Raw genomic sequence first — 72,089 nt, 5'->3', positions numbered from 1 at the left:
TGTAATTGGTCTTTTGAGTTCCTTGTCAACAGTTTTTAAAGTTACCACACGAACACAATTATCAGCACCTGGATGTAGTTGCAAGATACGTCCCATTTTCCATTTGGTAGGAGGAAGATCTGATTCTTTAATGAGAACACGATCTCCAACTGCTAGATTTGGTTTTTTCTTGACCCATTTGGGCCTTTGTTGCAACCTTGAAAGGTATTCACTGCTCCACCGTTTCCAAAAGTGTTGGAGGATTTGTTGGCCCACCTGCCATTTGGAAAGTCTGTTGAGTTTTGTAGTGGTGAGATCTGGTTCAGGAATCGATGTTAAGGCATCTCCTATCAGGAAGTGTCCTGGAGTTAATGCTCCCAAACTCGTTGGGTCTGTACTGAGGGGAGTCAGTGGTCGAGAATTTACACATGCTTCAATTAGGCAAAGCAATGTTTGCATTTCTTCAAACGTCAATTTTGTTGCTCCTATTACTCTTTTTAGATGAAATTTGACCGACTTCACCCCTGCTTCCCATAACCCACCAAAATGTGGTGCTGCAGGTGGATTAAAATTCCATTGTATTCCTTCATCAGTGCACCAGAGTGACACCTGATCATTGTGTGTTGTTGTGGTTATGAATTTCAAAAATTCTTTCATCTCTCGATTTGCACCAATGAAATTGGTTCCGCAATCACTGTTCATCTCTGCTGGTTTTCTTCGTCGAGATACAAATCTCTTTAGTGCAGCGAGGAATGCGTCAGTAGTCATGTCACTGACTAGTTCCAGATGTAAAGCGCGCGTGGAAAAGCAGACAAATACAGCAATGTATGCCTTGAACATTTTGTGCCCTCTTCCTTTGATGACGCGCAGAAGGAAAGGACCCGCATAATCCACTCCACAATGTAAAAAAGCTCGTGAAGGGTTTACTCTTGGTGCTGGTAAGTCTCCCATTAATTGTTGTATGGTAGACGCTTGTTGTCTTACACAGCGCATGCATTTTCTAATGTGGAATCGAATCGCATCTTTCAGGCCAATGATCCAATATTTTCTCTGCAGTATGGCTAGAAGCAGTTGAGCTCCTCCATGGAAACTTTTCTCGTGTTCATGTTTGATGAGAAGGTCAATTAGAAGGCTTTTCTTTGGTAGAATTATTGGATTTTTCTGACTTCCTGGTATGTTAGCATGACGCAATCTTCCACCAACACGTAGAACCTGGTCCTTATCTAGATATGGATTTAAACAAAGCAATTTGCTGGTCTTCTTTAGTTGCTTGTTGGCTTTAATTCGTTGAATCTCCTCTAAGTAATGTTCCGATTGTACTACTTTAATCCAATGCGTTAAGGCGTTATCTAATTCAAATTTAGTTAATGTTCCTTTTCTTTTATTATCCCGAAGAGGTGCTTTCTGTTTTTCCTTAACTGTTATCTTCAGATTATGTACAAATCTCAATAAGTAAGCCGTGACATGGATCAGCTTTCTGAATGATGAAATAGATGTTAAGAGAGAAGTGTCATAGTGAAAGTGAGTTGCTATGTGCTTGCTCTTTTTTTCTTCTCTCAAACACTCTTCTGATTCTTGTGTGCTGTCATTGGCGTCAATTGGTGTTTGTTGTTTTAACCACTGCGGTCCATGCCATCATAAGTCGTGAATTCTCAATTGGGCCACAGATATGCCTCTCGATGCACAATCACATGGGTTAGAATTTCCTGAGACGTGGTGCCATTTCATCTTTGGAATGGTCTGCTTAATCTGAGAAACTCTGTTTGCTACAAATGTTTTCCGTCTTTGAGGAGTTGATGATATCCATGCTAGGACTATTGTTGAATCAGTCCATCCATGTATTTCTTGGATGTCAATCTTGAGCGATTCTTGAATTATCTTCATCAATCGTGTTAATAATACAGCTCCGCAAAGTTCTAACCTGGGAATTGATTCTGAGTTTAATGGTGAAACCCTTGGTTTTGCTGTTTCCAGTCTAACTTGTACTTTTGTTTACTTTGTAACTTTGTTCAGAAGCATCACAAAACCCATGTAAACTGATTTCTTGTACCTCTGGTTGAGATATGTGACGCTGTATAGTGATGTTTTGAATTTCTGGCAATTCCTTTCTGTATGAGGTCCATTTTTTCAATAACCACTCGTTTTCCTTGTTTAACGATAAAGGTTGATCCCAATCTAGCTTGCACAACCAAAGTTGTTGAAGAATAATTTTTGCGATGATTATGGTTGGAGCTAGAAAACCCAGAGGATCGAATATCCTTGAGGTATCAGACAAAATAGTTTTCTTCGTGACAAGACTTGTTGTCTTTGGCAACGTAACCTTGAATATGAAGTGATCTGCTGATAGTTGCCAATATAATCCAAGTGTTTTGACCGTGTTTTCGTTGTCTATCTTCAATGGACCTTGTATTTCTCTGAATTCTGGAGGTAACGATTCCATTAATGCGGGATTGTTTGATGCCCATTTTCTGAGTTCGAATCCTCCTTTTTTGGTTAACTTCAGCAATTCTGCTTGCAGGTCTAAGATTGCAGACACTGTTTCTTCTCCTGACATTAGATTATCTACATAAAAGTCATTTGCAAGAACTGGTGACGCCAAAGAAAACTCTTCTTTCTCGTCATGAGCCAATTGTTTCAATACTTTTACTGCCAAATAAGGAGCTGCAGATGTTCCATATATTACTGTGAGTAATCTGTATGTTTGAATGACATCACTCATGTTTGATCTCCAGACTTTTCTTTGAAAGTCAGTATCATCTGGATGTACTAAAATTTGTCTGTACATTTTTGCAAGATCTGCGACTATTGCAATGGAATGCAAACGAAATCGAATGAGAAGATTAATCAGATCTTCCTGCAGCTTGGGTCCAACAAGAAGAATGTCATTGAGCGAGACACCTGTTGATGATTTGGCTGAGCCATCAAAAACAGTTCTTAGACTTGTAGTTGTACTTGATGCACTCATGACTGCATGATGTGGTAGGTAGAAAGAAGGACCAGATGTTGTCCTCTCTGATTCCTCATTCACCAGTTCCATATGTCCGAGAGCAAGATATTCAGTCATGAACTGTTGATATTTTTCGCTTATGGCGGGATCTTTTTCTAGTTGTCTTTCCACACATTTCAAACTTCGAATTGCTGTTTTTCTTGAATCACCCAATACGTTTGGGTTTGTTTTGAATGGTAGTCGCACCACGTATAGTCCAGATTTGTCTCTTGAATGGGTATCAGTGAAGATTTTCTCACACTCGGCTTCTGTTGCGGAAAGTGGTTTTCTATTTGAAAGTTCTCCTAAGGTCCAGAAATTTTCAACTTGATTGTTGAGTGAGCAGTGATGGACTTGTATATGGGCTTGATTGTCAAACGAGATTGATTGCCCTGATATGACCCCTCCGAAAATAGTGTTAAATGCCCCTGGTGTGTTAGGTGGTCCTTTTACAATTCCATTTTCCATTATGTCAATGTAAATGTCAGCTCCAAGTAAGATGTCAACTTCACTTGGTATGTGAAATGTTGGATCAGCTTATTGCAATCTTTTGATATGTGACCACTTGCTAGGATCACATGGTTTTAGGGGCATCATTCCTGTGACTCTCTTGAGAAGAAGTGCTTCGACTATTAAGTCAGTAGTAACTAAGTGGCGGAGCTGGCCCAGTGGCGTGGGCTGGCGTGAGGAATTGGCGTGAACCGGCGTGAGGAAATGGCGTGAACTGATAGGGGAGAAATTGGCGTGAAATGTCATGATGTCAGACTTGGCGTGAACTGAAAGGGGAGATTGACGTGTAATCTTATGACGGCGTCTAATCTCATGTCGAACACTTGAGATAGGGTTATCTATTCCCGTTGGCGTGTCTTATCTTATTTTTGAGGAAAATAATAAATGCATGACATTACTGATAAGGGATCCACTTTTGAATTATGGCGGTTGAAACCCATGTCAGTGTGCGGGGAGTTAGGCTTAAAACTAGATGTCATAACATTAACGAAGTAGGCGGGGAATATGAACGGAAAAAAGAGAGTACAGTTTTCGGATACGACAGTGTACCTGATTCCTCACGAGGACAGGAGAAACAATGAACTTCGCACCCTGCAATGTTTTCGAATGCAAATAAAGTGTAAATACGAGGACATATTAACTCCGATATTGGAGATGAAAATTGAACGCATCGCTAAGCCTTGTCATGGGTTTGGGGTTTTTAACGCCATGTTGACTTTCGACAACGTGGTGGAAGGGGGAAATTATATATGTTAGGCTTAAAGAAGCGTCATATCGTCTTTCGTCAACGTGTTTGAGGGTGCCATAGTAAATATCCGGGTTCAGAGCGTCATGGTGAATTTCCGTTGCGTCGTTGATTGAGAAAATACACCCATCATATCTTGCGTTTTCGTCTCGCGATAAGATCCTATAAAAGACGCAGTAGTTTAAAAGATAAGTCATTTTACGGCTCTTCAAGCTTTTCACCCCGGCTTACGATATCCACGTGTCATCACTTAGAAATGGACTTAGTTAAATTGTAAGTAGACTCCTAACAATATAGTTAACCCTTGCATGTCTATTTGTATCCAGACTTATAATTAGAGTATTCGGCTAATTTTTACTCCATCAGGGACGAATCAAAAGCGTTCTCCGAAACTGACAATACGCCGGACACGCCTTCCTGTCCTATCTGCTGTAGTGAGGATGGTAGAGTGAATTCACCCATTACTTTAGAAGCCGCCGTTAGACGAAACAACTTAAGACTAATTGAAAATTTTGGTGCTATCGGATGGGATAAAGATTACGGAAAATCCGAAAGGACTACAGATCCCGAAACGGGGGATTTACTAATAAACCCCTCACCGAATGAAGTCTATAATGTAGACGATGGTGAAGGTTATATATGGCAATACGTTAATGGCCCTAATATAAATTTTGGTTTGAAACACTTAGCGATGTACAGATTACAAACTTCTACAGTACAATTACCCGCAGGGTCATTAATTGACATGTATGCTAGACAGTTTCCATGTATCATAAATAAGAAGACCCATCAATTCAAATTGAAAGAATTTGCGGGAGACACTATCCTCGTATTTCCCGTACACCTCACACCACACAAAATGAACGGAATGCCAAACCCAAATATTTGCCATTTAGGGAGTTGTCATCCCCGCAATGAGGAGGAATGCAAATTTTGCACCTTTTATTACGGTGGATACGAATTTCATTGTCCATACCAGTACTTAAGAGTTCTGAACTTAGCTCTTCATATGTGTATGTTTTATGGTATATAAAACTAACAAAACCATAAGGAAAAATTATAGTGATGAAAACGACCTAGCTACGCATTATATATTCAAGGCCCTGCAGATTAGCCGAGTGTCTGTGTGATAACACTCACAGTTTAATGTTTTACGAAGTTCATTATCACATGAGATCCAATGACGCGAATAATTATTTCGCAGACTTTCTTTAATTAATAAAACGTTTGTAAGTTCTACATTTTGTAGGCGAAGGATAGTGTTAAATGCTAAATAATATTTGTAGAATCTCGAATAAAAAGAAAATGTTTGAATGATATGGGCTTCTAATTATTTTACGTAGGTTTAATATAATTAATATTACTTCAAACACTTCTTATTTCTGTTCAAACATTTCTTATTTCAGTTCAAACATTCACGATTTCCATTAAAAGTTTCACTATTTATGTTCAACTATTTCCGTTCAAAGTTTCACTATTTATGTTCAACTATTTCCGTTCAAAGTTTCACTATTTATGTTCAAAGTTTCACTATTTATGTTCAAAGTTTCACTATTTATGTTCAAAGTTTCACTCTTACTGTTCAAAGTTTCACTCTTACTGTTCAAAGTTTCACTCTTACTGTTCAAAGTTTCACTCTTACTGTTCAAAGTTTCACTCTTACTGTTCAAAGTTTCACTCTTTCTGTTCAAAGTTTCACTATTTATGTTCAAAGTTTCACTCTTACTGTTCAAAGTTTCACTCTTTCTGTTCAAAGTTTCACTCTTTCTGTTCAAAGTTTCACTCTTTCTGTTCAAAGTTTCACTCTTTCTGTTCAAAGTATCACTCTTTCTGTTCAAAGATTCACTCTTTCCGTTCAAAGTTTCACTCTTTCTGTTCAAAGTTTCACTATTTCTGTTCAAAGTTTCACTACTTCTGTTCAAAGTTTCACTATTTCTGTTCAAAGTTTCACTATTTATGTTTAAAGTTTCACTATTTATGTTTAAAGTTTCACTATTTATGTTCAAACTTCCTCATTTCTGTTCAATTTGCCATGTTTCTGTTCAGACATTTCTTATTTCTGCTGAAACGTTTTTTTTTATTACTGTTCAAACTTTTGTTATTTCTGCTGATACGTTTTTTATTACTTTTCAAACTTTTGTTGTTTCTGCTGAAACGTATCAAACTTTTCTTATTTTGTTGCAAGTTTATTTATTCTTTTTCCCAAGCTTTTCATGTTCCTGTCCTAATTTATATTATTTCGGCGATTTAATTACTTTTTCCGAATTTCTACATCGCTTTACTAATTTCTATGGTTTTGAAATCGAATTTCAAAGTTCCATAACCAAAATTCCCATGTAATATAAATGTGATGAATACGGAAAACGAGTTTTCAAGGTGAAAGATACGTAGTGTAAAACGGATGATTTCAAAGTTCAGACTAAATAACAGAAAATCAATGAAATACCATCTCCTCATTAACATTAATTTATGTTCCGATATTATTGCAGTTTGGTTTCTAATATGTTTATAGGTATTTACGTAACAGAAAACGTTTTCAAATAACTGAATTGCGGTTAAGTTTTCTTCACAAGAAACTAAAAAAGCGGTTGAAAGTGACATGAAGTGTCTATAATTCAATTAAAAGTATCGGTAAAACACTAAAAATTGGTTAAAGTTTCCCTAAATGTTTAGTAAACGTTTCGTTATTCGACTTAATTATTGTTAACAGATCATGAAGTTGAATGACGAAAATGAGGTCGGAAGTGTTGTTAATCTACTAAAATTCTAATGAAACTGATGTGAAATGAAAGTATTCGATTGAAAGCAAACTAATACGACTAAGAAAGTGGATCAAAGTTTTGTTAAACTACTAAAATGTGGTTCAAATCACATTCAAAGGAACTAAAAAGCAGTTGAACCGTCGTTCATGAAATGACAAAAGTACAGTTGTAAGTAATGTGTTTAATATCTTTATAAATTTTGCAAGGATATAAATACTTCTCGCGGATCTCAACAGTGTGTGAAATTTGATCTCTAAATAGGTCAAAACTGTGAGAACCAATTTACTCTAAATTGAAGTTAAGCCTTGTCCACGTGGTACAATGCCCTTAAGCCTTGCCTGCACGCTCTATAAATTATCACCCCTCTACGTACATTAACGTAATTTTTTTAAACCGTAGAAAGATATCTAACCAGCTTTGATCAGATATTTTGCATAGGGGGTGAAAATGTTTCTTTTTGGTGAGCATCGTCCACCGAAACATAACTAATTTAAATGGTGTAGGTGTCCCAATGCTTATGAAGCCTACTAAGATGGACGCCTGATCTCGTCACATGTAAGTCTAAATTTAAAAATAACAAAAATACGAGTGTTCATTAACATTAATTCATGTTTTGATATTATTTCAGTTTGGCTTCTAATATGTTTATAGGTATGTACGTAACAGAAAACGTTTTCAAATGACTGAGTTGCGATTAAGATTTGTTCACAAGAAACTAAAAAAGAAGATGAAAGTGTCATGAAATGTCTATAAATCAATTAATAGTATCGGCAAAACACTAAAAATTGGTTAACGTTTCGCTAAATGTTTAGTAACCGTTTCGTTATTCGACTTAAATATATCTGATTTTGTTAATATATGACTATTATAAAACAGCTGATAATGAAGTTGAATGACCAAAAAGTGATCGAAAGTGTTGCTAATATACTAAAATTCGGATGAAACTGATGCGAAATGAAAGTAAACTGATGTGAAATGAAAGAATTCGATTGAAAGCGAACTAATATGACTAAGAAAGTGGATCAAAAGTTTTGTTAAACTACTAAAATGTGGATCAAATCGCATTCAAAGGAACTAAAAATCAGTTGAACGTTCATGAAATGACAAAAGTACAATTGTAAGTATTGGCGAAACACCAAAAAATTGGTTTACGTTTCGTTAAATGACTAGTAAAAACCACGCAATTCAACTAAAATGTGTTTAATATTGTTCACTATTACTGAAATAAAACCGATAATGAAGTTGAATGTCCAAAAAAGTGGCCGAAAGGATTGTTAATTTACTAAAATGTAGTTTAAAACGCTGTGAAACCAAAAACGTCGATTGAAAGCAAACTAATATGACTAATAAAGTGGATAAAAGTGTTGTTAGTCTAATCAAAGGTTTTTGAAAACGTTGTCAAATGAATAAATTTCATCAAAAATTGTTGTGAAATGACTAACAGAACAAATAACAGTTACGTCATATCTCTAAAATGCACTTGAAAGCGATGTTAAACATCTTTAATGGGATTGAAATGGTTGTTAAGTGACTGAAAATGAAAACCCTTTCACGATGTTGTTAAGTGAATACCTAGTTTTAGGGAATGTGACATGACAGGTTTATATTCCCCGGTGTGGTGTTTGAAACATGTACCCCGTAGAATAGGGACAGAGTACCTCACTTTACATAGAATTTACCAAAGCTTCACATATTCTCCTTTGGAACAGAAAAACTACAATGCAAGAACAGGTGGACACGCGTAGTTTCAATAGAGTATGATATACCACAACCAATGGATGGAAGTTGTTAAGGCTGTCAATCTTAAGACCGAGTGGGGGCCGCCTAATAAAACACGCGCCGGGAAAACAGAGATACGCGTGTGGCGGCCCTCCCCTGGTCTGGCATCTATCCCTCATGTGTAACACTTAAACCCACCATACTCTCAACCTCTCCCCCACCCTTATCCAAACCTCCAACGAACCGTGGTGACGATTTCATAAATTTTGAGGAACTTGATTTCAATGAAATTGAGGGTGTATCTTTAGATGATGAAGTGGCAGAAGCTTTGTGTGGTGCCGTCGTCAGTTCCCGATACACCCCACCCGAAACGATTATAGATCCACACAAGCTCATCCATAACATCAAGGAATGCCTTATTGAATATTTGGAGCGTCGTTTACGGTTAAAATATGGGATTAAATGGTACTTGGTCATCCGCGCTCGCTTTACGCGTGATGTGGGAGACGGACAAACCGTTGAAGTACATCCATATTTTCGTAGTAGAGTTGTTACATCAATATCACCCGAGGAGTTGACTAATCAAATTGATGAGGGTGAGAAGCAGATCGCGAAAGCAATGGAAGAATTTGAAGGTATGTGGAGCGGATTTAAAATCCAGAATATTGAATTTTTTCAAGTCGATATTACTAAATATCACCCGTTATCTGGTGGTACTTACATCGAACTCCCGGATGAAATAAGAACTCAAGGATCACTTAATATAAAGTCCACCGACGGTAAATGTTTTTATGGTGCGTTTTAGCACACCTAAATACGGCTAAAGACAATCCGACACGTGTAACTAATTATAAACGATCTGAAAACATTATAGACCGTTCCGACATCACGTTCCCATTTGTTTTCAATCCATCTAAATTGAAGGCGTTTGAAAAGAAAAACTATTTATCCATAAATATTTTCGCGTATGGAGATGGTGTTTTCCCACGTCATATAAGTGACTTTAAAGTACCAGAAAAACGCAGGATTAATCTTTTATTTTTCATGAACGAGAAGAACCAGCATTTTTGTCTGATTAAAAGTTTGAGTAGACTGTTATCAAAATTTGTTAATCATCATAGTCAATCGTTCTACTGCCATTATTGTTTACATCGATTTTCCTGTGTTAACGCAAAGTTTAACCATAAAAACCATGAAACCGAGTGTAGTGTACATGATCCCCAAAGGATAAAATCAGTGGCGTAGGAACGGGGGGTTCAAAGGTACACTGTACCCCCCCCCCCCCTAAAATTTTACTAGGGCGCCTAAATAGGTCAGAAATTGCGCCAAATTTATAATCAAAGGGCGTCAAAATTACACTGAAGTAAAAAAGAGGTGAATAGACCATTTCGGTATTACGCTCGGTGCCATTTCCAGTCCTAGTGGCGGAGCTAAGAGCCCGTCTTTTGTAAGGCATAAAAAGGCTTTTTTTAGCTTATCAATGACAGCTTCACAAATTTGGGGCGCTGAAGACTGTTCGCGTCTTCGCAGAGATAAATACCGAAATGGTATACTGTGAAAATCAAGCGGACTCGGAGAAAACTTGTTTTTAAAGGCAACGGCTGCAAGAAAGCTGGACGACGAAACCCAGTCTTTTTCTGTTTGCAACTCAATTCGTCTCCTTCTTGTTGTGCCTGCCATTACACTTCAGCAGAAAGAAGTTTCTCTATATTGAGCTTTTAAAAACGTACTAACAGCAAGGTCCCAGAAGTCCTATAATTCACATAAAATCCCAAATTTTAGAAAGTATCCTATAATTTCTATAAAGTCCTATTTTTTGGTATTTTGGTGTAAGTATTTATATTCCCAGCTGTGTGACGTTTTAAACACAGAATTAGCAAGATCTCATTTGGTCAGACCAAAAAATCGCTTCGCTCGCTCAGGATATTTTTACCTTCAATTGTCTCATAATTGAATTTGAATTTTTTTCGTTTTTATTTGAAATTATAGCCATTGCTTTGCATTCTGAGCTTCGTTCCAATATAATTTTACCTAAGACCTTTCATCTGAAATGTCTACGCTCACAGATTAAATTCAATTATAGCACAGACCTTTAATTATAAAAAGGAATGATGGCAATAGGGTTTTCTCTGAAAAACATCTTTTCCTACCTGACCCTTTTAAATAGTTTGATTTGGTAACTTTTCAATCACTTTTAAGTCTCTTTTTTGCGTGTTGTTTTTTCTTTAATTATTGGTCAATTTCCAAGTAAATCTGAATGTGTGTCTTCTGTGTGAACCCCTTAGCATTTGATTAGATATAGGTGCTATAACGCTCTAGGTCTTCTCATTTATGAGTCCAATATAATCCTATAATTTTATGAATTCGGTCCTATAAAATCCTAAAATTTTGCAAAAAGAATTCTATTTTTCCTATTAAAAATTCTCAAAAAGAGTTGATGCCCTGACTTTAGGGCAACAATGACTCATAAAATACTAAAACATGTCCAGAGAGGATTCATTGCCGCCTCTATTGTATAAGGCCGGAGCGGGTGGCTCGCGAGGTAGGGAACATTTGCGGGGGGGGGGGGATGAAACCTCACTTCTCCTATAGACGAAGCTCGTTTTGAAAGAATTTAAAAAATTAAATGGCGCTTAAATTCAAAGTCTTGTAATGGTTCCTTTGCAAGAATGACGAATTATATAAGTTTTTGGCTTATCTTCTCTAGGAATTAGAAAACTAAATATAAACAGAGTAGCTTTAAAAGATTTTATTTTGTTTTATAAGAGTAACAATAATTTTTATTTTGATTTATAAAGTGACAATTTTTATTTTGATTTATAACAGTGACAATTTTTATTTTGATTTATAACAGTGACAATTTTTATTTTGATTTATAACAGTGACAATTTTTATTTTGATTTATAACAGTGACAATCCCAGCACTCGGAATTTTCTTCGGCAATCCGAACAATGTATCCTTCGATCATGGCGGTTGAAATTGATTTTATTGTTACTACCGTGTTGTCAGTAATAGTTAGCTTCCCCATTCTCATTAATATCATTTTTAAATAATTTGTCAAGACAATAACTTGCATGCCACGTTAACTTCCTCCAACAGCTTGTAATTGACACAGTTCTCCTCGACCTTCGTTGGTTATAACGGGCCTTGAAATTGATCGCCGGCTGCAGTTTTCCGAAGCATCACAGTTATTTTCGTCTTTGTTATAAATCAAAGAAGGAACTGCGCCATTAAGGAGACGTCTTTGACTAGTTGAAATACTGAAGTCGGTGCTTTTAAAATGCTTGCTACAAATTTTCGGTCCAGAACTTCCGTCCAGGAAGGTTTCGAGATAAGCCGAATTCCCTCCAAATATTGCATATATCCATTTTTGCCTTAATGTTTGGTCTTTCGGAAATGAATGAAAGGTAATGCGTATATTATCACAAAGTCTCTTCCTTCCCTTCTGATGGCAATCTGGTGCAGCGCATTTCACCATTTTGTAGTTATTTTTCAAATACTAATTACTCCTTTGAATTACATCCTAACATTGAATTGAAACTAAATTAGTAAATTTTAAGCCTTGGTTAAATGTGAATAATAGCTACCCTAACCCGAAGCAAGACAAGGTTACCAAATAATTAGGTTATAATCTATATTGCCCAATTCCATACATTGATTTTACAATCACACAAGTTTTAAACATTTAAATTAATCTTACCATTTAATGAATTGAGGAACGGTAACCGGTAACGAACCGACTTCGCACACTCCTTGTACTACTGACGTCCCCAGAGACCCAACAAGCTAACCGGCCCTGCCGATGAACGGTTGAAGCCGCGCGAAAAGCCTCAGGTTTAAAATTCAAAAAATTATGACGTCACATTTTCGTCTAAACGAGCGCCTCTCGCGACAGAAAGCGGCGAATTAAAATGTTAGATTTTGAGAGGGGGAATATCGCCCGCTCCGGCCTTATAAAAAAGAGGCGGCAATGGATGATTGATAAAAATTTCATGTGCAAAAAGTTTTTAACAACCAACACCTATCGGACACTAGTTTTTGAATTCACCGTTCCACTTGTCACTGCAATTAAAATACTATGTTTCAATCTTGTTCAATATATTTTCAACATTTTTCTTATCTTTGGGAAGGGGGCGCCCAAATCCATATCTAGACTGTACCCCCCAAAATTCGAAACGTTCCTACGCGCCTGGATAAAATTACCATTTAAAGAACCAGTTCTTAAATTCAAAAAAGTCGAATGAAAACAAAGGGTTCCATTCGTCATCTACGCCAATTTTGAATCTATTCTGAATAGAATGGAGGCTCGTTTACCAGATTCAAAACTGTCATCTACAACTAAATTACAGGAACGCGTCGCCTGTGGGTTTAGCTATGTTGTTGTCGGACCTAACGGTAAATATCTTAATTTTGATTGTAGTCTTTCGTTTACTTTTATAATTATTTTTTATATTTATCTATATGTATTTATTTGTTTATTTATTTATAGGACCAAACGCTCCCGTTTGTTATCGAGGTTCAGATGCAGTCGACGTTTTCCTAGAAAGTTTGAAATTGGATGAAGACATGAGTTAATAATATGTTAGCTCCCTATAAGTTACTCAGGCTCCATAGGCGTAATGTATCCAGCGATTTCTTCTCATTTCGCCCACGCGGGAAAAAAATCCGAATGTTGCTCGTACGGCTCCTCGACCTCGAGTCGTCGGCTGCTTTTTCACCAAGGGAGTGTTTTAGTCGTGAATGTTTATATTTTGACAATTTAACATTAAATCATGGCGTTTGTGTCAGTACTGAGACAAAAAAAATGCAGGAACTCAATGCAATTTGCCGATATTGATAAAGAAAGCTAAAGATAAGAGTTGTTATTGTGACTTGAAACCAGAAAATTATACAACTGAGCTAAATCCAATCCACTGATCTCTTAATGGTTTTCTTAACCGAGGCACTGAGCAAAATATTCGGCTGCTTAAATAGCTCCGATATCATTGGCTAGCTTCCACTACACGCGCTTCCGGGGAGAAAACGTAAAGAAGAGTAAATAAGATTTTCGATCACGTGGTGGCCGCAGAGCGTTGCATATAATTGGGAAGCCGGCGGCGGGGGAGAAAACGCTGGAGTATAAAAATGAATTGCCTGAGTAACTTATAGGGAACTAACATATTATTAACTCATGATGAAGAGTATATTACAACTGAGTTAAAACGAAATACCCCTATGAATCTTTCTCCGGAGGACTTAGAAGAAACTCGAACTTGTGTTAAATGTCATATTTGTGACGAAGATTTAAAAGACGAAGACGTTCCTGTTCGAGATCATTGCCATTATTCCGATGTTTGTAGGTTTAGGTTTGATTATAAATGTATATTAATTTTGATTTAAATTTTAGGTCAATTTCGTGGTATGGCGCACAACGATTGTAACTTAAAACTCAAAGTTGTGAAATTTATCCCCGTAATAATGCATAACCTGTCAAGGTTAGTTTGTTTCTATTTAAAACCATACGTCAGATATTATCTAAATTTAACTTTTATTTTTTAGATACAACGCGCATTTGATAATGCAATGCATCGGTCTCCAAAAAGAAAGAAAGCTTTCCTGTATACCTTCAAACACAGAAAACTACATTAGCTTCTCTTTTGGGGCATTGAGATTTTTGGATTCTATGGGTAAAGTACCTTGTATCTCTAATAAAGCTTAATTTTTCTGTGGTTTATATGCAGGTTTCTACCGGACAGCCTTGAAACATTAGTATCCAATGTCGCTAAAAAGGGTTCTGAAAATTTCAGGGTTTGAAACAAATTTTACCCGCTAGAAAAAGTCTCACTTTTACTACGTAAGCAAGCATACCCTACATGGACAGTTTCGAGAGGATTGATGAAACACAACTACCTCAGAAAGAAGCTTTCTACAGTTCGCTAACCGAGGAGGACATTTCCGATGAAAGATATACAAACGCAGTAGACGTTTCGAGGAGCTGCAATATAAAATCACTCGGTTTGTTAAAAAAACAAAACAAAAACTAATGAGAAACTAAATTTATTTGATCAATCTTATCTCCAATAGGAGAATTCCACGATCTTTACGTGACAATTGATTCCCTCCAACTAGGCGATGTTTTTGAAAACTTTAGGGAGACTTGTATCACTGACTACGGTTTAGACCCGGCCCACGCGTTTACGAGCCCGGCATTTTCGTGGCAAGCAGCTTTATACATATCGAAGGTTAAAATGGATTTATTTTTAGACCCTGATATGTGTCTGTTTATCGAGAAGGGGATTCGTGGTGGTGTTAGTATGATAACACATAGATACGCTCTCGCGAATAACCCGTACATATCGGAAACATATGATTCATCAAAACCAAATAATTACATAATGTATTTAGATGTGAATAATCTTTATGGTTTAGCCATATCATTACCCTTACCAGTTTCCGAATTCAATTGGGTTTCACATCCTAACCTTTTAGAGTACACCAAACTATTTATTTTGAATTGTCCCGACGATTATCTAAACGGTTTTATTTTAGAAGTTGATTTGGAATATCCAGAAGAGCTCCACGATTCACATAATGATATTTCTTCTGGTTTATCCATTACTCGTGCAGTTTACAATTTTTTGAGTGTACCAGAAAGCGAAATCAGATAGTTCGATAATTATAATAAGAAATAATATCAAAAGGGTCGTAATTACTTTGGGATTACTTAAGTATGAAATGGATGGGGAGGCTAGAAACCCTGTGGGAGAAGGGTCGTTACAACCTTCCATGATAAAGTAATTTGTGAGAGAAATGAAACGGGGAGTTGGCCCATTGCCATACATGGATTCCGGGGTTGGGGGCATGTAATCGATGTTTGGTACATCTATGGAGGTACTTGATACATCCAGTTGTACAGCACTGGTAGAGTATTCAAATGGGAACTTATTTTTAACAAGAGTTTTTGGTACATTTTTACCTCTCCGAGTGACGTATGTCACGGAGAGGTATTACACCGGCCGTGTCTGTCTGTGTGTGTGTCTGTCTGTGTGTCTGTCTGTCAGACCCCACGTGACCGCGTTCGCAGTTTACAAATCGGAGCAAACAAATACCCGATTTCCGGAACGCGTTCGCGGTTCACGGAAATTTGGCCATTCATCTACCAACACCAGTCTTTACTAATTGGCTTCTAAGGACCACAATCTGCTAGTCTTTGTCCGTCCCACATGGACACTAGTCTGTACTTGCTTGCTTCCAAGCACCACCATCTTCTGTTCTTCGTCAATTCCACATTGACACCAGCTTCTATGCACCACCATCTTCAGGTCTTTGTCCATTCCACATGGACGCCAGTCAGTCCATTCTGGCTTCTTTTCCACCGTCATCGTTTGGTTTCAAGATATACGCGGCGAGCGGCTAGGGTTACGAGAAACGTCTAGCCTCCCAATGGCAGGGCTTCCACCATCGGTTCACGCGAATGCGTTTTTGTCTATTATTTGGTTTTAAGATATACGCGGCGATCAGCTAGGGTTACGAGAAACGTCTAGCCTCCCAATGGCAGGGCTTCCACCAAAGGTTCACGCGAATGCGTTTTTATCTATTATTATAATGGAAACGGATCGTATATATACCCCAAAATTTGAAGAAAGCGGGCAAGAAGGGTACCCTTCACTTTAAACGTCAATATTAGCAAAGTTTCGAAAGAAAATAGGAACAACTTTATTTTAAACGATTTAACTATTTTTAAAGTTATTTACTGGCGATTAAAATAATTAATATCATTTATATTTAATTAATTATTTAAGATAAACTTATTTCTATGTACTGACACAAGTGAGAGTTAATATAGAACGAGTAATGGAGATTGCATCTGAATCGAAACAGTACACGCATATCAAAGTTAATATAAAGCGAGTAGGGTGAAAAGATCTCTTACAAAACGATAACATTTTCTTTTTGCAGAATATTAAATGGAAATACTTAAATATTTTTCGGCATTACGATTCTTTTAGTAGTTGTGTAGCTTAAAGCTCTGTTTCATCTCAATATTCCAAGAACATCTTTTGATATTAACATTTAAAATTTGGTGTTTACTTTTTAATTCATCTTTACTACATTTATATATAGTGTAAACGTAACTTTTAGCTTCATGAAATAATAAGGGTGGTAATACTTCATCTCTCCATACGTGTTGAAACGACTGGGTCTATGAGATAAAATAACCTAGATCTTAACCATAATTGACCTTGTTTCATGTCCTCTTATAGGAGGTCTTAACGGTTCAGATTGAGCCGAAAGTTAAATACACATTTAAGTGATAGATATTAGGTCCTCATTAGAATTATTGTGGATACGCAGGAAATTATTAAAACGCTTTAAACTAAATGATCATGGCAATATCTCGCCGATTAGAACTATGTATTTCCGGTTTGCCTCATTGGCTTGCGGACCTGTGTTTGGAAAGTAAATTCGTCTCGGCTCGGAGAGGTTTATTTTGGTTTCCCAACTTGTCTTTTATAAGCAGATCGTAAAATTTGTCTAATCCAGTGACATTGTATCTCGATTTGCTTTTATATGCTTTAACAGTTTGGTGTAAAATATCCATAATATTTGACCCGATGATTGGTTGACCTTTATACATAAGTTCACCATTGGCAGACCAATTAATGTTAGTGTTACTATTAATCCACTTATATAAAGCGACGGCCGGCTTGAGGTGTGTATCTGGGATTGTCAGGGCTATTTCTGAATACCAATCTTTCTTCTTCGGTTGTTTAACGGGTTTCTTCTTCTTTTTTCTTTTGTTAATAGCACTTGTTAATATATGGTTGTACATGTTAACTTATTGCGTCTGGTTTAATTTGCTATCATCCAATACAGTCTTCGCATCCGATTTTACACCAAGTTCAACTTTTGGTTGTGAGTTCAATCGGTGGTAAATCTCTTCAGGTACCAAAATCATCTTTCAAGCCATTTTAATTGCTCTACTTATGGCAGCTTCCACGGCGCTGCTAACGAGGGATAAGAGGGGGGGCAGTAAAAGAGGTAAAAATCCGCCCTTTGGAATTAGGAGCTTTTTTCGCTTTGCTGCTTTGCTTGGTTTAGTTAATTTTCGTAACATAAGACAGTGCTTCTCCAGTCGCTTCTTCTGCTCATCTGATAACTTCACGTTTCCGCGTAAGACATTTATACAACATTCCCCTATAGCCTTGATCGAGTCGTTACTAGCGTGTTTGATTGCATATTTTCTCTGACGCGCATTGCAATTTTCCAGATACTTTAAAAAATGTTGATGTGTGTGGACCCTTTTCATTTTGGTATACGGACCGCAGCTTCTTCGCCTGGTATGAGCCCCGTTCGTAGTCTATGATCATCTGACGTCGTTGGCTTTAAATCAACCCATAAATACCCAAAATCTCTAACAATTGCCTGATAGAATGCGTCTATGACGTATTTACTGTTAGTGCGGCAAATCTGCTTTGCAAAGTGAAATATGGCGGATTTATCTCAAGGGGATTTGAATATTATCAGAAGCGGATAAGAGGAGAAGCCTCTATCTAGGCAAAAAACGTGAAACGTCTTGTTTTCGCGCTTAGAGACATCGACGCAGCGATACAATTTTATTGACGGCGAAAAAATAGCGCCTTTACATAAGATATAAAAGTCCTACGCCAGCGGCTATTTTGAAATTGTAACTGTCGTCTGCTACAGTGGAGTCTGTGATAAAGTGATGGTAGGCCCAGGGTAATTTCAATAATGGATATTGAAGCTGTTTATGATTTAATTTTAAAAGATATTACAAGTGAAAGTTTCGTAAAGCATATTGGGAATGAAAGGCAAGAAATTTTACATAATTTATTTGTGAAAATCTCGCTTACTTTAGACAAACACTCCCAAGTAAACTTAGGACTTTATGGTCTAATAAGTAGGTTATGTTCAATATTTTTAAATTTGAAAGAGAATATTTCCAAAAATAATTCCAAGAAAAAGTGCCAAAAAACTGAAAAAAAAATGTTGAAAAGAATACTATGCTTATGTTAGATTGGTATTCGGCGATTTCCAAAGACTATCATTGTCTCTCTTCGTATTTTGATCGTATGTGCACCGCCATTTTATTTTATCTTTTTTTTTTTTGGGCAAGGTCGAACTATTTTCTTTCTACAAAGACTATTCATTAGTTGTCAGTCCTCAACCACTTTAGTGTTCTCTTTAGTGAAGCGCGAAACCAAGACGTTTCAGATTTTTAACGTGGCGTCTATGGCTTGATAGAGGCTTCCCTCCGAAGGAGGTTTAATTATAGGCTTCTGATATTATCAAATAATGGGCGTTTAAATTTAATGTTCTAATTTCCTTCCCGGGATAATATAAATTTTGCATCAAAATAAAGACTGAGGTGTTTTATGATGCAATCCCCGTATAAACAAATTAGTTACTTCTTTATTATTGGATATTTCACAAAGCAAATCATCAAGTATAACGAAATTCTTGATATTGGGGTCTAATATATTCACATTTAATATCCCCTCGTAAAATTCTACGGTGGGTGTATGATCTAACACCGAATTAAATAGTTTCGGTTGATATTCAGTGTAACACCATAATATCCTTTCTGGATGCTTTATAAGGTTAGCCATATCCTTTCTGGATGCTTTATAAGGTTAGCCACAAAGAAAGATTTCCCCGATTGTGTCGCCCCGGCTATGAGACCATTAAACCGGTGTTGTAAGCTGAAGTCCATTTTAAATAATGACCCATATTTGTTACATCAAACGTTTTTATTTACAATTTGTGTTGGTGCAGTTTCGTTGAAGAAACCCCTCTCCACCCTCCCTTTAAAAAATCACTTGATTTTCTTATTCACCCTCCCTTTAGCTCCATCGAGGACGTTTACTTACGATAATTTTCTTATCTTTCATTATACTAACATTACCACATTTCTGTATTTATCAACGCTTTTGAATGCCATTTTGTCCCAACCTCCACAACCTCCACATAACCTCCACAACCTCCACATAACCTCCACAACCTCCCAACCTCCGAGCAATGATCTCGGACGCCCATTGTACCTCTAATAATAAAAGGGCGAGAAAGTATGGAAATTTGACATTAATTTTTTACCGCGTTTATTATAAAGCGAGTAAATAAGACGTGTCCCATTGAATTATAAATCATAGAAACTATTCAAAGGTAAATAAGGACGAGTAATGATATCGTTGCCACGAAAAGTTAATAAAAGCAGAGTAGAGAAGTCAATTTGGAAAAATGAAAATTAAAGGTTCGTTTGAGACTGTCAGTTAGGGTAGAGACGATTGGTTTTTCGTAATTTTGGAAATAAACCATGGAAGCTATAGTGTGATGCATTTATAGTTTATTTAAAGAAATGTTGAGATGCAAAGCATTGGCAATAACATTTCATATTTCTTAAGGAGCTTCTAGATTCTACTCCTTGGTTCATACTCCCCTCTTGTTTCATTTCAATATTCCAAGAAAATCTTTGATATAAATATTACAAATGCGGTGTTAAAAATTATGCGCGTAGAAAGCCCTCCCCTTACGAAAACACCTTGATCAAATTTTAAGAATTTGATCAAAAATGTTTCCAAAAATAGAACGTTTGATAAAATAACAATTTGATAAGGTGGTTGGATCTGATTTTGACCATTTTTTGATAATATCTTTCCCTATCAAATAGAAGTTGATCATTGTTTGATTCTTTCCCTTCCTATCAAACGAAATTTGATCCGTATTTGATAATATCTGTTTCTATGAAACAAAATTTGACCCATATTTGATAATATCCGTTTCTATGAATCAAAATTTGATCCCTATTTGATAATATCACTCCTTATCAAATGGAATTTGATCATTATTTGATAATATCACTCCTTATCAATTGGAATTTGATCATTATTTGATAATATCACTCCTTATCAATTGGAATTTGATCATTATTTGATAATATCACTCCTTATCAATTGGAATTTGATCATTATTTGATAATATCTCTCCCTATCAAATTGAATTTGATCATTATTTGATAATATCTCTCCCTATCAAATTGAATTTGATCCTTATTTGATAATATCTCTCCCTATCAAATAGAATTTGATCCTCATTTGATAATATCTCTCCCTATCAAATAGACTTTGATACATATTTGATAATATCTCTTCTTATCAAATTGAATTTGATCCTCATATGATAATATCTCTCCCTATCAAATAGCATTTGATCCTCATTTGATAATATCTCTCCCTATCAAAAATAATTTGATCCTCATTTGATAATATCTCTCCCTATCAAATTGAATTTGATCCTCATTTGATAATATCTTTCCCTATTAAAGAGAAGTTGATCCTTACTTGATAATATCTCACCCTATCAAATTGATAATACCTCTTTCTATGATAAAACATTTGACCCACATTTGAAAATATCTCTCTCTATCAGACAATTTTTTAATATTTTTTATTTCGGAAATGGAGTTTTGATAATTTTTGACATGATCAATAATAACGTGATAATTTTTTACATGATCAATAATAACGTGATAGTTTTTACATCATCAATTATAACGTGATATTTTATTGGATTTTACTAATTGATTTTGCAGAATTAACAAGAATAGTATCAGGGATAGATAGACTTTTTTAAGACGGAATGGGTAACAGGGTTATTCGGGTGCGCGTCCTAGTCCACGACCCCCTTACCCGTGACGGAGGGGTATGAAAGAAGAGGCGGGTCTTATTTTTGTTATGCCGTTGTATGTATATCCGGGTCAAATAAACGTCGTCTGCCCCTTCGTCTGCCAAGTTGGAATGGGCACGGATTGTAATTTTTGAAATAACATTGTTTAAAAATGGAAGTTACACAAGACATAGGGCTTGCAACTGAAAAAAAAACGGGGAAGACCCAAGAAAATTAAAAGTGAGTTAGAATTGAGTAAAAGTCTTCATAGATATTACAGCACGAACAGGTTTTAACCAAACACTAAACTCACAAAACTCCTGACCATTCACTAAGCCTTGGTTAACTTCATCAAATTCGTTTACAAAATTATGAGGATAGTAGAAATGATTGGCTTAAGAAAGAATTAGCGAACACTTTTCACCTTTACAGATGTACTCCAAATCCAAAACACCGGCACCAAATTCACTAACTACCTTCTTAATTGCTATTAAAAACAATTCCCGAATAATTACCGGACCCTCGTATTTAGACGGCTCCATTTTGAACCCCTGTGAAGACGCTTATCTGTACAACCATAGCCCACTCGATCCGCGCTCTATAGCTATATAGCGCGAGCAGCTTGCGTCGTGACGCGCGTGATCGAGTGGGCTATGGTACAACGCAAGAGGGGTCGTAGTCATGGCGACAGAGGTAAACAGGAATTACGTATTTTTGGCCCTCCCCGTCAGCAACGTCACCAATACGTAGTTTTTGTGAGCCAATAAGATAATTTAATTTTTTGGTTACGTGTTGAAGGAAGGGACTATATACTCGTCTATGAGTCGGACTGAAGTAAAGGCCAAACATTGTTTATTCCGTCTTAAAAAAGTCTATCTATCCCTGATAGTATCAAATGCATTTCTATACACGAAAATTGGATTACTTTCTCATAGTCTCCAAATAATTGTCTTCTTCAAATCATAGTTAAAAACAATTTTATATAAAAAAACTTAAGACAACAACTCGGTTGAATATGATAAACCTCAATCACAGTTTTGGTTTCATTTGATCACCTCTTCCTTCATCATATAATTGATTATAATTTAATAAAAACGATATGCAATCTCTATCAAAATAATTCAGCACAATTATCTAATTGTCTATAATTGACGATAGACATGAAAATATTTTAGTAATTATCCGACTTCACGCAGCTCGTGCTAAAAACGTTCGACAGTTATATATTATTTTGAGTCATTATGAAATGGTATTAAATTTCATAAGAAAATTATATATTTAGTATATCATAATAAATCTTGTTGTTAATGACCCGGCTTATGCGGATGCCTCATAGATTGTATTCTACAAAATTTGGTAGTACACAAACGTAATCCAATACTTCAATAACTTGACTGACAATAGCACTGGCTGGAATAATACAAATTCCGTTACATTTTGATTCAACATTTAGCAAATGATTAACCCTAAAGTTGCATGGTTCTTGGTATCGGAAGGCCGTCATCCCCATCTTAAATTTTTGAATAATTGCATATGCTGAACCATTAAAACTAAACAAATATAGCACATAGCCTACACACTTTTCAGTATGTCTCAAGGTCGTATTATTCATAACGTTTGGCGAAATCAAATTGAATAGAACAGTATATGAATTCCTCTTCTGTGCTCGATTTAATTCTTTTGAATTGTATACTATATTTCGAATTTTTAATCTTGGATAAATGCGCACAGTTGTCGGAAATCCAATTTCAATCAGCTTTGCTTTTATATTGGTTTGACATGAATACTTTTTTGGCTTCCCTAGCAATTTAACCTCGCCAAAATTAGTTTCAAGGAACGCGTCAGAATTGCTACCAGCTAATCGGTTCAAAAATGAACTAGCAAGGGAGGGTTTCTTTATGTAATGTTTTTCAATTTCTAGAGCATGATTTATGTGAATATATTGAATGATTTGTTTATTTATTTCTTGAGTTCCGTGAAAGCATGTTTTAATTCTTTGATTATTGTCCTCAAAGATGAATGCGGACGTTGTCTATAGAGGTCCCCAGTTGCGTACAGTGTCGCATAAATGTAGCAATTGATGAACATTAAATGTACAAAAACTGTTCCCATATATTTTACAAATTCCTTCAAAAGAAACTCTGATAATTCTATATCGGCATGCGTAATTTTGCTCTGCAGGAGCAAATATATTGAATGACATAATAAAGCCAAGTGTTTCAAAAACCGACCAGGAATGATTCCTTTGAGAACTGGCAATGCATAAAACAGTAAAAAGTTTCTATACTCCGAAGCTTTCCGATGCTTCAAGGTTGTAATTGAACGAGGGGTTCTTGTTATAAATCTTGGCGGCTTTATGGAAAGTAGTTTTTCATCAACCAAATGCAATTTTGTTCCAAGATAGTATTCTCCCAAATGATTTTTACTATTAACTATAGCGTTTAAAAATTGTCTCGTAACTCCTAAAAGCACAGTGTGCATATAGTCCGGAACGAGCGCCTTTGATAAATCTACTTTAGGAATCATAGATAATACGGACAATCCCTTGATTCCTTTTACAACTGATCCAGTTGTTAAAGCTTCATTCCCGGCCTCTATTATAGATTCATGTGTTCTGTTCGGGATGCCGTCCATATATTTATACACCCTTGATGAGATGTCGTATTCACCAGGATGTTCACAAACAGCACATCCAAATTTCCCATTAAATTGGGTCATGTTTAGCAAAGGGGCCCTTGCTACAGCGTCTACGCAAAATATTTGTGTAAATACTTTGGACACCATCTCGGTTTTTGTTTCTCGGTGTACCCAGAAAATTCCATCTGATTGCAACTTTTTTAAGGTTTTCGTTAGGGGATACAAAAAGGAATTCATTTCAGGTTTACCGCTGCCATACCAAAGGCCAGCAACTAAAATGTACTTCCGTTGGTTATTGGAGCTTATTTCTGGAATACATAATTGGATTGGCCATAAGCTTTTGTTGCTACTTTTGAAGATGGGCACGCCATCAACATTACACATTAGCGAAAAGTTATTTACATTTTTTAGTTCATTTATCTCTGAATATTGTTTACCATCGAAAATATTGTGGATTGAACGTTCCACTTTATTTCGCTCTCTAGTTAGACTTTCTCTACTTTCAAAGCTATGCCTTAAATGGTCAAACAAGCGACCTCTTTCCAGATGCACTTTTAGTGAGTTCACGATATCGATTTCGTAAAACATTTCAACGTCTTTTGATATTTTAGCTATATTTTTGCAACAGCTTGGACACTCAAATCTAGTTTCTAATTCTAGTTCTAATCCCAAATAAAATGTGCAGGATGAGCAAAATAAATGTCTTTTTACAGGGGCTGGAAACGACTGTATATACTTGTAAAATGTAAACTTTGAAGTAAAAAAATCCGTTTCCGGAGGTAAATGCAAAAAAATAAGAGCTATGATATCGTCCAAACAAGACTTGGAAAGTTTGTGCTTCAAAGATAGGGATAATATGGAAATAGCGCTCTCAAATTTTGTTATTTTACTGTTTTGGTATAACAATTCTTCTCTGCTATCTTCATCTTTATGGTAATTAAATTCTTCATCCTCTATTTGATTTAGTGGCTCTGGTACAAAGTAAGCGCCTGAACAATAAATGACATACATAAAAAATTCAGAATGTGTTTGTTGGTTCTTAATACTGTATGCATTATGCCACGCTTTACATTTAAAATCAGTGGAAAAAGGCAAGCGATCAAACCGTAAGTAAAGTGATGAATAATGTTAGTTTTTGTAATGCTAAAAGTAATATTTTGAAGGGATTCATATTAAACCTATAATTTTATTCTTCGTATTTTATTAAACTACACCATCGAATAAAAAAAGGCAAAAATATTAAGGAATGACCTACAATGCCAGGTTATCACAGTTTCTACATCCAAGAAACATTTATTTATAAAACTACCGAAATTTAGAAAATGTATACCTTTATTTTCAAATAATGTGGGTGCATCAATGGTGGCTTCGGCGTTTATAGTTTGTTCTGAATTTGGTGTACACTCTGTCAAAATACGCTTTTATATAGTACTGTACAAGCAGGTGTCAAATAATTCTTAAACCTTTCGCTCGTATTAGGTAGATGGCTTATTGTTACTTTTATGTGTATGAAGGGTGTTATGCAAAAAGATGTGTCACAAATTCAGGGGCGCATTCTACGGGTCAAAACAAGACTAAGTCACCAAAGAAATATGGTCCAAAACTGAACACCCGCGGAGATACGGGCCATCAAAGTATCACGTAAAATGCGATGAATTTTCCCTTCAAGTGAAGCGACGAATATGGCTTGACCATATTGTTTTCAATTAATTGGTCATAATTGAAAAAGATTCGATATTTAAGAAACGATCGATTCTGGGGGGTAATATTACGAGTCATACAGTATTACAATCACGTTAGAATTAGCATTGGTCGTTTGTCGCCGTATGCGTCATTTCTTGCATACGTGGCCGATAGTGAATCTGTCTTAGAAGAATGTCCCACGACACAGATATCCACGAATGTTCGATGGCAAACGTAACTCCACAGGGTTCGATAACAGACATGCGAGATTGGGTAATAATACCACGGTCTGGTTAAAACACCGGTTTTAAAACGTTCATGCCGTTGTCACGACATCCTTCCAATAGGCGCTCTTGCTTACACGTAAAGCGCTTTACTCGTTGGCTTGACAAAGAAGTTTAATGAATGAAAAACCAAGCCACTCAGCAACTACAGCGATCTGAAAACGCCGTTGTAACTTTAGGCCAAATTAAAACACTTTACCAAATTAAATGTTTAATTTTTTGGTCTAAAATGCTTTTAGCTCTGCCTCCAGAATCGATCGTTTCTTAAATATCGAATCTTTTTCAATTATGACCAATTAATTGAAAACAATATGGTGAAGCCATATTCGTCGCTTCACTTGAAGGGGAAATTCATCGCATTTTACGTGATACTTTGATGGCCCGTATCTCCGCGGGTGTTCAGTTTTGGACCATAGTTCTTTGGTGACTTAGTCTTGTTTTGACCCGTAGAATGCGCCCCTGAATTTGTGACACATCTTTTTGTAACACCCTATATTAAAGAATAATTTAGTTCTACCAATTAATGGTGCCAGGAAGGAGTTAAGTAACTAAGTCTCAAAACTCAAAAATAAAACAAGAAGTTGGACCCCATGCAATTTACATGAAGGTGAGAAGGCCTGAGGTAATCACCTTGTATATTCTCTCTGGCCGCACAATCAATTTTCCACCGATTCTTGGTGCTTTTCGGTATCTATATATGTACGTCGGAAATGTCATTTTAAATCGTCATTAAACTAGCGACTGATCTGCACGTACAATAATCACTCTCATGCACACAGAATCTTTTAGTATAACAAGATTAGAATAAACTTACTCTTGCTCCCTCATTATAAAGATATTTTCTATATTTTCTATTTGACATATTGAACAAATATCTTCTAATGATACCAAAATTATTACTTTTTGAAAGTCTTTATCAAAATCAATTTCAATGCTTCATACAATAGTTCAAACACTGCGGTTTTGAGATTTACACTGAAAGTTTTCCGTAAATAGAATTCGCCTACTCACAGAAAGAACTTTTATTCCTTTAAGCTTTGCAAGAATTTGAAAAAACAATTCCTTATCTTGGGTACATAATCATGGACAGTATACTAAGAAAATGGGAAAGGAAAGTCATTTGTTCGAATAAAAGAGCAAATAGCATGTATTTTTCAAAATCTTTAAACATCCTCTAGTTTAAAACTGGAATTCACCATATGTCAAATTAAATAAATCAAAATTTTTATAATTTAATGCGAGTGCTTTGATATAAATTTGCTTAAGTTTTCGTCCTCTTTCAAATAAACAGTCTACTTGTAAAAACGAAAAGACCGCCTACCTGACAATCAAAAATAGCGTCACGACAAGTCCATACAACACGAGTAAAGAAATTCCAGGTTGGGCCCAATACATCTCATTCACAGCGATGGACGTTTTCTTGACTTGGCTACTAGGCCTATGTACTTGTATTTGCATTCCTGACTCATCTCTGTCCGAGAGCTAGAACAGAGTACGCCGTCGCCTTTACGTGTTCAAAATTGTCGATCTCGGCGTCGCGGTGGTTTCCGCCATTGTTTCTTAAAGTTGAGCTAGAAGGGAACTGATTTTTGGCCGTCGACATGGAAGAAAATACCTCAACGGAGTGTAATCAAGATTCAGATTTTAGTGGGACCCAGAATGAACTCGAAAACCAAAATGATGAAATTGAATACGCCTTGTTGGAGTTTCCTGAAGAAAATTTCGTGGATATTTACAAAGTTGCGATTATCCGTGATTGGGATCCAAACAAACCACCTGACGATGGATCAGAAGTCTTTGTAAACTGGAAAAAATCTATAGTCTCCGCAAAAGTGATCAAGCTTGCTTGTAAGTAAAACATGTGATATTCAGACGGAATGTCATACATTTCAAATTTTGGCCGTATTAAACCGTTAGTGAGTCAGTTTCCAATTTAACATTGTGACAGTTGTAGCTTTGTAAATGCATGGTATGATCACCTTTACAAGTGTGAGTCACTGGTGAAAACTGTGACGTTCGGGGCGTTCCAATTGCATGGTATATGATTTTCATTACTAGAGAATAGACTAGTGGCGGTAGAGAGGGGTGTAAACTTCGTATCCCTCCCTCTGGGCGCGCTTTTGTAAGAGGGGATGACACTGAGATAAGAGATAGGGTATGACGTTTGCATACTTAGAACTGCCATTACTCTATATAAGCCACCCCCAAAAAACCATCCGTTGGATGAGAACTCTATCGTCGTTAGCTTTTAGTTAATATTATGTTTCCACTACTCAAACGTCTAGAGCTTTTTCAAAAACAGGTCTATATCCCAAGTATCAAGCTGCGACCACCAAACACCGCATGCAAAGTGCAGGGAGGGTAAGTTGTGCGACCTTGTCCTTATATCGCTTTGCTCCTCAAATACGAGTTGCATTTGTTTACGTGAGGCGGCTTATAGTTGTAGTAGTGGAATAGTTAGTATAAGTCGCTGTGGCATAGTGTCTTAGTTGTTACCACCCCTCTATGCAATGTAACGGACCCAGATGTAAATAAGCTACAAGCTTAACGTGGAATTCTCTTCCTAGTAAATCTTAGATTATTCAACTAGGTTAATGTACTTTGAGAGAAAATATTTAATTTAGGTACCAAATTAGAGTTGGTTCCTCTTCGTGAAAATATGCTAGATGAAACAATTAAAAGAGAAGTGCAAGAGAAAGATTCAGAAGCAGGTGATGAAGAATATACATCGGCTTCAAGATCGCAAATGAAGCGGAATGTAAAGTCAAATACGAGAAAACGAACGAAAATAGTTAATCATTGTCAGAATAAGGTATGACACAGTTTTAAAAACTACACTGTCATAAAACTACACTCTTAAATCATAATCGTTTATGCTATCGTAAGTTTAGAACCGCAAGTCTTAAAAAATCCTTAGAATATTGAAGGTAGTCCAACTGATAGCTCTCTATAGCAAGACAGTGATATGTTAGACTACCTTCAATATTCTAAGGATTTTTTAAGACTTGCGGTTCAAAACTTACGATAGCATAAACGATTATGATTTAAGAGTGCAGTTTTATGCTATCGTAAGTTTTGAACCGCAAGTCTTAAAAAATCCTTAGAATATTGAAGGTAGTCTAACATATCACTGTCTTGTTATAGAGAGCTATCAGTTGGCTGAGTAGTACGTCTCACCCTCCTTAGTCTAATTAACATGGTTCATAGCCATCATATTGGTGAATTTCAGCTGTCCTTCTGCATTGAAAGTTCTACAAGTATGGCTGTGTATATTATCTCACTAGTCTTAGTTCTCCTCTCCAAACCGAAAGCTCTCTGTATGTTCAGGGTGTTTCAGAAAGGTCCGTAAGAAATTATTGGGGCTGCTTAATTGACTCGAACTTTTTTTGTATATAGTATTTTGCCTTAATGGCCGACACTGTTTGCAAGTTATGATAGGAGTGTTATACGAATGACCCCTAAAATTTAAGTAAGAAAGTGGAAGAAAATGCTTATTTTAAATAAGGGGACATCTGTAACACACGCTAATCAAAATTTCTAAACAGTGGCCCTTTTTCGACTTGGAAGAGCCCAACAATTAATTTAGTACAGAACTTTTCAGAAACAGTCTATATATCAGAGCCCGGCCATCTTTGGCATAATATTGTAAAATCCAGAACGGATTCATGCATGAATCCGTTCTTGGTAAAATTAAGATTTAAAAATCGTCCCGTCTTTACCGGAAGCTTGGTATTTAATCATAAGAGACACCAACCAGGAAATCAGGATACATTTTTGCTAGTAGGCAATTTATGGTGATAAAATTATTATTGAACCAGAAAAAAACCAAACTGGAGGAAAAAAACATCAAAGACCAAGGGAAGCGGAAAATGCAGGAATTGATTCGCAGCAATATTGCGTCAACCAAAATAGAGGATACTAAGACCAAACAGTTAGTAGACATCTCTTGCAACAGTTGTGAAACTAGTATTTCAACGCTAAACAGCTTACAAGATAAATGTAATGCTATTGAGAAAAAGATTGACAAAGTTGGAGATTTTTTAAGAGAAATGTTTGCTTTTATGCAAGAAAAATATCCTAAAGATAAAGGTAGTGGCTTGTGTGCCAAAATAATGCGACGCCAATTAATTATTCGATGCCCCTGAATAAAGTTAAAATTTGATCACTAATATTACATAGAATTAGTTAAGTCATTTCCTATTTATTGAAACTATTAATCAAGGTTAAAATTAGACCCATGGTGGTTATTATAAATATTTGGTTTATCTATAGTTCTTAACTTGGCGATGCATTATTTGGTCTACATATAATATACCTATTAAAATTACAATATCATATAATTAATGTAGGTTTAGCAACCACCAAAACTCCAAAATTAAAAACTATGTCTGATAGTGAAATCCAGCTTGGAAAAAACTATTTTACCAACGAGGACCAAATGTTTCTAGAAAAAGAAAACAAATTAGAGCCAAGAAAACAAATACTTTCAGAAACTCCAAAGGCTGCGTCATCGAGCATGGAAAATTTTGGTTTGTTTCAACTATTTTCTAGAGTATATAAGCAATTTGCATGTTAAGCCGGATCAGGTATTTTTGCAATAAGAGAAATATGAAATTATAAGTTTTTAGGAAGATCCAGTAGGCCATTCTCAACCCACGGCGGAAAGGGATGGTTTTTTAAATTCATTTTACGAAACACTTTTTATAGATTCACTTTTAGATGCTACAAAGTTCACTTTAGAAACCAGTGTCTTGCCTGGTATGTTGTAAATGTTGTCAATGTTGTCAATAATGTTAAATTTATAGTTTTTTTTAAATAAGATCCAAAATCACCATTGAATACGAGTGTAAGCAATGTGCATGAACATTTGAAGTACTCCGCATCGGACTCTGATGTAAGCTATTTCCTAAGCGTTGTCATTTTAAAAACTTCTCATAAAGTAAAAATGTTACGAAACCATTAGTATCCGCATTTGATATGACTATTTTCTAATTAATTTGGATAGTAGTATAGTCCGTTGAGTCACGACGAAGAAAAGTTGTTATATTATGCTTTTTTAGGTGGTGGAACTTGTAAATGGAAGCAAAGTTTTCTTGTCAAGATTCATTTTAAGACGGGCTGAAAACTCTAGCAAAACTGCTTCAACCATGGCTCGATTGTTGCTTGTAGAAACGTTTAAAATAGAATTTCTACGAACATGTTCATTGTATGGGCGCACGGCAAACGGTCCACATGGAAAACCTGCAGATTCACGGCAAGGGTTGTATAGACCAGCTGTTGACGCCATAATTGGTAATTGAATTGAATAATGGTCTTTAAACGACTGACAAAGATCCAAAATTCAAATACAAAATATTTTTCAATAGGGGAATCCAGAAAGTTTTTCAATGTCTTGCAATGGGCATCTTGTTTAAAATGTTCCCGCGCATGCGCACATTGTACAAAATTGACGTTAGACCATGGCCAACTTTGCGGTTGGCCTGGTTGGCTATGGTCTGACGTCAATTTTGTACAATGTGTGCATGCGCGGGAATCTTTTAAACAAGATGCCCAAGACATAGCAAAACGTTCTGGATTCCTATATTAAATGTTTTGGTGTCAGCTAAATCTCTACTAGTGCTATATTGCTTTAATCGAAAGGCACATATAACAATAATCAGGTCCCTTAACTTTCGCTTACATTTCCTTTCTCTTGAACCTGGGTCACTTGAAAATTTACTTTAAAAGTATAGCATGATAATTTGTTACTTAACACTATTTAACATGCTTGATATCAGATTTCGTTTTGGATATCGCTTCTAAAAGAAACTGGAAAAAATGTAAAAAAGATATTGTGCGAACACTAGGAAACAAACTTAGTGAATTAAGAAGAGAAGAGATAAATGCCAAAAATTTAATATCCATAATGTTTCCGATTTTTTGACAATTGGATTGAATAAAATTTTCTTGAAGCTTGAAATCAGTTTCATTCAGTATGAACAGGATTTGTTCTAAAATATATATGCCTTGATTAATTGAAAATTTATAGGTTTTTCCCCTTACTAAAAATTATTTCTTAGCACAAAAACACGTTGCTACTTTATTAATTAAAAATAACAGTTTGAACAAACTAGTATTTGAAATTGATCAAAGTATTGATGAAGTTATAAATGAAATTAGACTAAAACACGGACTAAACCTATATTAAAATTGCATAAAATCGTGGTTTCTTTTTCTGATTTTGAAATTTAGTCAAAACTTTTATACTACCAGGATCGGAATTGAATTAAAACACCGATTATTCTGCGTTTAAATTTTGATGGAAAAAATAATAAATCGTGATTGAATTTTGAGCAGAAAGTCGATAGAAGCTGGGTATAAAATTTGATTTGAAGTAATATTTATATTTTATGAATGATAAAAGGGAATAAGATTTGATCAAGTATATTATAGAACAGGGATTAAATTCTGATCTGATGTATGATAGTAGAACCAGTATTAAAATTTTATCAAGTCTAGGATAGAATCGAGATTACAATTTGATCAAGTGTAGAATAGAAGCGATATTAAAATTTGATCAAATGTATGATAGAGCCGCGATAAACGCTTGATCAAATGTATGATAGAATCACGATAAACATTTGATCAAATGTATGATAGAACCACGATAAACATTTGATCAAATGTAGGATAGAACCGTTATAAACATTTGATCAAATGTATGATAGAACCGTTATAAACATTTGATCAAATGTATGATAGAATCACGATAAACATTTGATCAAATGTATGATAGAACCGTTATAAACATTTGATCAAATGTATGATAGAATCACGATAAACATTTGATCAAATGTATGATAGAATCACGATAAGCATTTGATCAAATGTATGATAGAATCACGATAAACATTTGATCAAATGTATGATAGAATCACGATAAACATTTGATCAAATGTATGATAGAATCACGATAAACATTTGATCAAATGTAGGATACAATCGAGATAACATTTGATTAAATGTATGATAGAACCACGATAAACATTTGATCAAATGTATGATAGAATCACGATAAACATTTGATCAAATGTATGATAGAATCACGATAAACATTTGATCAAATGTATGATAGAATCACGATAAACATTTGATCAAATGTATGATAGAACCGTTATAAACATTTGATCAAATGTATGATAGTATCGTTATAAACATTTGATCAAATGTATGATAGAATCACGATAAACATTTGATCAAATGTATGATAGAATCACGATAAACTTTTGATCAAATGTATGATAGAATCACGATAAACATTTGATCAAATGTATGATAGAATCACGATAAACATTTGATCAAATGTATGATAGAATCACGATAAACATTTGATCAAATGTAGGATAGAATCGAGATAACATTTGATCAAATGTATGATAGAATCACGATAAACATTTGATCAAATGTAGGATACAATCGAGATAACATTTGATCAAATGTATGATAGAACCACGATAAACATTTGATCAAATGTATGATAGAATTTCGATAAAGATTTGATCAAATGTATGATAGAATCACGATAAACATTTGATCAAATGTATGATAGAATCACGATAAACATTTGATCAAATGTATGATAGAACCGTTATAAACATTTGATCAAATGTATGATAGTATCGTTATAAACATTTGATCAAATGTATGATAGAATCACGATAAACATTTGATCAAATGTATGATAGAATCACGATAAACATTTGATCAAATGTATGATAGAATCACGATAAACATTTGATCAAATGTATGATAGAATCACGATAAACATTTGATCAAATGTATGATAGAACCACGATAAACATTTGATCAAATGTAGGATAGAATCGAGATAACATTTGATCAAATGTATGATAGAACCACGATAAACATTTGATCAAATGTATGATAGAACCACGATAAACATTTGATCAAATGTATGATAGAACCACGATAAACATTTTATCAAATGTATGATAGAACCACGATAAACATTTGATCAAATGTATGATAGAACCACGATAAACATTTGATCAAATGTATGATAGAACCACGATAAACATTTGATCAAATGTAGGATAGAATCGAGATAACATTTGATCAAATGTATGATCGAACCACGATAAACATTTGATCAAATGTAGGATAGAATCGAGATAACATTTGATCAAATTTATGATAGAACCACGATAAACATTTGATGAAATGTATGACAGAACCACGATAAACATTTGATGAAATGTATGACAGAACCACGATAAACATTTGATCAAATGTATGACGGAACCACGATAAACATTTGATTAATTTCACAACAAAACCGCGATAAACATTTGATTAATTTCACAACAAAACCGCGATAAACATTTGATTAATTTCACAACAAAACCGCGATAAACATTTGATTAATTTCACAACAAAACCGCGATAAACATTTGATCAAATGTATGATAGAACCACGATAAACATTTGATTAATTTCACAACAAAACCGCGATAAACATTTGATCAAATGTATGATACAATCGCGATAAACATTTGATCAAATGTGTGATAGAACTGGGATCAAAATTTGATGAAAATAATGAAAAATTGCTTTGAAAACATTTTGATTAGATTTATTGAAATCCAAACTAAATCAAGGTTTGATCGGCCCAATTTTGGATCAACTTCGTTTGATCAATATTTGATCATACATTTTCGTAAGGGCAACTACGAAATCTTCATGCTTGGAATATTGTTAACAAACGAAGAAGTATAAACTGTCCTCTAGTTACGCTTACTATTATCAAGTACAAACCCAAATGATGATCCGTGATAGAAGTTATTGTGATTTTTGTCATTTGGACACTGAATGAAGTCAAAATTGAAAGAATTTTACCTGACTGAACTTTGGGAAGAAATAATTCAAAAATGTACAAAAAATTTTTACAAGTGCATATTATTAGAATTGGTTTGTAAGCATTTTAGAAGAAATGTTCTCTATAATGGCATTAGAGAAATTCCAGTGAACTCTCTAGCCGCAATTGTAAAAATCTGGTCAATAAAAAGTATTGTTATTGCGGTAAAGGGGAAGAGGGGAGAATGATAGCTTGTGATAATGAGAACTGTGATAGAAATAGTTTCATAATAACTTTCATTACATATCTTTAAAAATTACAAAGGCCCCATGTACAAAATATTTTCTAAAAACCAACCCAAAAACCGAGGTAGAGGTAGACCAGGAAAGAAAAAGTGATAAAACTTAATTTGTGATAATTTTTATTCCTTCCACCTTAATTGTGCAATAAAAAATTTAAAATTTGCAAAAATATACTATGAACATCTTAAATCTAATCAAATGGTACTACAGAATTGATGGAAGGCAAGTATAATAAACGGTCCTCGTTTCATTTGATCGTATTTTTTGAAGTCTTCATAAAAATTTATATTTTCTATGGTTAGATCAGTTTGAATTTCGGCAGTTTTGTATGTATTATTGCTTGTCTGACTCGATACCTCCACCATTTTAACATTAGCTTGAACAGATGCATTTAAAAAAAGTGGTACGCATTGACAAGCAACTTCAGCTCTTCCAGAATCTTCAATTCTGTCTTCAAGAATGCTTATTTCCATAATCACAGAATCATCTAGACTGTCTACCGTTAACACAGAATCATCTTGACTATCTTCCGTTAACACAGAAACGAAGAGATCATTTCCCAATGATGACATTGAGATCGCATTTTCACTTTTTGATTCCAATTCTCTCTTCTTCTCAGAACGCTCTAAATACCGATTATGTAAATCTAGTCTAGATTTTGGAGATCTTAAGCTTTGCACACTTCTATATCCCAGGAAAAGTGATGGAACCCAATCAGGGTGCGTCTCATCTTCCAAATTTGATGGTTTTCCTAAATTAAAATACATTGCATTAATGAAAAAATTTTAAAACTTGTACCATTTCTTTAATTTTAGTATTTCTTACCTGAAATAAAATGACGACTACATATTCTATGCCATTTCTGTATTATAGGGCTGGGAGTATCGAAGATTTTTGGTATCGATACCGGTATCGAGTACTGAATATTGTACTCGATACCGGGTATCGGTATCGGAGAAAAAAATACTCGATACCCAAAGTATCGAGTACTTTTTTTTAAAGCGCCACCTATGATAGATTTTGCGTATTTAATTATAATAAGCTTTGTAATTAGTTTTTATTTCTTGGAAAAGCATTGCTGCAATATTTTAACATTTAATTTAAATTTATTTAATCTAATTTTTAAGATGTGATTTATGTTTAGTTAGCGCTATTCACATAAATTTTCTGAAAGCTAGAATCCTTTAAGTATAATAAAACACGACGAAACGCGTCTAAGTTAAATTTCAGGTCATTTGTATCAATAGGACGAAGGAACTGGCCAAAAAACATACCTCCTCCTTTAGAACTTAATATTAATTTTCGGTTACTCCGAATTTTCTTCAAAATCGCGCTTATATATGTAAATCCAATTCTTTGATCGGGATTCTATAGCACGAGCAGGTTGCGTCGTTTTGTGCGCGATCGAATGGGCTATGGTTGAAGAAGCTAGGTCTGACGTCAGTCTACTCTAGGGATGGAGTATAGAGACTAAATTATGTCGACGAGGGAAACATTCACGTGTTAAAATATAAAGCCAATGATTGGCCGCAAGTTTGAAAAAGAAACGTTCCTTCGATTCCAGGGGGAAAAGATGAGGGGATAAAGTACTCGATGCTTCGGATTTTTCGAAAGTACTCGATACCAGTATCGGATCCCAAAAACGGTACTCGATACCGGTATCGAAAGACTGAAGTACTCGATACCAAGTTGGCATCGAGTAGTATCGAACAGCCCTACTGTATTAGATCAAAAGTTGAAAAAATTTTTTCAAGATGAAGGGCGTTAACCCAAGCCTGCCTTTTTTTACGCGAAAGTTCTTCAATATAAGGCCCATATTTCTTATTTACACAAGGAAAACAGTAAAACGAAATCCCCTTATCTTTTTCCGTGCGACTTTTACACTTAAAAACTGAACAATAAACCATTTTTAACTAAAATATTAATTAAAATTGCTAAGCCTGTGCCACTCTATGAGGATTTTAAAGGAAAACTCATTTGTCGTCTGCTACGTCAGACTCACTCAGAATCTGGCAGCCCGAAACCGGAAATAAGCACAGGACAGTGGACATTGTCCAATAAAATTTTAAAATGTCCCATAACTTTTTTTTAAACTATGGACAGTTTGACCAATGAGTATCCCGAAATTTTGATATCTTGACTATGGAGAAGCGACAATATTTTGGCACGCACACTCCAGTTACAATGTCCTATAAATTTTCGAGTCAAATAGGGGGTCACTGGACACACGTCCTATAAGAAATATTTCTTATTTCCAACCCTGATTGCAAACCAGCAAAAACAATTTTGATTGGTCGGTTACGAAAGTTCTAAAGACCACCACTAACCTAGCTAGCGCTGAACAGGGTGAGAAATAAGGAAAATCTTTAAACTGGTCATTTGACCAGTAGAGCCCAAGGGTTTTAATTAAAAAACTGGTCAATGACCACTTAATATTTCTACATACTGTCAGAGCTGCACTGAAATGGTTCTAGGTTCTATATACTGTTTATTTGTTTTATATGAATTGATTTCTATATCTCACTCAAAAGTTAGTTTATATATGTTAATAAAAATAATTAAACTTGGAACCTTTAATGGAAACATGTTCCATTTTAATACGAATAGAATTTTCAAGGTTTGAAGTGTTTAAATTTGTTGTATTACAAACACTAAAGCCTCTTACAATGAAAGACTAACGACTCATAAAAACAACGCACATCGCAGCTAGTCTATAGGCACTGGTGCTACTGCTAACCGGTCCGGATAACGGCGTTCCGTCACTTTCCCCTTCCGTTCTTCATTGAATCATTGCTTACAAGCAATATGTCACCATGGAGTAGTATAACAGGAGACTAATTGTTGTGTTATGCTTCTACAAGTAAACTTTTATTGTATATACATCAAAACTACTCCATGGTACAGTGCGCCGGGAATTTATTTTTTACTAAAGAAGGGCAATTTAAAAAGTGGTCACGGTGACCACTAGACCCCCAGGCATTTAATAAATAAACTGGTCAAGGCAATTTTTAAACTGGTCATTTGCCCAGTGCCACCGCCTTATTTCTCACCCTGGCGCTGAAGACGAATTATTGGGGGCAGCACTGTAGAGCGTCTTTTTTCAAAAAAATTAATAATCATAACTGTCAAAAAATATAAATTTAATAAACCAAAACTTTTTAAAATGTATTAAACCAAAAATATTTAAAAATGTAATAAAACAAAAAATATTTAAAATGTAACAAAATAAACATTAATAAAACTTGTTAAAAGTGTTTGAGATAAATTATAAATCTGGGGTCCATTAGTTAACAAAATAAGGTGTGCTGTCATTACTTTCCTTGGAAAATCACTGTTAACGACAGTGCTTTTTCTTATGTTTAATAGTTTGCAAGATAAACAAAGATGTTACGTTGGCGAGAAATATGTGGATATCTTCTGTAGAAAGCGTGGTTTTTCATAAAGCATTACCTAATTTAAGATTTTAATCATTTGGGTAGAATTATTAGTTCAAAATATTCCTAAATCCAATTACAGTCAAAGCTTCCTGACATTTAAAATGTAGTTTGGTCTAAAAGCTATAAGGAGCTAACAACTGGCTAGGGGGAACAGATAGTCTGATGTCACACAGCCCCTCTCTGGTTGGAATTTTTGCGAGTAGAATACTGTTTCCAACCGTTAGGGGGGATGAAACTCCAGTAAGAGATAGAAGGGTGTGACGTTTCAGGGTCAGAACTGTTAGCTCCCTATTGTCTCCGTCATGAGTTCCCATATCAGAAGGGGAAAAGAAGTATTATATTCTTCCCCATAATATTTATCAAATTATTATTAATTTATTAATTTCTTTATCAACTTGCGTTAATCATTTCCTTCCTAACATAACTAATTAAAAGATTATTAATTTCTTTATCAACTTGCGTTAATCATTTCCTTCCTAACATAACTAATTAAAAGATTATTAATTTCTTTATCAACTTGCGTAAATCATTTCCTTCCTAACATAACTAATTAAAAGATTATTAATTTCTTTATCAACTTGCGTTAATCATTTCCTTCCTAACAAAACTAATTAAAAGATTATTAATTTCTTTATGAACTTGCGTAAATCATTTCCTTCCTAACATAACTAATTAAAAGATTATTAATTTCTTTATCAACTTGCGTTAATCATTTCCTTCCTAACATAACTAATTAAAAGATTATTAATTTCTTTATCAACTTGCGTTAATCATTTCCTTCCTAACATCCCTTACGAAAACACCTTGATCAAATTTTAAGAATTTGATCAAAAATGTTTCCAAAAATAGAACGTTTGATAAAATAACAATTTGATAAGGTGGTTGGATCTGATTTTGACCATTTTTTGATAATATCTTTCCCTATCAAATAGAAGTTGATCATTGTTTGATTCTTTCCCTTCCTATCAAACGAAATTTGATCCGTATTTGATAATATCTGTTTCTATGAAACAAAATTTGACCCATATTTGATAATATCCGTTTCTATGAATCAAAATTTGATCCCTATTTGATAATATCACTCCTTATCAAATGGAATTTGATCATTATTTGATAATATCACTCCTTATCAATTGGAATTTGATCATTATTTGATAATATCACTCCTTATCAATTGGAATTTGATCATTATATGATAATATCACTCCTTATCAATTGGAATTTGATCATTATTTGATAATATCTCTCCCTATCAAATTGAATTTGATCATTATTTGATAATATCTCTCCCTATCAAATTGAATTTGATCCTCATTTGATAATATCTCTCCCTATCAAATTGAATTTGATCCTCATTTGATAATATCTCTCCCTATCAAATTGAATTTGATCCTCATTGGATAATATCTCTCCCTATCAAATTGAATTTGATCCTTATTTGATAATATCTCTCCCTATCAAATAGAATTTGATCCTCATTTGATAATATCTCTCCCTATCAAATAGACTTTGATACATATTTGATAATATCTCTTCTTATCAAATTGAATTTGATCCTCATATGATAATATCTCTCCCTATCAAATAGCATTTGATCCTCATTTGATAATATCTCTCCCTATCAAAAATAATTTGATCCTCATTTGATAATATCTCTCCCTATCAAATTGAATTTGATCCTCATTTGATAATATCTCTCCCTATCAAAAATAATTTGATCCTCATTTGATAATATCTCTCCCTATCAAATTGAATTTGATCCTCATTTGATAATATCTTTCCCTATTAAAGAGAAGTTGATCCTTACTTGATAATATCTCACCCTATCAAATTGATAATACCTCTTTCTATGATAAAACATTTGACCCATATTTGAAAATATCTCTCTCTATCAGACAATTTTTTAATATTTTTTATTTCGGAAATGGAGTTTTGATAATTTTTGACATGATCAATAATAACGTGATAATTTTTTACATGATCAATAATAACGTGATAGTTTTTACATCATCAATTATAACGTGATATTTTATTGGATTTTACTAATTGATTTTGCAGAATTAACAAGAATAGTATCAGGGATAGATAGACTTTTTTAAGACGGAATGGGTAACAGGGTTATTCGGGTGCGCGTCCTAGTCCACGACCCCCTTACCCGTGACGGAGGGGTATGAAAGAAGAGGCGGGTCTTATTTTTGTTATGCCGTTGTATGTATATCCGGGTCAAATAAACGTCGTCTGCCCCTTCGTCTGCCAAGTTGGAATGGGCACGGATTGTAATTTTTGAAATAACATTGTTTAAAAATGGAAGTTACACAAGACATAGGGCTTGCAACTGAAAAAAAAACGGGGAAGACCCAAGAAAATTAAAAGTGAGTTAGAATTGAGTAAAAGTCTTCATAGATATTACAGCACGAACAGGTTTTAACCAAACACTAAACTCACAAAACTCCTGACCATTCACTAAGCCTTGGTTAACTTCATCAAATTCGTTTACAAAATTATGAGGATAGTAGAAATGATTGGCTTAAGAAAGAATTAGCGAACACTTTTCACCTTTACAGATGTACTCCAAATCCAAAACACCGGCACCAAATTCACTAACTACCTTCTTAATTGCTATTAAAAACAATTCCCGAATAATTACCGGACCCTCGTATTTAGACGGCTCCATTTTGAACCCCTGTGAAGACGCTTATCTGTACAACCATAGCCCACTCGATCCGCGCTCTATAGCTATATAGCGCGAGCAGCTTGCGTCGTGACGCGCGTGATCGAGTGGGCTATGGTACAACGCAAGAGGGGTCGTAGTCATGGCGACAGAGGTAAACAGGAATTACGTATTTTTGGCCCTCCCCGTCAGCAACGTCACCAATACGTAGTTTTTGTGAGCCAATAAGATAATTTAATTTTTTGGTTACGTGTTGAAGGAAGGGACTATATACTCGTCTATGAGTCGGACTGAAGTAAAGGCCAAACATTGTTTATTCCGTCTTAAAAAAGTCTATCTATCCCTGATAGTATCAAATGCATTTCTATACACGAAAATTGGATTACTTTCTCATAGTCTCCAAATAATTGTCTTCTTCAAATCATAGTTAAAAACAATTTTATATAAAAAAACTTAAGACAACAACTCGGTTGAATATGATAAACCTCAATCACAGTTTTGGTTTCATTTGATCACCTCTTCCTTCATCATATAATTGATTATAATTTAATAAAAACGATATGCAATCTCTATCAAAATAATTCAGCACAATTATCTAATTGTCTATAATTGACGATAGACATGAAAATATTTTAGTAATTATCCGACTTCACGCAGCTCGTGCTAAAAACGTTCGACAGTTATATATTATTTTGAGTCATTATGAAATGGTATTAAATTTCATAAGAAAATTATATATTTAGTATATCATAATAAATCTTGTTGTTAATGACCCGGCTTATGCGGATGCCTCATAGATTGTATTCTACAAAATTTGGTAGTACACAAACGTAATCCAATACTTCAATAACTTGACTGACAATAGCACTGGCTGGAATAATACAAATTCCGTTACATTTTGATTCAACATTTAGCAAATGATTAACCCTAAAGTTGCATGGTTCTTGGTATCGGAAGGCCGTCATCCCCATCTTAAATTTTTGAATAATTGCATATGCTGAACCATTAAAACTAAACAAATATAGCACATAGCCTACACACTTTTCAGTATGTCTCAAGGTCGTATTATTCATAACGTTTGGCGAAATCAAATTGAATAGAACAGTATATGAATTCCTCTTCTGTGCTCGATTTAATTCTTTTGAATTGTATACTATATTTCGAATTTTTAATCTTGGATAAATGCGCACAGTTGTCGGAAATCCAATTTCAATCAGCTTTGCTTTTATATTGGTTTGACATGAATACTTTTTTGGCTTCCCTAGCAATTTAACCTCGCCAAAATTAGTTTCAAGGAACGCGTCAGAATTGCTACCAGCTAATCGGTTCAAAAATGAACTAGCAAGGGAGGGTTTCTTTATGTAATGTTTTTCAATTTCTAGAGCATGATTTATGTGAATATATTGAATGATTTGTTTATTTATTTCTTGAGTTCCGTGAAAGCATGTTTTAATTCTTTGATTATTGTCCTCAAAGATGAATGCGGACGTTGTCTATAGAGGTCCCCAGTTGCGTACAGTGTCGCATAAATGTAGCAATTGATGAACATTAAATGTACAAAAACTGTTCCCATATATTTTACAAATTCCTTCAAAAGAAACTCTGATAATTCTATATCGGCATGCGTAATTTTGCTCTGCAGGAGCAAATATATTGAATGACATAATAAAGCCAAGTGTTTCAAAAACCGACCAGGAATGATTCCTTTGAGAACTGGCAATGCATAAAACAGTAAAAAGTTTCTATACTCCGAAGCTTTCCGATGCTTCAAGGTTGTAATTGAACGAGGGGTTCTTGTTATAAATCTTGGCGGCTTTATGGAAAGTAGTTTTTCATCAACCAAATGCAATTTTGTTCCAAGATAGTATTCTCCCAAATGATTTTTACTATTAACTATAGCGTTTAAAAATTGTCTCGTAACTCCTAAAAGCACAGTGTGCATATAGTCCGGAACGAGCGCCTTTGATAAATCTACTTTAGGAATCATAGATAATACGGACAATCCCTTGATTCCTTTTACAACTGATCCAGTTGTTAAAGCTTCATTCCCGGCCTCTATTATAGATTCATGTGTTCTGTTCGGGATGCCGTCCATATATTTATACACCCTTGATGAGATGTCGTATTCACCAGGATGTTCACAAACAGCACATCCAAATTTCCCATTAAATTGGGTCATGTTTAGCAAAGGGGCCCTTGCTACAGCGTCTACGCAAAATATTTGTGTAAATACTTTGGACACCATCTCGGTTTTTGTTTCTCGGTGTACCCAGAAAATTCCATCTGATTGCAACTTTTTTAAGGTTTTCGTTAGGGGATACAAAAAGGAATTCATTTCAGGTTTACCGCTGCCATACCAAAGGCCAGCAACTAAAATGTACTTCCGTTGGTTATTGGAGCTTATTTCTGGAATACATAATTGGATTGGCCATAAGCTTTTGTTGCTACTTTTGAAGATGGGCACGCCATCAACATTACACATTAGCGAAAAGTTATTTACATTTTTTAGTTCATTTATCTCTGAATATTGTTTACCATCGAAAATATTGTGGATTGAACGTTCCACTTTATTTCGCTCTCTAGTTAGACTTTCTCTACTTTCAAAGCTATGCCTTAAATGGTCAAACAAGCGACCTCTTTCCAGATGCACTTTTAGTGAGTTCACGATATCGATTTCGTAAAACATTTCAACGTCTTTTGATATTTTAGCTATATTTTTGCAACAGCTTGGACACTCAAATCTAGTTTCTAATTCTAGTTCTAATCCCAAATAAAATGTGCAGGATGAGCAAAATAAATGTCTTTTTACAGGGGCTGGAAACGACTGTATATACTTGTAAAATGTAAACTTTGAAGTAAAAAAATCCGTTTCCGGAGGTAAATGCAAAAAAATAAGAGCTATGATATCGTCCAAACAAGACTTGGAAAGTTTGTGCTTCAAAGATAGGGATAATATGGAAATAGCGCTCTCAAATTTTGTTATTTTACTGTTTTGGTATAACAATTCTTCTCTGCTATCTTCATCTTTATGGTAATTAAATTCTTCATCCTCTATTTGATTTAGTGGCTCTGGTACAAAGTAAGCGCCTGAACAATAAATGACATACATAAAAAATTCAGAATGTGTTTGTTGGTTCTTAATACTGTATGCATTATGCCACGCTTTACATTTAAAATCAGTGGAAAAAGGCAAGCGATCAAACCGTAAGTAAAGTGATGAATAATGTTAGTTTTTGTAATGCTAAAAGTAATATTTTGAAGGGATTCATATTAAACCTATAATTTTATTCTTCGTATTTTATTAAACTACACCATCGAATAAAAAAAGGCAAAAATATTAAGGAATGACCTACAATGCCAGGTTATCACAGTTTCTACATCCAAGAAACATTTATTTATAAAACTACCGAAATTTAGAAAATGTATACCTTTATTTTCAAATAATGTGGGTGCATCAATGGTGGCTTCGGCGTTTATAGTTTGTTCTGAATTTGGTGTACACTCTGTCAAAATACGCTTTTATATAGTACTGTACAAGCAGGTGTCAAATAATTCTTAAACCTTTCGCTCGTATTAGGTAGATGGCTTATTGTTACTTTTATGTGTATGAAGGGTGTTATGCAAAAAGATGTGTCACAAATTCAGGGGCGCATTCTACGGGTCAAAACAAGACTAAGTCACCAAAGAAATATGGTCCAAAACTGAACACCCGCGGAGATACGGGCCATCAAAATATCACGTAAAATGCGATGAATTTTCCCTTCAAGTGAAGCGACGAATATGGCTTGACCATATTGTTTTCAATTAATTGGTCATAATTGAAAAAGATTCGATATTTAAGAAACGATCGATTCTGGGGGGTAATATTACGAGTCATACAGTATTACAATCACGTTAGAATTAGCATTGGTCGTTTGTCGCCGTATGCGTCATTTCTTGCATACGTGGCCGATAGTGAATCTGTCTTAGAAGAATGTCCCACGACACAGATATCCACGAATGTTCGATGGCAAACGTAACTCCACAGGGTTCGATAACAGACATGCGAGATTGGGTAATAATACCACGGTCTGGTTAAAACACCGGTTTTAAAACGTTCATGCCGTTGTCACGACATCCTTCCAATAGGCGCTCTTGCTTACACGTAAAGCGCTTTACTCGTTGGCTTGACAAAGAAGTTTAATGAATGAAAAACCAAGCCACTCAGCAACTACAGCGATCTGAAAACGCCGTTGTAACTTTAGGCCAAATTAAAACACTTTACCAAATTAAATGTTTAATTTTTTGGTCTAAAATGCTTTTAGCTCTGCCTCCAGAATCGATCGTTTCTTAAATATCGAATCTTTTTCAATTATGACCAATTAATTAAAAACAATATGGTGAAGCCATATTCGTCGCTTCACTTGAAGGGGAAATTCATCGCATTTTACGTGATACTTTGATGGCCCGTATCTCCGCGGGTGTTCAGTTTTGGACCATAGTTCTTTGGTGACTTAGTCTTGTTTTGACCCGTAGAATGCGCCCCTGAATTTGTGACACATCTTTTTGTAACACCCTATATTAAAGAATAATTTAGTTCTACCAATTAATGGTGCCAGGAAGGAGTTAAGTAACTAAGTCTCAAAACTCAAAAATAAAACAAGAAGTTGGACCCCATGCAATTTACATGAAGGTGAGAAGGCCTGAGGTAATCACCTTGTATATTCTCTCTGGCCGCACAATCAATTTTCCACCGATTCTTGGTGCTTTTCGGTATCTATATATGTACGTCGGAAATGTCATTTTAAATCGTCATTAAACTAGCGACTGATCTGCACGTACAATAATCACTCTCATGCACACAGAATCTTTTAGTATAACAAGATTAGAATAAACTTACTCTTGCTCCCTCATTATAAAGATATTTTCTATATTTTCTATTTGACATATTGAACAAATATCTTCTAATGATACCAAAATTATTACTTTTTGAAAGTCTTTATCAAAATCAATTTCAATGCTTCATACAATAGTTCAAACACTGCGGTTTTGAGATTTACACTGAAAGTTTTCCGTAAATAGAATTCGCCTACTCACAGAAAGAACTTTTATTCCTTTAAGCTTTGCAAGAATTTGAAAAAACAATTCCTTATCTTGGGTACATAATCATGGACAGTATACTAAGAAAATGGGAAAGGAAAGTCATTTGTTCGAATAAAAGAGCAAATAGCATGTATTTTTCAAAATCTTTAAACACCCTCTAGTTTAAAACTGGAATTCACCATATGTCAAATTAAATAAATCAAAATTTTTATAATTTAATGCGAGTGCTTTGATATAAATTTGCTTAAGTTTTCGTCCTCTTTCAAATAAACAGTCTACTTGTAAAAACGAAAAGACCGCCTACCTGACAATCAAAAATAGCGTCACGACAAGTCCATACAACACGAGTAAAGAAATTCCAGGTTGGGCCCAATACATCTCATTCACAGCGATGGACGTTTTCTTGACTTGGCTACTAGGCCTATGTACTTGTATTTGCATTCCTGACTCATCTCTGTCCGAGAGCTAGAACAGAGTACGCCGTCGCCTTTACGTGTTCAAAATTGTCGATCTCGGCGTCGCGGTGGTTTCCGCCATTGTTTCTTAAAGTTGAGCTAGAAGGGAACTGATTTTTGGCCGTCGACATGGAAGAAAATACCTCAACGGAGTGTAATCAAGATTCAGATTTTAGTGGGACCCAGAATGAACTCGAAAACCAAAATGATGAAATTGAATACGCCTTGTTGGAGTTTCCTGAAGAAAATTTCGTGGATATTTACAAAGTTGCGATTATCCGTGATTGGGATCCAAACAAACCACCTGACGATGGATCAGAAGTCTTTGTAAACTGGAAAAAATCTATAGTCTCCGCAAAAGTGATCAAGCTTGCTTGTAAGTAAAACATGTGATATTCAGACGGAATGTCATACATTTCAAATTTTGGCCGTATTAAACCGTTAGTGAGTCAGTTTCCAATTTAACATTGTGACAGTTGTAGCTTTGTAAATGCATGGTATGATCACCTTTACAAGTGTGAGTCACTGGTGAAAACTGTGACGTTCGGGGCGTTCCAATTGCATGGTATATGATTTTCATTACTAGAGAATAGACTAGTGGCGGTAGAGAGGGGTGTAAACTTCGTATCCCTCCCTCTGGGCGCGCTTTTGTAAGAGGGGATGACACTGAGATAAGAGATAGGGTATGACGTTTGCATACTTAGAACTGCCATTACTCTATATAAGCCACCCCCAAAAAACCATCCGTTGGATGAGAACTCTATCGTCGTTAGCTTTTAGTTAATATTATGTTTCCACTACTCAAACGTCTAGAGCTTTTTCAAAAACAGGTCTATATCCCAAGTATCAAGCTGCGACCACCAAACACCGCATGCAAAGTGCAGGGAGGGTAAGTTGTGCGACCTTGTCCTTATATCGCTTTGCTCCTCAAATACGAGTTGCATTTGTTTACGTGAGGCGGCTTATAGTTGTAGTAGTGGAATAGTTAGTATAAGTCGCTGTGGCATAGTGTCTTAGTTGTTACCACCCCTCTATGCAATGTAACGGACCCAGATGTAAATAAGCTACAAGCTTAACGTGGAATTCTCTTCCTAGTAAATCTTAGATTATTCAACTAGGTTAATGTACTTTGAGAGAAAATATTTAATTTAGGTACCAAATTAGAGTTGGTTCCTCTTCGTGAAAATATGCTAGATGAAACAATTAAAAGAGAAGTGCAAGAGAAAGATTCAGAAGCAGGTGATGAAGAATATACATCGGCTTCAAGATCGCAAATGAAGCGGAATGTAAAGTCAAATACGAGAAAACGAACGAAAATAGTTAATCATTGTCAGAATAAGGTATGACACAGTTTTAAAAACTACACTGTCATAAAACTACACTCTTAAATCATAATCGTTTATGCTATCGTAAGTTTAGAACCGCAAGTCTTAAAAAATCCTTAGAATATTGAAGGTAGTCCAACTGATAGCTCTCTATAGCAAGACAGTGATATGTTAGACTACCTTCAATATTCTAAGGATTTTTTAAGACTTGCGGTTCAAAACTTACGATAGCATAAACGATTATGATTTAAGAGTGCAGTTTTATGCTATCGTAAGTTTTGAACCGCAAGTCTTAAAAAATCCTTAGAATATTGAAGGTAGTCTAACATATCACTGTCTTGTTATAGAGAGCTATCAGTTGGCTGAGTAGTACGTCTCACCCTCCTTAGTCTAATTAACATGGTTCATAGCCATCATATTGGTGAATTTCAGCTGTCCTTCTGCATTGAAAGTTCTACAAGTATGGCTGTGTATATTATCTCACTAGTCTTAGTTCTCCTCTCCAAACCGAAAGCTCTCTGTATGTTCAGGGTGTTTCAGAAAGGTCCGTAAGAAATTATTGGGGCTGCTTAATTGACTCGAACTTTTTTTGTATATAGTATTTTGCCTTAATGGCCGACACTGTTTGCAAGTTATGATAGGAGTGTTATACGAATGACCCCTAAAATTTAAGTAAGAAAGTGGAAGAAAATGCTTATTTTAAATAAGGGGACATCTGTAACACACGCTAATCAAAATTTCTAAACAGTGGCCCTTTTTCGACTTGGAAGAGCCCAACAATTAATTTAGTACAGAACTTTTCAGAAACAGTCTATATATCAGAGCCCGGCCATCTTTGGCATAATATTGTAAAATCCAGAACGGATTCATGCATGAATCCGTTCTTGGTAAAATTAAGATTTAAAAATCGTCCCGTCTTTACCGGAAGCTTGGTATTTAATCATAAGAGACACCAACCAGGAAATCAGGATACATTTTTGCTAGTAGGCAATTTATGGTGATAAAATTATTATTGAACCAGAAAAAAACCAAACTGGAGGAAAAAAACATCAAAGACCAAGGGAAGCGGAAAATGCAGGAATTGATTCGCAGCAATATTGCGTCAACCAAAATAGAGGATACTAAGACCAAACAGTTAGTAGACATCTCTTGCAACAGTTGTGAAACTAGTATTTCAACGCTAAACAGCTTACAAGATAAATGTAATGCTATTGAGAAAAAGATTGACAAAGTTGGAGATTTTTTAAGAGAAATGTTTGCTTTTATGCAAGAAAAATATCCTAAAGATAAAGGTAGTGGCTTGTGTGCCAAAATAATGCGACGCCAATTAATTATTCGATGCCCCTGAATAAAGTTAAAATTTGATCACTAATATTACATAGAATTAGTTAAGTCATTTCCTATTTATTGAAACTATTAATCAAGGTTAAAATTAGACCCATGGTGGTTATTATAAATATTTGGTTTATCTATAGTTCTTAACTTGGCGATGCATTATTTGGTCTACATATAATATACCTATTAAAATTACAATATCATATAATTAATGTAGGTTTAGCAACCACCAAAACTCCAAAATTAAAAACTATGTCTGATAGTGAAATCCAGCTTGGAAAAAACTATTTTACCAACGAGGACCAAATGTTTCTAGAAAAAGAAAACAAATTAGAGCCAAGAAAACAAATACTTTCAGAAACTCCAAAGGCTGCGTCATCGAGCATGGAAAATTTTGGTTTGTTTCAACTATTTTCTAGAGTATATAAGCAATTTGCATGTTAAGCCGGATCAGGTATTTTTGCAATAAGAGAAATATGAAATTATAAGTTTTTAGGAAGATCCAGTAGGCCATTCTCAACCCACGGCGGAAAGGGATGGTTTTTTAAATTCATTTTACGAAACACTTTTTATAGATTCACTTTTAGATGCTACAAAGTTCACTTTAGAAACCAGTGTCTTGCCTGGTATGTTGTAAATGTTGTCAATGTTGTCAATAATGTTAAATTTATAGTTTTTTTTAAATAAGATCCAAAATCACCATTGAATACGAGTGTAAGCAATGTGCATGAACATTTGAAGTACTCCGCATCGGACTCTGATGTAAGCTATTTCCTAAGCGTTGTCATTTTAAAAACTTCTCATAAAGTAAAAATGTTACGAAACCATTAGTATCCGCATTTGATATGACTATTTTCTAATTAATTTGGATAGTAGTATAGTCCGTTGAGTCACGACGAAGAAAAGTTGTTATATTATGCTTTTTTAGGTGGTGGAACTTGTAAATGGAAGCAAAGTTTTCTTGTCAAGATTCATTTTAAGACGGGCTGAAAACTCTAGCAAAACTGCTTCAACCATGGCTCGATTGTTGCTTGTAGAAACGTTTAAAATAGAATTTCTACGAACATGTTCATTGTATGGGCGCACGGCAAACGGTCCACATGGAAAACCTGCAGATTCACGGCAAGGGTTGTATAGACCAGCTGTTGACGCCATAATTGGTAATTGAATTGAATAATGGTCTTTAAACGACTGACAAAGATCCAAAATTCAAATACAAAATATTTTTCAATAGGGGAATCCAGAAAGTTTTTCAATGTCTTGCAATGGGCATCTTGTTTAAAATGTTCCCGCGCATGCGCACATTGTACAAAATTGACGTTAGACCATGGCCAACTTTGCGGTTGGCCTGGTTGGCTATGGTCTGACGTCAATTTTGTACAATGTGTGCATGCGCGGGAATCTTTTAAACAAGATGCCCAAGACATAGCAAAACGTTCTGGATTCCTATATTAAATGTTTTGGTGTCAGCTAAATCTCTACTAGTGCTATATTGCTTTAATCGAAAGGCACATATAACAATAATCAGGTCCCTTAACTTTCGCTTACATTTCCTTTCTCTTGAACCTGGGTCACTTGAAAATTTACTTTAAAAGTATAGCATGATAATTTGTTACTTAACACTATTTAACATGCTTGATATCAGATTTCGTTTTGGATATCGCTTCTAAAAGAAACTGGAAAAAATGTAAAAAAGATATTGTGCGAACACTAGGAAACAAACTTAGTGAATTAAGAAGAGAAGAGATAAATGAAAAAAATTTAATATCCATAATGTTTCCGATTTTTTGACAATTGGATTGAATAAAATTTTCTTGAAGCTTGAAATCAGTTTCATTCAGTATGAACAGGATTTGTTCTAAAAAATATATGCCTTGATTAATTGAAAATTTATAGGTTTTTCCCCTTACTAAAAATTATTTCTTAGCACAAAAACACGTTGCTACTTTATTAATTAAAAATAACAGTTTGAACAAACTAGTATTTGAAATTGATCAAAGTATTGATGAAGTTATAAATGAAATTAGACTAAAACACGGACTAAACCTATATTAAAATTGCATAAAATCGTGGTTTCTTTTTCTGATTTTGAAATTTAGTCAAAACTTTTATACTACCAGGATCGGAATTGAATTAAAACACCGATTATTCTGCGTTTAAATTTTGATGGAAAAAATAATAAATCGTGATTGAATTTTGAGCAGAAAGTCGATAGAAGCTGGGTATAAAATTTGATTTGAAGTAATATTTATATTTTATGAATGATAAAAGGGAATAAGATTTGATCAAGTATATTATAGAACAGGGATTAAATTCTGATCTGATGTATGATAGTAGAACCAGTATTAAAATTTTATCAAGTCTAGGATAGAATCGAGATTACCATTTGATCAAGTGTAGAATAGAAGCGATATTAAAATTTGATCAAATGTATGATAGAGCCGCGATAAACGCTTGATCAAATGTATGATAGAATCACGATAAACATTTGATCAAATGTATGATAGAACCACGATAAACATTTGATCAAATGTAGGATAGAACCGTTATAAACATTTGATCAAATGTATGATAGAACCGTTATAAACATTTGATCAAATGTATGATAGAATCACGATAAACATTTGATCAAATGTATGATAGAACCGTTATAAACATTTGATCAAATGTATGATAGAATCACGATAAACATTTGATCAAATGTATGATAGAATCACGATAAGCATTTGATCAAATGTATGATAGAATCACGATAAACATTTGATCAAATGTATGATAGAATCACGATAAACATTTGATCAAATGTATGATAGAATCACGATAAACATTTGATCAAATGTAGGATACAATCGAGATAACATTTGATTAAATGTATGATAGAACCACGATAAACATTTGATCAAATGTATGATAGAATCACGATAAACATTTGATCAAATGTATGATAGAATCACGATAAACATTTGATCAAATGTATGATAGAATCACGATAAACATTTGATCAAATGTATGATAGAACCGTTATAAACATTTGATCAAATGTATGATAGTATCGTTATAAACATTTGATCAAATGTATGATAGAATCACGATAAACATTTGATCAAATGTATGATAGAATCACGATAAACTTTTGATCAAATGTATGATAGAATCACGATAAACATTTGATCAAATGTATGATAGAATCACGATAAACATTTGATCAAATGTATGATAGAATCACGATAAACATTTGATCAAATGTAGGATAGAATCGAGATAACATTTGATCAAATGTATGATAGAATCACGATAAACATTTGATCAAATGTAGGATACAATCGAGATAACATTTGATCAAATGTATGATAGAACCACGATAAACATTTGATCAAATGTATGATAGAATTACGATAAACATTTGATCAAATGTATGATAGAATCACGATAAACATTTGATCAAATGTATGATAGAATCACGATAAACATTTGATCAAATGTATGATAGAACCGTTATAAACATTTGATCAAATGTATGATAGTATCGTTATAAACATTTGATCAAATGTATGATAGAATCACGATAAACATTTGATCAAATGTATGATAGAATCACGATAAACATTTGATCAAATGTATGATAGAATCACGATAAACATTTGATCAAATGTATGATAGAATCACGATAAACATTTGATCAAATGTATGATAGAACCACGATAAACATTTGATCAAATGTAGGATAGAATCGAGATAACATTTGATCAAATGTATGATAGAACCACGATAAACATTTGATCAAATGTATGATAGAACCACGATAAACATTTGATCAAATGTATGATAGAACCACGATAAACATTTTATCAAATGTATGATAGAACCACGATAAACATTTGATCAAATGTATGATAGAACCACGATAAACATTTGATCAAATGTATGATAGAACCACGATAAACATTTGATCAAATGTAGGATAGAATCGAGATAACATTTGATCAAATGTATGATCGAACCACGATAAACCTTTGATCAAATGTAGGATAGAATCGAGATAACATTTGATCAAATTTATGATAGAACCACGATAAACATTTGATGAAATGTATGACAGAACCACGATAAACATTTGATGAAATGTATGACAGAACCACGATAAACATTTGATCAAATGTATGACGGAACCACGATAAACATTTGATTAATTTCACAACAAAACCGCGATAAACATTTGATCAAATGTATGATAGAACCACGATAAACATTTGATTAATTTCACAACAAAACCGCGATAAACATTTGATCAAATGTATGATACAATCGCGATAAACATTTGATCAAATGTGTGATAGAACTGGGATCAAAATTTGATGAAAATAATGAAAAATTGCTTTGAAAACATTTTGATTAGATTTATTGAAATCCAAACTAAATCAAGGTTTGATCGGCCCAATTTTGGATCAACTTCGTTTGATCAATATTTGATCATACATTTTCGTAAGGGTCGACTCGACTCGGAGAGTTTTATTTTGGTTTCCCCACTGGTTTTGACTTGGACGAACCAGCTTGACTGGAGGCTAAAATCCTATATCTAGCACCAATGCTAGGCAGTAAAAAGTATCCAGTACACTTCGCATTAGCCTACTCAACGGGTGGCATCGAGTGGACAAAGTAGCGAGATGGTTTTTCAATGTTCTTACAAGATATGGCTAAAAACTGAGATACGCGATAGATGTCGATGCAATCTTAGGCCCAAGTAGACTAAAGCATATTGGTATCTTAAGATGCTGAGCATGTCACACCCTCTTTCGTCTCCAGTCAAGCTGATTCCTCCAAGGTTCTGATAAGCATTAACAGCTATGAAAGTTTTAAGCATTTATTCAAGCGTTATTAAGAGTACCATTGACAACTTGATGGGCCTGTAAACACTCCCTTACGAAAATGTATGATCAAATATTGATCAAACGAAGTTGATCCAAAATTGGGCCGATCAAACCTTGATTTAGTTTGGATTTCAATAAATCTAATCAAAATGTTTTCAAAGCAATTTTTCATTATTTTCATCAAATTTTGATCCCAGTTCTATCACACATTTGATCAAATGTTTATCGCGATTGTATCATACATTTGATCAAATGTTTATCGCGGTTTTGTTGTGAAATTAATCAAATGTTTATCGTGGTTCTATCATACATTTGATCAAATGTTTATCGCGGTTTTGTTGTGAAATTAATCAAATGTTTATCGCGGTTTTGTTGTGAAATTAATCAAATGTTTATCGCGGTTTTGTTGTGAAATTAATCAAATGTTTATCGTGGTTCCGTCATACATTTGATCAAATGTTTATCGTGGTTCTGTCATACATTTCATCAAATGTTTATCGTGGTTCTGTCATACATTTCATCAAATGTTTATCGTGGTTCTATCATAAATTTGATCAAATGTTATCTCGATTCTATCCTACATTTGATCAAATGTTTATCGTGGTTCGATCATACATTTGATCAAATGTTATCTCGATTCTATCCTACATTTGATCAAATGTTTATCGTGGTTCTATCATACATTTGATCAAATGTTTATCGTGGTTCTATCATACATTTGATCAAATGTTTATCGTGGTTCTATCATACATTTGATAAAATGTTTATCGTGGTTCTATCATACATTTGATCAAATGTTTATCGTGGTTCTATCATACATTTGATCAAATGTTTATCGTGGTTCTATCATACATTTGATCAAATGTTATCTCGATTCTATCCTACATTTGATCAAATGTTTATCGTGGTTCTATCATACATTTGATCAAATGTTTATCGTGATTCTATCATACATTTGATCAAATGTTTATCGTGATTCTATCATACATTTGATCAAATGTTTATCGTGATTCTATCATACATTTGATCAAATGTTTATCGTGATTCTATCATACATTTGATCAAATGTTTATAACGATACTATCATACATTTGATCAAATGTTTATAACGGTTCTATCATACATTTGATCAAATGTTTATCGTGATTCTATCATACATTTGATCAAATGTTTATCGTGATTCTATCATACATTTGATCAAATGTTTATCGTAATTCTATCATACATTTGATCAAATGTTTATCGTGGTTCTATCATACATTTGATCAAATGTTATCTCGATTGTATCCTACATTTGATCAAATGTTTATCGTGATTCTATCATACATTTGATCAAATGTTATCTCGATTCTATCCTACATTTGATCAAATGTTTATCGTGATTCTATCATACATTTGATCAAATGTTTATCGTGATTCTATCATACATTTGATCAAATGTTTATCGTGATTCTATCATACATTTGATCAAAAGTTTATCGTGATTCTATCATACATTTGATCAAATGTTTATCGTGATTCTATCATACATTTGATCAAATGTTTATAACGATACTATCATACATTTGATCAAATGTTTATAACGGTTCTATCATACATTTGATCAAATGTTTATCGTGATTCTATCATACATTTGATCAAATGTTTATCGTGATTCTATCATACATTTGATCAAATGTTTATCGTGATTCTATCATACATTTGATCAAATGTTTATCGTGGTTCTATCATACATTTAATCAAATGTTATCTCGATTGTATCCTACATTTGATCAAATGTTTATCGTGATTCTATCATACATTTGATCAAATGTTTATCGTGATTCTATCATACATTTGATCAAATGTTTATCGTGATTCTATCATACATTTGATCAAATGCTTATCGTGATTCTATCATACATTTGATCAAATGTTTATCGTGATTCTATCATACATTTGATCAAATGTTTATAACGGTTCTATCATACATTTGATCAAATGTTTATCGTGATTCTATCATACATTTGATCAAATGTTTATAACGGTTCTATCATACATTTGATCAAATGTTTATAACGGTTCTATCCTACATTTGATCAAATGTTTATCGTGGTTCTATCATACATTTGATCAAATGTTTATCGTGATTCTATCATACATTTGATCAAGCGTTTATCGCGGCTCTATCATACATTTGATCAAATTTTAATATCGCTTCTATTCTACACTTGATCAAATTGTAATCTCGATTCTATCCTAGACTTGATAAAATTTTAATACTGGTTCTACTATCATACATCAGATCAGAATTTAATCCCTGTTCTATAATATACTTGATCAAATCTTATTCCCTTTTATCATTCATAAAATATAAATATTACTTCAAATCAAATTTTATACCCAGCTTCTATCGACTTTCTGCTCAAAATTCAATCACGATTTATTATTTTTTCCATCAAAATTTAAACGCAGAATAATCGGTGTTTTAATTCAATTCCGATCCTGGTAGTATAAAAGTTTTGACTAAATTTCAAAATCAGAAAAAGAAACCACGATTTTATGCAATTTTAATATAGGTTTAGTCCGTGTTTTAGTCTAATTTCATTTATAACTTCATCAATACTTTGATCAATTTCAAATACTAGTTTGTTCAAACTGTTATTTTTAATTAATAAAGTAGCAACGTGTTTTTGTGCTAAGAAATAATTTTTAGTAAGGGGAAAAACCTATAAATTTTCAATTAATCAAGGCATATATATTTTAGAACAAATCCTGTTCATACTGAATGAAACTGATTTCAAGCTTCAAGAAAATTTTATTCAATCCAATTGTCAAAAAATCGGAAACATTATGGATATTAAATTTTTGGCATTTATCTCTTCTCTTCTTAATTCACTAAGTTTGTTTCCTAGTGTTCGCACAATATCTTTTTTACATTTTTTCCAGTTTCTTTTAGAAGCGATATCCAAAACGAAATCTGATATCAAGCATGTTAAATAGTGTTAAGTAACAAATTATCATGCTATACTTTTAAAGTAAATTTTCAAGTGACCCAGGTTCAAGAGAAAGGAAATGTAAGCGAAAGTTAAGGGACCTGATTATTGTTATATGTGCCTTTCGATTAAAGCAATATAGCACTAGTAGAGATTTAGCTGACACCAAAACATTTAATATAGGAATCCAGAACGTTTTGCTATGTCTTGGGCATCTTGTTTAAAAGATTCCCGCGCATGCACACATTGTACAAAATTGACGTCAGACCATAGCCAACCAGGCCAACCGCAAAGTTGGCCATGGTCTAACGTCAATTTTGTACAATGTGCGCATGCGCGGGAACATTTTAAACAAGATGCCCATTGCAAGACATTGAAAAACTTTCTGGATTCCCCTATTGAAAAATATTTTGTATTTGAATTTTGGATCTTTGTCAGTCGTTTAAAGACCATTATTCAATTCAATTACCAATTATGGCGTCAACAGCTGGTCTATACAACCCTTGCCGTGAATCTGCAGGTTTTCCATGTGGACCGTTTGCCGTGCGCCCATACAATGAACATGTTCGTAGAAATTCTATTTTAAACGTTTCTACAAGCAACAATCGAGCCATGGTTGAAGCAGTTTTGCTAGAGTTTTCAGCCCGTCTTAAAATGAATCTTGACAAGAAAACTTTGCTTCCATTTACAAGTTCCACCACCTAAAAAAGCATAATATAACAACTTTTCTTCGTCGTGACTCAACGGACTATACTACTATCCAAATTAATTAGAAAATAGTCATATCAAATGCGGATACTAATGGTTTCGTAACATTTTTACTTTATGAGAAGTTTTTAAAATGACAACGCTTAGGAAATAGCTTACATCAGAGTCCGATGCGGAGTACTTCAAATGTTCATGCACATTGCTTACACTCGTATTCAATGGTGATTTTGGATCTTATTTAAAAAAAACTATAAATTTAACATTATTGACAACATTGACAACATTTACAACATACCAGGCAAGACACTGGTTTCTAAAGTGAACTTTGTAGCATCTAAAAGTGAATCTATAAAAAGTGTTTCGTAAAATGAATTTAAAAAACCATCCCTTTCCGCCGTGGGTTGAGAATGGCCTACTGGATCTTCCTAAAAACTTATAATTTCATATTTCTCTTATTGCAAAAATACCTGATCCGGCTTAACATGCAAATTGCTTATATACTATAGAAAATAGTTGAAACAAACCAAAATTTTCCATGCTCGATGACGCAGCCTTTGGAGTTTCTGAAAGTATTTGTTTTCTTGGCTCTAATTTGTTTTCTTTTTCTAGAAACATTTGGTCCTCGTTGGTAAAATAGTTTTTTCCAAGCTGGATTTCACTATCAGACATAGTTTTTAATTTTGGAGTTTTGGTGGTTGCTAAACCTACATTAATTATATGATATTGTAATTTTAATAGGTATATTATATGTAGACCAAATAATGCATCGCCAAGTTAAGAACTATAGATAAACCAAATATTTATAATAACCACCATGGGTCTAATTTTAACCTTGATTAATAGTTTCAATAAATAGGAAATGACTTAACTAATTCTATGTAATATTAGTGATCAAATTTTAACTTTATTCAGGGGCATCGAATAATTAATTGGCGTCGCATTATTTTGGCACACAAGCCACTACCTTTATCTTTAGGATATTTTTCTTGCATAAAAGCAAACATTTCTCTTAAAAAATCTCCAACTTTGTCAATCTTTTTCTCAATAGCATTACATTTATCTTGTAAGCTGTTTAGCGTTGAAATACTAGTTTCACAACTGTTGCAAGAGATGTCTACTAACTGTTTGGTCTTAGTATCCTCTATTTTGGTTGACGCAATATTGCTGCGAATCAATTCCTGCATTTTCCGCTTCCCTTGGTCTTTGATGTTTTTTTCCTCCAGTTTGGTTTTTTTCTGGTTCAATAATAATTTTATCACCATAAATTGCCTACTAGCAAAAATGTATCCTGATTTCCTGGTTGGTGTCTCTTATGATTAAATACCAAGCTTCCGGTAAAGACGGGACGATTTTTAAATCTTAATTTTACCAAGAACGGATTCATGCATGAATCCGTTCTGGATTTTACAATATTATGCCAAAGATGGCCGGGCTCTGATATATAGACTGTTTCTGAAAAGTTCTGTACTAAATTAATTGTTGGGCTCTTCCAAGTCGAAAAAGGGCCACTGTTTAGAAATTTTGATTAGCGTGTGTTACAGATGTCCCCTTATTTAAAATAAGCATTTTCTTCCACTTTCTTACTTAAATTTTAGGGGTCATTCGTATAACACTCCTATCATAACTTGCAAACAGTGTCGGCCATTAAGGCAAAATACTATATACAAAAAAAGTTCGAGTCAATTAAGCAGCCCCAATAATTTCTTACGGACCTTTCTGAAACACCCTGAACATACAGAGAGCTTTCGGTTTGGAGAGGAGAACTAAGACTAGTGAGATAATATACACAGCCATACTTGTAGAACTTTCAATGCAGAAGGACAGCTGAAATTCACCAATATGATGGCTATGAACCATGTTAATTAGACTAAGGAGGGTGAGACGTACTACTCAGCCAACTGATAGCTCTCTATAACAAGACAGTGATATGTTAGACTACCTTCAATATTCTAAGGATTTTTTAAGACTTGCGGTTCAAAACTTACGATAGCATAAAACTGCACTCTTAAATCATAATCGTTTATGCTATCGTAAGTTTTGAACCGCAAGTCTTAAAAAATCCTTAGAATATTGAAGGTAGTCTAACATATCACTGTCTTGCTATAGAGAGCTATCAGTTGGACTACCTTCAATATTCTAAGGATTTTTTAAGACTTGCGGTTCTAAACTTACGATAGCATAAACGATTATGATTTAAGAGTGTAGTTTTATGACAGTGTAGTTTTTAAAACTGTGTCATACCTTATTCTGACAATGATTAACTATTTTCGTTCGTTTTCTCGTATTTGACTTTACATTCCGCTTCATTTGCGATCTTGAAGCCGATGTATATTCTTCATCACCTGCTTCTGAATCTTTCTCTTGCACTTCTCTTTTAATTGTTTCATCTAGCATATTTTCACGAAGAGGAACCAACTCTAATTTGGTACCTAAATTAAATATTTTCTCTCAAAGTACATTAACCTAGTTGAATAATCTAAGATTTACTAGGAAGAGAATTCCACGTTAAGCTTGTAGCTTATTTACATCTGGGTCCGTTACATTGCATAGAGGGGTGGTAACAACTAAGACACTATGCCACAGCGACTTATACTAACTATTCCACTACTACAACTATAAGCCGCCTCACGTAAACAAATGCAACTCGTATTTGAGGAGCAAAGCGATATAAGGACAAGGTCGCACAACTTACCCTCCCTGCACTTTGCATGCGGTGTTTGGTGGTCGCAGCTTGATACTTGGGATATAGACCTGTTTTTGAAAAAGCTCTAGACGTTTGAGTAGTGGAAACATAATATTAACTAAAAGCTAACGACGATAGAGTTCTCATCCAACGGATGGTTTTTTGGGGGTGGCTTATATAGAGTAATGGCAGTTCTAAGTATGCAAACGTCATACCCTATCTCTTATCTCAGTGTCATCCCCTCTTACAAAAGCGCGCCCAGAGGGAGGGATACGAAGTTTACACCCCTCTCTACCGCCACTAGTCTATTCTCTAGTAATGAAAATCATATACCATGCAATTGGAACGCCCCGAACGTCACAGTTTTCACCAGTGACTCACACTTGTAAAGGTGATCATACCATGCATTTACAAAGCTACAACTGTCACAATGTTAAATTGGAAACTGACTCACTAACGGTTTAATACGGCCAAAATTTGAAATGTATGACATTCCGTCTGAATATCACATGTTTTACTTACAAGCAAGCTTGATCACTTTTGCGGAGACTATAGATTTTTTCCAGTTTACAAAGACTTCTGATCCATCGTCAGGTGGTTTGTTTGGATCCCAATCACGGATAATCGCAACTTTGTAAATATCCACGAAATTTTCTTCAGGAAACTCCAACAAGGCGTATTCAATTTCATCATTTTGGTTTTCGAGTTCATTCTGGGTCCCACTAAAATCTGAATCTTGATTACACTCCGTTGAGGTATTTTCTTCCATGTCGACGGCCAAAAATCAGTTCCCTTCTAGCTCAACTTTAAGAAACAATGGCGGAAACCACCGCGACGCCGAGATCGACAATTTTGAACACGTAAAGGCGACGGCGTACTCTGTTCTAGCTCTCGGACAGAGATGAGTCAGGAATGCAAATACAAGTACATAGGCCTAGTAGCCAAGTCAAGAAAACGTCCATCGCTGTGAATGAGATGTATTGGGCCCAACCTGGAATTTCTTTACTCGTGTTGTATGGACTTGTCGTGACGCTATTTTTGATTGTCAGGTAGGCGGTCTTTTCGTTTTTACAAGTAGACTGTTTATTTGAAAGAGGACGAAAACTTAAGCAAATTTATATCAAAGCACTCGCATTAAATTATAAAAATTTTGATTTATTTAATTTGACATATGGTGAATTCCAGTTTTAAACTAGAGGGTGTTTAAAGATTTTGAAAAATACATGCTATTTGCTCTTTTATTCGAACAAATGACTTTCCTTTCCCATTTTCTTAGTATACTGTCCATGATTATGTACCCAAGATAAGGAATTGTTTTTTCAAATTCTTGCAAAGCTTAAAGGAATAAAAGTTCTTTCTGTGAGTAGGCGAATTCTATTTACGGAAAACTTTCAGTGTAAATCTCAAAACCGCAGTGTTTGAACTATTGTATGAAGCATTGAAATTGATTTTGATAAAGACTTTCAAAAAGTAATAATTTTGGTATCATTAGAAGATATTTGTTCAATATGTCAAATAGAAAATATAGAAAATATCTTTATAATGAGGGAGCAAGAGTAAGTTTATTCTAATCTTGTTATACTAAAAGATTCTGTGTGCATGAGAGTGATTATTGTACGTGCAGATCAGTCGCTAGTTTAATGACGATTTAAAATGACATTTCCGACGTACATATATAGATACCGAAAAGCACCAAGAATCGGTGGAAAATTGATTGTGCGGCCAGAGAGAATATACAAGGTGATTACCTCAGGCCTTCTCACCTTCATGTAAATTGCATGGGGTCCAACTTCTTGTTTTATTTTTGAGTTTTGAGACTTAGTTACTTAACTCCTTCCTGGCACCATTAATTGGTAGAACTAAATTATTCTTTAATATAGGGTGTTACAAAAAGATGTGTCACAAATTCAGGGGCGCATTCTACGGGTCAAAACAAGACTAAGTCACCAAAGAACTATGGTCCAAAACTGAACACCCGCGGAGATACGGGCCATCAAAGTATCACGTAAAATGCGATGAATTTCCCCTTCAAGTGAAGCGACGAATATGGCTTCACCATATTGTTTTCAATTAATTGGTCATAATTGAAAAAGATTCGATATTTAAGAAACGATCGATTCTGGAGGCAGAGCTAAAAGCATTTTAGACCAAAAAATTAAACATTTAATTTGGTAAAGTGTTTTAATTTGGCCTAAAGTTACAACGGCGTTTTCAGATCGCTGTAGTTGCTGAGTGGCTTGGTTTTTCATTCATTAAACTTCTTTGTCAAGCCAACGAGTAAAGCGCTTTACGTGTAAGCAAGAGCGCCTATTGGAAGGATGTCGTGACAACGGCATGAACGTTTTAAAACCGGTGTTTTAACCAGACCGTGGTATTATTACCCAATCTCGCATGTCTGTTATCGAACCCTGTGGAGTTACGTTTGCCATCGAACATTCGTGGATATCTGTGTCGTGGGACATTCTTCTAAGACAGATTCACTATCGGCCACGTATGCAAGAAATGACGCATACGGCGACAAACGACCAATGCTAATTCTAACGTGATTGTAATACTGTATGACTCGTAATATTACCCCCCAGAATCGATCGTTTCTTAAATATCGAATCTTTTTCAATTATGACCAATTAATTGAAAACAATATGGTCAAGCCATATTCGTCGCTTCACTTGAAGGGAAAATTCATCGCATTTTACGTGATACTTTGATGGCCCGTATCTCCGCGGGTGTTCAGTTTTGGACCATATTTCTTTGGTGACTTAGTCTTGTTTTGACCCGTAGAATGCGCCCCTGAATTTGTGACACATCTTTTTGCATAACACCCTTCATACACATAAAAGTAACAATAAGCCATCTACCTAATACGAGCGAAAGGTTTAAGAATTATTTGACACCTGCTTGTACAGTACTATATAAAAGCGTATTTTGACAGAGTGTACACCAAATTCAGAACAAACTATAAACGCCGAAGCCACCATTGATGCACCCACATTATTTGAAAATAAAGGTATACATTTTCTAAATTTCGGTAGTTTTATAAATAAATGTTTCTTGGATGTAGAAACTGTGATAACCTGGCATTGTAGGTCATTCCTTAATATTTTTGCCTTTTTTTATTCGATGGTGTAGTTTAATAAAATACGAAGAATAAAATTATAGGTTTAATATGAATCCCTTCAAAATATTACTTTTAGCATTACAAAAACTAACATTATTCATCACTTTACTTACGGTTTGATCGCTTGCCTTTTTCCACTGATTTTAAATGTAAAGCGTGGCATAATGCATACAGTATTAAGAACCAACAAACACATTCTGAATTTTTTATGTATGTCATTTATTGTTCAGGCGCTTACTTTGTACCAGAGCCACTAAATCAAATAGAGGATGAAGAATTTAATTACCATAAAGATGAAGATAGCAGAGAAGAATTGTTATACCAAAACAGTAAAATAACAAAATTTGAGAGCGCTATTTCCATATTATCCCTATCTTTGAAGCACAAACTTTCCAAGTCTTGTTTGGACGATATCATAGCTCTTATTTTTTTGCATTTACCTCCGGAAACGGATTTTTTTACTTCAAAGTTTACATTTTACAAGTATATACAGTCGTTTCCAGCCCCTGTAAAAAGACATTTATTTTGCTCATCCTGCACATTTTATTTGGGATTAGAACTAGAATTAGAAACTAGATTTGAGTGTCCAAGCTGTTGCAAAAATATAGCTAAAATATCAAAAGACGTTGAAATGTTTTACGAAATCGATATCGTGAACTCACTAAAAGTGCATCTGGAAAGAGGTCGCTTGTTTGACCATTTAAGGCATAGCTTTGAAAGTAGAGAAAGTCTAACTAGAGAGCGAAATAAAGTGGAACGTTCAATCCACAATATTTTCGATGGTAAACAATATTCAGAGATAAATGAACTAAAAAATGTAAATAACTTTTCGCTAATGTGTAATGTTGATGGCGTGCCCATCTTCAAAAGTAGCAACAAAAGCTTATGGCCAATCCAATTATGTATTCCAGAAATAAGCTCCAATAACCAACGGAAGTACATTTTAGTTGCTGGCCTTTGGTATGGCAGCGGTAAACCTGAAATGAATTCCTTTTTGTATCCCCTAACGAAAACCTTAAAAAAGTTGCAATCAGATGGAATTTTCTGGGTACACCGAGAAACAAAAACCGAGATGGTGTCCAAAGTATTTACACAAATATTTTGCGTAGACGCTGTAGCAAGGGCCCCTTTGCTAAACATGACCCAATTTAATGGGAAATTTGGATGTGCTGTTTGTGAACATCCTGGTGAATACGACATCTCATCAAGGGTGTATAAATATATGGACGGCATCCCGAACAGAACACATGAATCTATAATAGAGGCCGGGAATGAAGCTTTAACAACTGGATCAGTTGTAAAAGGAATCAAGGGATTGTCCGTATTATCTATGATTCCTAAAGTAGATTTATCAAAGGCGCTCGTTCCGGACTATATGCACACTGTGCTTTTAGGAGTTACGAGACAATTTTTAAACGCTATAGTTAATAGTAAAAATCATTTGGGAGAATACTATCTTGGAACAAAATTGCATTTGGTTGATGAAAAACTACTTTCCATAAAGCCGCCAAGATTTATAACAAGAACCCCTCGTTCAATTACAGCCTTGAAGCATCGGAAAGCTTCGGAGTATAGAAACTTTTTACTGTTTTATGCATTGCCAGTTCTCAAAGGAATCATTCCTGGTCGGTTTTTGAAACACTTGGCTTTATTATGTCATTCAATATATTTGCTCCTGCAGAGCAAAATTACGCATGCCGATATAGAATTATCAGAGTTTCTTTTGAAGGAATTTGTAAAATATATGGGAACAGTTTTTGTACATTTAATGTTCATCAATTGCTACATTTATGCGACACTGTACGCAACTGGGGACCTCTATAGACAACGTCCGCATTCATCTTTGAGGACAATAATCAAAGAATTAAAACATGCTTTCACGGAACTCAAGAAATAAATAAACAAATCATTCAATATATTCACATAAATCATGCTCTAGAAATTGAAAAACATTACATAAAGAAACCCTCCCTTGCTAGTTCATTTTTGAACCGATTAGCTGGTAGCAATTCTGACGCGTTCCTTGAAACTAATTTTGGCGAGGTTAAATTGCTAGGGAAGCCAAAAAAGTATTCATGTCAAACCAATATAAAAGCAAAGCTGATTGAAATTGGATTTCCGACAACTGTGCGCATTTATCCAAGATTAAAAATTCGAAATATAGTATACAATTCAAAAGAATTAAATCGAGCACAGAAGAGGAATTCATATACTGTTCTATTCAATTTGATTTCGCCAAACGTTATGAATAATACGACCTTGAGACATACTGAAAAGTGTGTAGGCTATGTGCTATATTTGTTTAGTTTTAATGGTTCAGCATATGCAATTATTCAAAAATTTAAGATGGGGATGACGGCCTTCCGATACCAAGAACCATGCAACTTTAGGGTTAATCATTTGCTAAATGTTGAATCAAAATGTAACGGAATTTGTATTATTCCAGCCAGTGCTATTGTCAGTCAAGTTATTGAAGTATTGGATTACGTTTGTGTACTACCAAATTTTGTAGAATACAATCTATGAGGCATCCGCATAAGCCGGGTCATTAACAACAAGATTTATTATGATATACTAAATATATAATTTTCTTATGAAATTTAATACCATTTCATAATGACTCAAAATAATATATAACTGTCGAACGTTTTTAGCACGAGCTGCGTGAAGTCGGATAATTACTAAAATATTTTCATGTCTATCGTCAATTATAGACAATTAGATAATTGTGCTGAATTATTTTGATAGAGATTGCATATCGTTTTTATTAAATTATAATCAATTATATGATGAAGGAAGAGGTGATCAAATGAAACCAAAACTGTGATTGAGGTTTATCATATTCAACCGAGTTGTTGTCTTAAGTTTTTTTATATAAAATTGTTTTTAACTATGATTTGAAGAAGACAATTATTTGGAGACTATGAGAAAGTAATCCAATTTTCGTGTATAGAAATGCATTTGATACTATCAGGGATAGATAGACTTTTTTAAGACGGAATAAACAATGTTTGGCCTTTACTTCAGTCCGACTCATAGACGAGTATATAGTCCCTTCCTTCAACACGTAACCAAAAAAATAAATTATCTTATTGGCTCACAAAAACTACGTATTGGTGACGTTGCTGACGGGGAGGGCCAAAAATACGTAATTCCTGTTTACCTCTGTCGCCATGACTACGACCCCTCTTGCGTTGTACCATAGCCCACTCGATCACGCGCGTCACGACGCAAGCTGCTCGCGCTATATAGCTATAGAGCGCGGATCGAGTGGGCTATGGTTGTACAGATAAGCGTCTTCACAGGGGTTCAAAATGGAGCCGTCTAAATACGAGGGTCCGGTAATTATTCGGGAATTGTTTTTAATAGCAATTAAGAAGGTAGTTAGTGAATTTGGTGCCGGTGTTTTGGATTTGGAGTACATCTGTAAAGGTGAAAAGTGTTCGCTAATTCTTTCTTAAGCCAATCATTTCTACTATCCTCATAATTTTGTAAACGAATTTGATGAAGTTAACCAAGGCTTAGTGAATGGTCAGGAGTTTTGTGAGTTTAGTGTTTGGTTAAAACCTGTTCGTGCTGTAATATCTATGAAGACTTTTACTCAATTCTAACTCACTTTTAATTTTCTTGGGTCTTCCCCGTTTTTTTTTCAGTTGCAAGCCCTATGTCTTGTGTAACTTCCATTTTTAAACAATGTTATTTCAAAAATTACAATCCGTGCCCATTCCAACTTGGCAGACGAAGGGGCAGACGACGTTTATTTGACCCGGATATACATACAACGGCATAACAAAAATAAGACCCGCCTCTTCTTTCATACCCCTGCGTCACGGGTAAGGGGGTCGTGGACTAGGACGCGCACCCGAATAACCCTGTTACCCATTCCGTCTTAAAAAAGTCTATCTATCCCTGATACTATTCTTGTTAATTCTGCAAAATCAATTAGTAAAATCCAATAAAATATCACGTTATAATTGATGATGTAAAAACTATCACGTTATTATTGATCATGTAAAAAATTATCACGTTATTATTGATCATGTCAAAAATTATCAAAACTCCATTTCCGAAATAAAAAATATTAAAAAATTGTCTGATAGAGAGAGATATTTTCAAATATGGGTCAAATGTTTTATCATAGAAAGAGGTATTATCAATTTGATAGGGTGAGATATTATCAAGTAAGGATCAACTTCTCTTTAATAGGGAAAGATATTATCAAATGAGGATCAAATTCAATTTGATAGGGAGAGATATTATCAAATGAGGATCAAATTATTTTTGATAGGGAGAGATATTATCAAATGAGGATCAAATGCTATTTGATAGGGAGAGATATTATCATATGAGGATCAAATTCAATTTGATAAGAAGAGATATTATCAAATATGTATCAAAGTCTATTTGATAGGGAGAGATATTATCAAATGAGGATCAAATTCTATTTGATAGGGAGAGATATTATCAAATAAGGATCAAATTCAATTTGATAGGGAGAGATATTATCCAATGAGGATCAAATTCAATTTGATAGGGAGAGATATTATCAAATGAGGATCAAATTCAATTTGATAGGGAGAGATATTATCAAATGAGGATCAAATTCAATTTGATAGGGAGAGATATTATCAAATAATGATCAAATTCAATTTGATAGGGAGAGATATTATCAAATAATGATCAAATTCCAATTGATAAGGAGTGATATTATCAAATAATGATCAAATTCCAATTGATAAGGAGTGATATTATCAAATAATGATCAAATTCCAATTGATAAGGAGTGATATTATCAAATAATGATCAAATTCCATTTGATAAGGAGTGATATTATCAAATAGGGATCAAATTTTGATTCATAGAAACGGATATTATCAAATATGGGTCAAATTTTGTTTCATAGAAACAGATATTATCAAATACGGATCAAATTTCGTTTGATAGGAAGGGAAAGAATCAAACAATGATCAACTTCTATTTGATAGGGAAAGATATTATCAAAAAATGGTCAAAATCAGATCCAACCACCTTATCAAATTGTTATTTTATCAAACGTTCTATTTTTGGAAACATTTTTGATCAAATTCTTAAAATTTGATCAAGGTGTTTTCGTAAGGGCTACCATCTCTTTAAACCTCAGCAGTATTCTTTGCTATCCAGCATGATTGTTTAGACCTAAATTGGGGACTAGATCAGAAAAACACCTTCATTTGTGGACAAACCCCAATACTGCCAACGAATGACGTCACTATACTAAATTATAGACCTCTAATATAGCTTGTAATTAAATGTTTGCAGTACAGGTTTTATTGTATGCAAGTGAGAAGGCACAAAAGAAATATTGGGGCATATGCTGAGTGCAACAAATGTTCTTAGAACTTATACCTCAAATTACAACCTCTAATCTGTTTGGTAAACACTTCAACGTTAATGTTCGATGTGTCTATCATCGTGTGGAGGCACTCTTCAGAACGACTGTCCATGTCTCGCAATACATTTGCAAACACTAAACTCATGACGCAGGGAGTACAAGTAAATGCCTTCAGTGATGTTCTCATTGAAAAAGAAGGGACCGATAATTCGGTTTTCAAGAATGCCCACCAAACATTTACTTCCCATCGAAATTGATGGAAATGGTGTCGAAACCAGTGAAAAATTTGTTGGGTCCAGTAGTGTTCATTATGCCGGTCTACCCTGTGAAATGTAACCTCGTCAGAAAACAGTACCTTTCTAACATTATGTTAAGAAGAACACTTACTAAGACATGCTCTTAAATACAGACAAGATTAAATATGTTTTTGCTTAGACGCGTAATCAAGGGAGTTTTTAACAGCAGAGAATTGTACCCCAACTCCGTTTGCTCTTGGTTAACGGTTACCTTTCATACTTTACCGGAGACGTTCATTGTTTTCAAAAACGTAATTCACAATTCGGGTATCATGTAAATGCTCCCAAATCGGCTAGGAAATTAAAATTTGTTATAGAGTTAAATTTTAATTTGCAAATTAAAGTATCATTCAAATAAGGATATTAAATTTAATATGTTATCATAAAGATCACAGCTCAAGTCTGAAACGAATCAGAAGACCCGTTTAGTTTGTTTAACCTTAATAACCTCCAATGTACAATGTAACAAATAGTGGTGTCTAAATAGTGCCATAATGGTGTTAAAACAATGTGCACTATTTACACCATTGCAAAACCCTATTTAACTCACTTCAAGTCCATATTTACCCCATTTCAAGTATATATTTACCCCATTTCAAGTCTATATTTACCTTATTTCAAGCCCTATTTACACCATTGCATAGGCGTAGAGTTCTATAGGCCCGTGGGGCCCGAGCCCCCCCAAAAATTTTAGAAGTGGCCACGGGCCCCTCCAAAAATTTGTCATCCATAATACCGAAATCATGAAGATAGTGACCTCATAAAAATAATTTTTGCGTTTAAATGACTGCAAAAAACCATTAAAACCACTACAGAGCAGTGTTTTCCGAACAGAATAGTTTTATTTTGTTCTGTAAAATGTAAACAAGACGACCCAAGGGCTGGCCATAATAGTAGCCACATCGGTATCTACTTAATTATTCTTACTTCAATAAATTCACTTTTGTTATAATTGAAATAGTGCGACATAAACAGAGAATTTGAAATTTACTTCTGTTATATTTGTAATAGTGCGAGATAAACAGAAAACTTGAAATTTACTTATGTTATAATTGTAATAACCCGGTTCCGAGAAGCTTTTGCTTTTAAAATTCCCCACGATTTCTTTGAATGTTGAAATAGGGGAGTGGGATTGAAAGCGTGAAATACTTGTCGACGGGTGATAGGAATTTTAAAGGGAGATTTAACCTTCCATTTTAAGGCTATATCATAATCCTCTCTCTCGCTTGAAACATAGAGCAAATGTGAACCAAACAATGCTTAACCTTACTAGTTAAATTTTATGCAATGCTTAATCATCTCATATTAACTCTTACTTCAATGACGAACGAAATATATCACCTCACCACAATCCTATCCCATCAGCTCCATTGACTCTCCGTTCAATTAGGAAAGAAAGATTTTATACTACCAAAGGCAGTACAAAGAAGGCAGTACAGAGATACTCCTACAATGCCACCGCCAACAGTGCAGGTCATACTAATGTCCACATCGTAGATGTATATCATACCATGTGGCTAAAAAAGTGTAGTTTCTAAGAGCTTTTTTTTTCATTTCGTTGAAAAAGTGAATTGACCGGTCAAGGCAGCAGCGGCTGGCAGCCCATCCTAACCAGATTGGCTGGTTTTCACGTCAAATAAATTTAGATACTACAACAATTTCGTTGACCGTTGACACAAATAATGGAAGGAATGAGGGATAGGATTGAAAAGTGCAACTGGTCTTCTGAAAATAACGCGTTTTTAGCATGCTCTTGTCTAGTATAGTCTGAAGCCGATTAGGCTTTGGACATGAAGTACGTAACATGTGCCATTGTGCCTGAAGGAGCTAAACGATGTTCTCCAAGCTCCTGGGAAAAAAACCTCCCTTATGCGGAGGAATATAATTCGGTAGGGCGGCTCCTTCGGATCCTTGCGATCCTTCGGCTTTAAGAACCGATTTACCAGGTACATAAATTAGGGAACTACTATAAAGACTGAATATTCTTTAGTTAAAACTATACACAATACCAAAGATTATTTGGGAGTAAGGCACGAAGATCTTATCAATCTGGGTAGCTTTTGCTTAGACTATTTAAGACGCCGTGTATCTGTTTTTTACGAGGATTTTTTCTGTTCTCGCGGCTACGTCGAGCCCAGCCGCTGGAGGCTCGGGAATCGGGATACCGCCGATAACTAGCCGAGGCTTAGTTAGTTTTCGAGTCTACTATTATTCGAAGAGCTATTTTTCTGTTGAAATTAGAAAAATTCTTATAATATTTAGTTGAAGACTTATTAAATGACTGGAAAATTTTCGAAACTTGAGCTTTAAAACGTTGAATATAATATAACGACTAACGAACGATACCGCAAATTTGCCTTTCAAGCTTCCCGGTTATGTCGCCGGCGAGGTCGAGTCGAGGTCCCATGCACGAAAATAGTAATAGCCGTCGCCGATTGGTCTGGCATTAAAGAGGCTATCTACGGTTAGGGGACTTATGATTGGTTAAAAGCTTTTTTGTTCGTCTGTTTAGTTTTTACTTCGGGAATGTCATGAAATATATGGCCAAAGCTATGGAAAATTGGGACTTACGTACTTTATGTGTGAAGCATAATCCGCTTTTGGAATAGTGCGACGAATGTAAGGCCAGGGATACTAGTT

The 72,089-nt window shown here is 34.6% G+C and overlaps 7 protein-coding genes across 7 annotated transcripts; 4 read left to right on the top strand and 3 right to left on the bottom strand.

Annotated features, from left to right (window-relative positions):
• Positions 1 to 27,160: 27,160 nt before the first annotated feature.
• On the top strand, positions 27,161 to 29,220 carry LOC149587258 (uncharacterized). Its single transcript, XM_089863380.1, has 3 exons — positions 27,161 to 27,817; positions 28,594 to 28,896; positions 29,084 to 29,220. Exons 1-2 carry the CDS (start codon positions 27,571 to 27,573, stop codon positions 28,785 to 28,787), a joined length of 441 nt encoding a protein of 146 aa, XP_089719506.1. The 5' UTR covers positions 27,161 to 27,570; the 3' UTR covers positions 28,788 to 28,896; positions 29,084 to 29,220.
• Positions 29,216 to 31,892, top strand: LOC149587257 (uncharacterized). The gene is made up of 7 exons (XM_089863772.1): positions 29,216 to 29,226; positions 29,788 to 30,058; positions 30,319 to 30,498; positions 30,677 to 30,727; positions 30,790 to 30,863; positions 31,030 to 31,261; positions 31,747 to 31,892. The coding sequence occupies exons 2-7, from the start codon at positions 29,839 to 29,841 to the stop codon at positions 31,890 to 31,892; spliced, it is 903 nt and encodes a 300-aa protein (XP_089719898.1). The 5' UTR covers positions 29,216 to 29,226; positions 29,788 to 29,838.
• A 3,427-nt stretch (positions 31,893 to 35,319) lies between these two features.
• LOC149587256 (uncharacterized) lies at positions 35,320 to 36,397 on the bottom strand. The gene is made up of 3 exons (XM_089863771.1): positions 36,284 to 36,397; positions 35,951 to 36,044; positions 35,320 to 35,876 (listed from the first exon to the last, which is right to left on the bottom strand). Exons 1-3 carry the CDS (start codon positions 36,395 to 36,397, stop codon positions 35,320 to 35,322), a joined length of 765 nt encoding a protein of 254 aa, XP_089719897.1.
• Positions 36,398 to 45,896: 9,499 nt separating this feature from the next.
• On the top strand, positions 45,897 to 48,528 carry LOC149587255 (uncharacterized). The gene is made up of 3 exons (XM_089863467.1): positions 45,897 to 47,146; positions 47,923 to 48,225; positions 48,413 to 48,528. The coding sequence occupies exons 1-2, from the start codon at positions 46,900 to 46,902 to the stop codon at positions 48,114 to 48,116; spliced, it is 441 nt and encodes a 146-aa protein (XP_089719593.1). The 5' UTR covers positions 45,897 to 46,899; the 3' UTR covers positions 48,117 to 48,225; positions 48,413 to 48,528.
• A 16-nt stretch (positions 48,529 to 48,544) lies between these two features.
• On the top strand, positions 48,545 to 51,221 carry LOC149587254 (uncharacterized). The gene is made up of 7 exons (XM_089863549.1): positions 48,545 to 48,555; positions 49,117 to 49,387; positions 49,648 to 49,827; positions 50,006 to 50,056; positions 50,119 to 50,192; positions 50,359 to 50,590; positions 51,076 to 51,221. The coding sequence occupies exons 2-7, from the start codon at positions 49,168 to 49,170 to the stop codon at positions 51,219 to 51,221; spliced, it is 903 nt and encodes a 300-aa protein (XP_089719675.1). The 5' UTR covers positions 48,545 to 48,555; positions 49,117 to 49,167.
• Positions 51,222 to 57,111: 5,890 nt separating this feature from the next.
• LOC149587253 (uncharacterized) lies at positions 57,112 to 59,788 on the bottom strand. The gene is made up of 7 exons (XM_089863548.1): positions 59,778 to 59,788; positions 58,946 to 59,216; positions 58,506 to 58,685; positions 58,277 to 58,327; positions 58,141 to 58,214; positions 57,743 to 57,974; positions 57,112 to 57,257 (listed from the first exon to the last, which is right to left on the bottom strand). Exons 2-7 carry the CDS (start codon positions 59,163 to 59,165, stop codon positions 57,112 to 57,114), a joined length of 903 nt encoding a protein of 300 aa, XP_089719674.1. The 5' UTR covers positions 59,166 to 59,216; positions 59,778 to 59,788.
• A 16-nt stretch (positions 59,789 to 59,804) lies between these two features.
• On the bottom strand, positions 59,805 to 62,436 carry LOC149587252 (uncharacterized). The gene is made up of 3 exons (XM_089863459.1): positions 61,187 to 62,436; positions 60,108 to 60,410; positions 59,805 to 59,920 (listed from the first exon to the last, which is right to left on the bottom strand). The coding sequence occupies exons 1-2, from the start codon at positions 61,431 to 61,433 to the stop codon at positions 60,217 to 60,219; spliced, it is 441 nt and encodes a 146-aa protein (XP_089719585.1). The 5' UTR covers positions 61,434 to 62,436; the 3' UTR covers positions 59,805 to 59,920; positions 60,108 to 60,216.
• Positions 62,437 to 72,089: the final 9,653 nt, after the last annotated feature.

The sequence above is a fragment of the Phalangium opilio genome, unplaced genomic scaffold, assembly GCF_054372755.1.
Source record: "Phalangium opilio isolate 3A_F unplaced genomic scaffold, DU_Popi_V2 ptg001170l_1, whole genome shotgun sequence".
NCBI classification, from domain to species: domain Eukaryota; kingdom Metazoa; phylum Arthropoda; class Arachnida; order Opiliones; family Phalangiidae; genus Phalangium; species Phalangium opilio.
Note: the sequence above shows the minus strand (reverse complement) of the source record. Positions and strands in the feature narration are given on the sequence as shown.

Excerpts from the sequence above, each read along its gene's own strand:
- LOC149587258 (XM_089863380.1), top strand. The coding sequence starts at position 27,571 with ATGGAAGAAAATACCTCAACGGAGTGTAATCAAGATTCAGATTTTAGT. Across the intron at positions 27,818-28,593 it reads AAAAGTGATCAAGCTTGCTT|GTACCAAATTAGAGTTGGTT; the intron begins GTAAGTAAAACA and ends TATTTAATTTAG.
- LOC149587257 (XM_089863772.1), top strand. The coding sequence starts at position 29,839 with ATGCAGGAATTGATTCGCAGCAATATTGCGTCAACCAAAATAGAGGAT. Across the intron at positions 30,059-30,318 it reads AAAATATCCTAAAGATAAAG|GTTTAGCAACCACCAAAACT; the intron begins GTAGTGGCTTGT and ends TAATTAATGTAG. Across the intron at positions 30,728-30,789 it reads AGAAACCAGTGTCTTGCCTG|ATCCAAAATCACCATTGAAT; the intron begins GTATGTTGTAAA and ends TTTTTAAATAAG.
- LOC149587256 (XM_089863771.1), bottom strand. The coding sequence starts at position 36,397 with ATGTTTTTTGGCCAGTTCCTTCGTCCTATTGATACAAATGACCTGAAA. Across the intron at positions 36,045-36,283 it reads CTAGCTTTCAGAAAATTTAT|TACTCGATACCGGTATCGAT; the intron begins GTGAATAGCGCT and ends TACAATATTCAG. Across the intron at positions 35,877-35,950 it reads TAGTCGTCATTTTATTTCAG|GAAAACCATCAAATTTGGAA; the intron begins GTAAGAAATACT and ends ATTTTAATTTAG.
- LOC149587255 (XM_089863467.1), top strand. The coding sequence starts at position 46,900 with ATGGAAGAAAATACCTCAACGGAGTGTAATCAAGATTCAGATTTTAGT. Across the intron at positions 47,147-47,922 it reads AAAAGTGATCAAGCTTGCTT|GTACCAAATTAGAGTTGGTT; the intron begins GTAAGTAAAACA and ends TATTTAATTTAG.
- LOC149587254 (XM_089863549.1), top strand. The coding sequence starts at position 49,168 with ATGCAGGAATTGATTCGCAGCAATATTGCGTCAACCAAAATAGAGGAT. Across the intron at positions 50,193-50,358 it reads ACTCCGCATCGGACTCTGAT|GTGGTGGAACTTGTAAATGG; the intron begins GTAAGCTATTTC and ends ATGCTTTTTTAG. Across the intron at positions 50,591-51,075 it reads AGCTGTTGACGCCATAATTG|ATTTCGTTTTGGATATCGCT; the intron begins GTAATTGAATTG and ends GCTTGATATCAG.
- LOC149587253 (XM_089863548.1), bottom strand. The coding sequence starts at position 59,165 with ATGCAGGAATTGATTCGCAGCAATATTGCGTCAACCAAAATAGAGGAT. Across the intron at positions 58,328-58,505 it reads ATCGAGCATGGAAAATTTTG|ATTCACTTTTAGATGCTACA; the intron begins GTTTGTTTCAAC and ends CACTTTTTATAG. Across the intron at positions 57,975-58,140 it reads ACTCCGCATCGGACTCTGAT|GTGGTGGAACTTGTAAATGG; the intron begins GTAAGCTATTTC and ends ATGCTTTTTTAG.
- LOC149587252 (XM_089863459.1), bottom strand. The coding sequence starts at position 61,433 with ATGGAAGAAAATACCTCAACGGAGTGTAATCAAGATTCAGATTTTAGT. Across the intron at positions 60,411-61,186 it reads AAAAGTGATCAAGCTTGCTT|GTACCAAATTAGAGTTGGTT; the intron begins GTAAGTAAAACA and ends TATTTAATTTAG.